Source organism: Populus trichocarpa, chromosome 13 (genome assembly GCF_000002775.5).
Source record: "Populus trichocarpa isolate Nisqually-1 chromosome 13, P.trichocarpa_v4.1, whole genome shotgun sequence".
In the NCBI taxonomy this organism is placed as follows: domain Eukaryota; kingdom Viridiplantae; phylum Streptophyta; class Magnoliopsida; order Malpighiales; family Salicaceae; genus Populus; species Populus trichocarpa.
In genome coordinates this window covers 14,117,686-14,189,418 of record NC_037297.2, presented here as the reverse complement: position 1 = coordinate 14,189,418, position 71,733 = coordinate 14,117,686, and the positions used below count along the sequence as shown (strand labels likewise).

The following is a 71,733-nucleotide window of genomic DNA, read 5'->3' as shown; positions in this document are numbered from 1 at the left end:
CATGAATTCGAAAAGTTATACATGTGGGGATCGCAATGACGAGGATGTGAAAGAAGTCTTATTTTAAAAAAATAAAGTGAACATGTGATTTGACTTTCTAGTTACAATCTATTTGTTGGAAATGAGTATTTTTCTAAAAGATAATTTTTATAGAAACTAATTATTTTTTTATATTTGATAGTGCTATAAAACTTGAGTTAGGAAACAATTTTTAATATTTAATTATGCCATAAAAAATAAGATGAAAAATAATTTATTTATGTTTTTTTAAGTTTATTAAAAAAATAAAAACTAAATCTAACATATAAAAAAGTTAAAAGAATGATGAAATTAAAAATGCTAGACATTTTACTTTGTTTTTGTTTTTTTTTTTAAGTTTTGAAAAATATTTTCTAAAGAAAATAAAAAAAAAAAACTTTTATATTTTTAAATTTAATTATTTTTTTACTGAAAAGTATTTTCTCGTGCACAACTTTTCTTAATTTGTCAAATATTGGAAAGTGGGGAAAGGACATACAATAAAGCGTTTTCTCCTTATATTTGCTTCTAAGTATCATTTTCATCCTTTGTCACCCTAAAGTTGTTTTTCCGCTTTGGAAGTCCTTTTTTTTCTGCTTGGGATTTTTCTTGTTTTTATTTCTCAAAAAAAGAAAGAAAATCGTTGTTTTCTTTGTTAATGAAATTAAAAACTAAACATATTTAGATTTAAAGTCTAATAATAAATAAATAAATAAGCAGGTTTAGGCCTCTGAAATAATATATATATATATATATATCAATTAAAATCATTTATTAAACATTACCCTCAAGCTTATTTTTTTATGGAATTAACCAGTTATAAAATCCTTTAATTAATGTAAATTTATATTTTTCTTTTTAATCGATTGTGAGGAAAAAAACTCCAATACTATTTCATAAGTATTCATTAATGTCATATTCATTTTAAATAAGTCATGTGCGTGTGGGACTCTACTACCATAAATTTGTTCATGCATACATCTTTAGGAATAATCCTTGAGTGGAGCATCGCCTTCAACGATGCTATTATCATGAGCACGCTCTACTAATGGAGATTATTTCGTGCATTCCTCCATAAATGGAGATGTTAATTTTTTTCACGTCTAAAAAGTAAACTCAAAATAAAAAACACTTGATAACTAGGTTATTGAGGTCAAATATGGTAGGGACACCGAACCCAAAATATTATTTATGCACGCGTATGGTCATACATGATGAAAGATAGTCCAAACAATTGAAAGATTGAGTTTTAGCTTATGTTTTTGGGTTTAATTTATATGAACTTTTAGTTGAGGTTTATTAATTTGGCTTTATTTGTTGGGTTTGATTTAATTATTATTGAGTATTTCATTTAGTGGGCCATAAGTCCAATCGCTTGTTCTAGTTAGAGTTTTAGTATTTATATTCTACTTTTCTAAATGTTAAACAATTTTGATGATTATGAAAATATTGCAGACTTTGCATATCTCTAATCCTCTTTCTTCTCTTCTTTAACTTTCTTCTTTCTCTAAAGTTTTTTTTTTGTTTTAATTCTTATTATTTATTGTCCCGCATCAAAATGACTGATCATGGGTTAATTATTTTTATTAAAATAATATTATTTATTTTTAAATTTTTTTATAGTATTAGATTTAACTAGATTAATCAAGTTATTAAAAATACAAGTATATCTGTTAGATTTTAGTGATTCGATGTCTTTCATTATTTAATTTGAAATTTAGATCGCATAGACTTCAAATCATAAATTTTGCCGATTAAACCCCTTGTTTGACTAATTAGGGCACTTGATTGATTAATTAATTAATACGACCAATACTTTTTTTCTTAGCTGTTGATTTAATGTAATGTCATCAATATCTCTCAATTAAAGATAGCCACTACTGATTTTTTTTTAAAAAAACAAAAATAACAGATGAAATATTCATTTTTTTTTATGGTCTATAAAAATCAGATGAAATATACTCCTCCATTTTTATTCACTTTGAATTTTATTTTTTTTAATTAATTAATTATCATATAAATTATAGTTGTGAAATTCGATTCGAGATCTTATTTTATTTATAATTTGAATAACTGAATCAGATGAATCCAAATTAATTATTTAATATAAAACTATGTTATTTTAGTTTTATTTTAAATTCTTGAAATTAACTTGGCCCAATTTCACTCAAGTTCAAGTCATTCAGACTTAGTTGAGTTAATATCTAAAATAATTTAAAATAAAACTCGAGTTGAATCGAGCATTAAATTAACCTATCAAGCTAAGTCTATTTTAATAACTATAAGTTAAATTATGCATTTTATAATATTTTTAAAAGAAAATAATTAAAAGCAGCCTCCACCTATATTTTTTTTTGGATAAAATTCCACATTACATTTAATTCATAATTTCTAGTAATGGTTGTGGATGAAAATGCATGCGGAGCCATTAATCCATTATCCACCCATAAAGAAGCAAAAGAAAAGTCAAATTAAAGACCCCACGCCATTATTCTATTAAGATTAAGCTTATACATCTCTGTCTCTCTGTCACTATAAATCTCGCCACGCCGTGCTGGAAATCCACGAGTTGCTTTCTCCATGAATCATCATTTTCCTTTCATTGTTATAATTGAGTGTATGCGAGGGTGATGATTTTTATTTTGGGTTCATTTCAAAAATTTGTTTTACATTAAAAAATATTTAATTAATATTTTTTTATGATTTCGATGTATTGATATAAAAAAATTAAAAATTATTTTGATATATTTAAACTAAAATTATTTTAAAAAACAACCACCATTACAGTACCTTAAATAGAAAAAAAATTTTCATCCTTTTTTATGAATAAAAAAAGGAATGCAATCCTCCTTAAATAGAAAATTGATGTAATATTATTCAAAGCATAGCACTAATTAATTACACTTTAGCCTTAACTTTGGTTAGATTCTCTTGCAAATACAGCCAGATTTGAATGATATGATGTGATCTACCCTGTCTTTTGCTAAAATAATGCCATTAATATTATAGCACACAGTTTTAATTAGTGTAAACCCAATTAGGGAAAAGCTAACCTTTTCTAATATACAAATGAGTTTTTATTTTTTAATGCTTTCCATGATAGCTAGGTTTAAGTGAAATTCCAACGTAGGTGTCTTCTTTTCCCTTTATTCCATAAATCAATAACTTGCCATGATCAAGATTTAAAATGAAATTTCTTTTTTTTTTTTTTACTGCCATGAAGATTTTATTCTTGATATAAATTTTTATAATTCAAATTCCCAACAACTCCTGTAATTGTTTTTTGACATATTCTTAATAACGATCTTAAATTAATTTTAATAACTTCATTTTCGATTAATCAAGATTTGAAATTTGAATCTGCTTGGAACGATGAATGCATTTTATAAAAGACCCTCACTTTAAAAAAATTAAGTTGATGATTTTTTTAATATTATTGCTGAGTTAATATTTAAAATAAAAAAATATTTTAATATCTTTTTTAAAAAATTATTATCCACCATAATATTAAACATACATAAAAATGCATTTTAGTGTCATTGCCAAATAGATTTACTAATAGAGTCACGGAATATTATCTTAAGAAACTTGGGATCAAATATTTTCTTGCATTTAGTATAAGAGGAACACGTGCTAATAAATTAATTGAGATTAAAAAATAGAATTAATTATTTAATAGATAAAATAAAAGGTTTAGATATTGTTAGTAATTTGGAGTTAATTTGTCAACATATGAATAGGATAGTTAGCAAGATTCTTTAATGTTGACGTGATAAGGGTTGGAAGAAATGTTTTTTTCACTTTAGGAAATTATTGAATTAGATAAAATATAAGAGTAAAATAAGATTTTTTATTTTCATTACTTGAAAGTGGAAAGTCCACCTAAAATTATTTTCAGATATTATTACTATATTCTATGCTACTTAACTTAAATATAAATGATTTTCTTATATGAAAAAAAGCTTTTATTGATTTTTACAAAATCCTCCCCTAAAAAAAATAAAATAAAAACTTCTCATGCTCCTTAAGACCCTGAGAGAGAGAGAGAGAGAGAGAGAGAGAGAGAGAGAGAGATGAGAAGCGTTGATGATATAAATCTGGTATTCTGATGTCTTATCAATTATTGACTGAGGTCCATATTTGCCCCCCCCTCCCCTCTATCTCTCTCAAGAAACCAGTAGCTCTCTGTTTCTCGTCCAATTGGATATCTCTGACAGACAACACCCTACCTGATACACGCAGACCTCTCTAACACACATCAACATACTCTGTTTTGCTTATTTGTTTGTTTCTCTATTTTCCAAGCGCTCCTTCTCTATCTCAGCTTTTCTTTTCACTGAATGTTGATTCCTTTTTATCATTTTCTGTTATAAAGAGAAATCAATTCTTGGTTTTAGAGCTACCTTTTGCACGGAAATTATGGGTTTCTGTTAAAACAAAATAAAAAACAGAGAAGCATTTAAATTCTCATTTTCGAGTACTTTCTCTGCCTTTCTTTCCTTCAAAACCCAGTGTGTTTCTTGCTGTTTTTGTTGATTTAACGTGTTTTTATACGTGGGCTTTGATTTAACTTGAAGAATTAACGTTTAGTTTTTCTGTTTGATTATCAAGACAAGTAATTTAGTTTCTTTAATATTGATCAAAGCAGAGTGTCTCTGTTTTCTAGTGTGAGGGTTGAGTTTACTTTAAGGAAAAAACAGGACAATATAAAACAAAGAAGTAATTACCACTTGAGAGAGAAGGTTTTAGTGTCCAACTTGAAGCATAAAACTCTTACCTGAATTTTCAGACTCCGGTGACCCGGAAAAGACTTGATCTTTTTTTATAACATTGCCATTTCTTCCTTTTGTTGCCAGCAAAGGGTTTTTATTTATTTTTAGTTTCTGTGTGATAAAGATAAAGAAAAAAGAAAAAAAGAAAAAGGAAGTAATATTGTTTTTTTTTTTTTGCCTTATATTTAGATGCCCAAACGTCAAAAATAGAATTCCCTAGCATTTCTGCTTCTTTCTTTGAATAGGGAAATCATATCCCTGCAATCTCTCACTCTCTCTTCTCTTTCTTCCTTTCTCTCTATTACCTCTCCTCTGTTTTTGCTCACAGGGACAAGAGGAAAGCGCTTTGACTCTGAAACTTCCTCTCTTTAAAATCATGTTTCTTGAAAAAGGGTCAATGCAATCAAACCTTGATTGCTTCCTTCATTGCACAACCCCACGAGTCCAATCTCAATTCCTCGCGAAGGTTTGTTTTTTTGCCTTTGATGAGTTCCTTTTTTCCCCCCCCTTAAATTGAGCTGTGTTTGGTTGTTGACTAATCGTTTTGTTTGTGTTTATTTTGTGTTTTAGAGTGAGACTAGAAATCTAAACAGATTATGGCACCCATGGGAGAGAGACACAGTGGAGTATTTTACTTTGGGTGATCTATGGAATTTTTATGATGAATGGAGTGCTTATGGGGCTGGAATTCCTATTGTTTTGAACAATGATGAAACTTTGGTTCAGTACTATGTGCCTTATCTTTCTGCAATCCAAATTTTCACAAGCAATTCTTCAGTCAACAGTTTCAGGTATCACTTTATTTTCTTGGTTTTATGTTCCTTTCGAAAAGAATGAAACGTATGTTATCAGATCATTGAAATGTTTCAAAATCCCAGATGCATTAGTTCATTATTTATTGAATTTTTTTTGACCAACTGCTGTAACTAGTCCCCTTCTATTGTTGGAAGTTTGTAACTTACTAAATGGGATGATGAATTATGTGATAATTGAGTGTTCATCTTGAAATTGATGAATCTGAGATAGTGTTTGGAATGGTTTTGATGGTGTTTTTAGGGAAGACACCGAGTCCGGTGATGGCGAAACGAGGGACTCCTTTAGCGATTCGTGGAGTAATGAGAGTGTGACTGACAAGGTATGTAGGTCGGATGGATGCTCATCAGAGGAAGGAGGGTCAGAGCAAGACAATCCTTGGCCTATAAATGATAGATTGGGGCGACTATATTTTGAGTACTTTGAGAGATCAACTCCTTATGGAAGAGTTCCTTTGATGGATAAGGTTAGTGTTTTTTTTTTTTTTTTGCTCTTGTGCTGATCTTACAGCTTGCTGCCTTTTTCAATCTAATGTTCTTTACTTCGATTAGCATTTTATTCAGCTTTATTTACCCAATATTCTTATGACTGATCAAGGCAAAGGAATAATCTATTGATTTGTTGAGAATCATTCCGCATCCTTTTCATGGGAGGCATCTAGTAAAGAGGAAACGCAACTTTTTGACTTTTGAACAAGAAACTATACAATTTCTTGAGCTGATAGACTCATATATTACATTGTTAAGTTCATCATAGTGTTTCTTGAGCATATATTCGCACGTTCAATCGATATTGTCTCTTTAACTTTATACTGTTGCCTGGAAGAAGAATCAAAGATACCATCAGCAAAATGAGTTTTAAAATTTGGGTTGATTTTGACTATTAATGATACTGATTCCTTCTCATTGTTTAGAAGCTTGGATTCCAATGACACCTTGTTGGACTCTTGCTTACAGATTAATGGATTTGCTCGACGATTTCCGGGTTTAATGTCATTGAGAAGTGTAGATCTTTCACCAGCTAGTTGGATGGCTGTTGCTTGGTTGGTTTCTCAATCTCTCTCTTACATGAACTCACACCACAAGTAATCAAACTATATAATTAAGTTAATTAAAGCTTGCACAAAGGCATGATTTCCACATTTAACATGGTGCCTGGTTGCTTTTCCTGGTATTCAATTTCATGGCAAGATTCCTGATAAGCTTTAATGGATGATTCTTTTCTTATTCATCAACCTGCTCATGTTAATGATAGTGAGTCATTTATGGTCAACTATTTGCAGGTATCCAATCTATCACATTCCAATGGGAAGAACCATAAAGGACTTGTCCACATGTTTCTTGACCTACCACACCCTCTCATCATCTTTTCAAGGTACCTTTTGTAGCCCCTTTCTGATCTTTGTTTAAAAAGCTGTACAAGTTGGTCGATTAGCTTATTTTGTACGCGTTTTCGGTACACAGATATGGATGTAGAAGATGACATTGGGAGCCCAGAAAAGAAGCGAAAGGAAGGGGAAATCATCACTCTCCCTCCATTTGGTTTGGCCACTTACAAGATGCAAGGGAAGTTGTGGGTCTCAGGCAATGGCGGTAGGGACCAAGAGAGGCTAGTCTCACTTTTAAGTGTGGCAGATTCATGGCTAAAGCAACTAACGGTCCAGCACCATGACTTCGATTACTTCACGGGGATTAAGGGTGGCTAAAACCATAACTTAAAGATTTGATTTTTGGAACCTCCATTTGATATATAGGGATTGATTGATCACTAAAATCCTCCATTTTTTTTTTGCTGGATTTCCTGCTTGATAGCGTGGCATGGTGTCCGAGGAGTGAGGACTCTAGCTAGTTCTTTCTCATATAACCAAGCTCATCTTTTAGCCAGTCAGTGTTAATGTGGTTTGATCAGAAAATAGAGTATGTGAGTTGAGTCAATGCTCTCCTTTTCTTGCTGCTGTTTAAGTGGTTAATGAGACCTTCTGTGTAGAGTGATGGATGAGGTCCTTGAGGGATATAGGATTAGAGGCTCATCAACTTTGATCTTCATTTGGATTGTGTAATCTTCTCTTGAATATTATGAAATCATTGAAATTGAGGAAATTAATGATAATTTTGCAAGCTTAATGATATTGCTTTTTAATTAAAAACATAGTAAAATGATTTTTTCCCCAGATATTTTGTATTTTTTATATTAGTATATTAAAACCAATGAAAAACATCTAAAATATATTATTTTAGTATTTTTTCAAGTAAAAAGTAATTTGAAAAGTAGGATGAAATGTAATAACAAGACAATGTTTGTTTTTGAGGTGACACCATGCTTTAGAAGAAAAATAATTTTTTTATTTCAAGTTAATTTTTTTAATGTTTTTGGATAATTTTAACATGTTAATATTAAAAAAAAAATTTAAAAAATTATTATTTTAACATATATAAAAAAAACATTTTAAAAAGTATACCTCAAACGATGTAACCACATTCGAACATGTGTGTGAATGTGCTTTTATATTGTCAACTCTTTCTCTCGATCATCATTAATCTATTGTTTTTTTTTCCATCAAGTATGACCTTATTGTGGTGTTTTCCATATCATATTCATGCCAGACGTGTTCATCATGAAATCTTAAAAAATTCATATAACTTTATACTGTTAAAAATATTTGTTTTTTATTAAAATTATTTTATTAATTGATATGATAACACATGATTCATGGTTCATTAGTTTATATTTTTTTTAATTATCATTAAATATGATAAGACTTTCATTCCTAGAAGCCCTTTTCACATGGTAAATGTAAAATCATTAAATATCTTTTTTTTTTTCTGAAAATAAAACGAAGTTATCTTAGCGGTAATTACCGATTTATAATAATTATGAAATTCCATTCCAAGATTAGTTCTAAAACCAGGGGGGAGCTAGTGTAATTTTGTGTGCTTGCATCAACTACAGCTTCCTCCTCCTCCTCCTCCTCCTCCTCCTTAATTAGGCATAGATCAATTATAACTCCCATTCCTTGATTATGACTTCTGTAGTTGCAATCTCCAAAACCATCTAAAACACTTATAGCCCATAATCACATACCTGTACTAGTGACTTTGTGCATGCTTCTGTGTGCTGCCACTTAAGCTCACATAAGTGGACACCTAATCATGTTTGTTCGTCACTAATTTTGAAAATTTTCTATTGGCTCAATGTATAGGATAATCAATGACAAGGTTGGATTTAGTTAGATTCTTGCCCTTAGACTTTTAACATGGAATTTGGTAGGTAGATGTGTTTGTCTCTATTTGTTTTTGTGGCTGATGAGGAACAATTTGCATTTTAATTATTCCAATCATAAATTTAAAATTATTTAATTAATCAACACACTATAAATTGTTTCCATGCATTGAAAATTCTCTCTTGAAATTTTGATTTTTTTTTATAATCTATAATTTTTCTTAAACTTACATTTTTTTAACTGCAACTATAAAAACTGTTATAATCCCATGAATATATACTAAAAGCTCTGTTTGTTTTTGTGTTTTAAAAGCGTTTTTGAAAAAAAATGAAATTTTTTTTTTGCTTCAAATTAATATTTTTTTGATATTTTTAGATCATTTTGATATGCTGATATCAAAAATGATTTTTTAAAAAATAAAAAAATATATATTATTTTGATACATTTCCAAGTAAAAAACATTTTGAAAAACAATCATAATCACACTTCTAAACACGCTCACGTTTCATTTGGGGTTAAGGTTGCGGCTGCCGCGTTCAAACCTCAACCCCAATCGAGGCTTTGGTCTGAAAATGATTTTTTTGCTAAATGCAAGTTCCAAAACCTAACTTATGTTATGATGAGTCCACAAACACATGGAATATTTAATCCATGCCAAATGTATTGTGAGTTTGCCATACTTGTCAAGGCATGTAAACACTAGATATGAATGACTGACAAATTGTAGCCTTCGTGTCCTTCAGGGCACGCTACTCAAATTCCCAGTGACCAAGAATTACACGTAAAGCACTTTAGAGATCACTAGGATTGCTTGTATTCTTGTTAAAAATTAAATTGTATTAAGAGCTCGCCCTAGTAGGAGAATTAATGGTGCTTGCGTTATATCATCAAGTTTTCAAGCTAGTTTCTGGTTACTCTTTTTTAACAGAAAAAACAGAAACATTTAAAATAAAGAGGATATTTTCTATAAACATATTTGTTTTTATTTTTTCATTTCTAGATTTTTTTCTGTATCTTTTATCCTGAGATGCTAACTAAATAGAACTCAAATCTCATGACTATTCACATACGCTAATAGTTTATCTCAATCTACATAAATTTAGATATTCAAGCTTGAATACGAGGTTGTGGATGTAGTTTACTTTTTAAACATATCGGAAATATGAATTTTCTTTATACATAATTCTTATTTTTTGAGTGACAAATGCAGCTAGGTGACGTTCAATCTCTCGAGGATAAAGGTCTTCCCCAATGCTTGCCTCACGAGAGTGATTTTCAGCCTCACGACTAGTCAGACCATATTCATTGGGAATCACTGGTAATTAAGATCATTTTCATTGGGAATTACTGGTAATTAATATCATTTTCAAATACCTCATGTCCCATTTACACATGTCTGGACTCCATTAACAACCAAGGAAGCTAGCTCGCGCCATGCCCACATGCACTTGCTACTCATGACTCGTCAAAAACAAGTGCTTTCCATTGACTTGTATGCTAGATGGATAGCTTCTATGTTATCCACTTTGTGATTACTAATTTGCTGTGTGAAATCATAGTTTCCTTTCACATCTTATCTAGATAAATAGCATCAACTGATCTCAAAAGCGCAACCACCAAGCCTATGCTTATAAATAACAAGGGTTTTGGCCCCCTTGTAATGCCAACTGCCAACCAACAACAACATCACCACTAGCTTATACACATGGGTTTCTTCTACTGTCAAAAGATGGCATGGGCAGATTGGTTGTCTGTCACTTAGATTATATTTGGAAAACTAAGTCGTATCATGCATTGCCCATTATATACTTATACATCGTGCATAAATACCATAGTCCCACTTCAGCATGATGGCAATATCATGCAATGTATAGCGGATATTCTGAATAATAAAAACACTCTAACTACTTGTATATAAATCCTACAAAACTTATATACCTAATTATGAGAGTTCAAAGCTAAATAGGAAATACTAATTAAAATCTAAAAATAATAAGGAAAATAACTAAAATAGACAAAACAACAACTTTTAGATTTAATTTTAAGAGATCTAATAATCCAATGAACCACAAAGTCGTTTCTCATATGAAAACTGCCTGTAAAATCTCGTGAGAAAACTTGAGTTTGATTCAACGGTTGAATTTTCGATTTATGATTGGGGTTCCTTCCTACATGCCTTGTTAGGCTAATTCAGTGCCTTATGATTGGATATACTCAATTTTTGTGGCTTTTGTGTGGTTGATTTGCCTGCAGCAGCAACAATTGTGAAATCTTGATTGAACACTTCAGCTATGGATTGAAATATAATATTGAAAAGTTCAATTTGATAGGGTAACCTTCCTTCTTTTCCCTACAAATTGGATCTTATCCCATTAATAATTCTCAAGTTGGATAAGAACAGTTAACAGTGTGGAAAAACTGAAACACTTTTAAAACTTCAAATTGCCCCATAACTCTTATAATTAATAATGATGTAGCGGTGTCAATTCCATATTATATCTTTGATGGATAATATTTTAAATCAATGTGATTGAAGCTCTCTGCTTAAGTTGGGTGATTTTGATTAAAAAGATTCTGTTGTTTTATTTTTTCTTTAATAATTAACCTCGATTCAGGCCATCAAATACTCATGTTGATATTTTTTTTTTCAATCAACACTTCTCATCCTAGCAGGCTAGTCAGAGGGTGTTTGAGAGTATAATAACAGTTTTTTTTTTAAAGTGTTTTTTATTCAAAAATGTATTAAAATAATATTTTTATTATTTTTAAAAATTATTTTTTAATATTAACACATCAAAAGAATAAAAAAAACATAAAAAATTAATTTTAATTCTTTACCAAAAGCTAAAAAAAAGTTTGATCGATGTCACATGTCACATGTTCTTACAGTTTAATTTGCTAAGAATCTTTCTTAGGTTAGGTATGTTTTGACACTGTAAGCAACCTTCTTTGTCGTCAGTCTTGCATGCGTCTTAATTACTTTTATTCATTATTATTCCTTAATTTGTGCATCTGTTTCATGCCAATTCAAGGAGTTTGAAAGCTAATAAAACTACCAAAGACAGTCAACGATAGAGGTGTAAGAGATTTTGCATCATCTAAGACGTCATTAAGTACTCGCATTCTAGATAAAAGACTTTAGTATATTGTATAATGTTTTTTTTTTTTCCTTTCCCAGAATGTCAAACTTGAATAAGTTAAGTTTTTCTAAGAATCCTAATCACTCGATGGTTTTCGTTTTAGATCCATCTTGTCAAGGGAGATGCTAATTATCAAGATATATAATTCATAATTAATTTAGAACTTTATTCCACAAAGAGTAGCATTACGCTTCTTATTTATCTTATTTTAGTTGGAAGCTATGGATGATATTCAAAATATTTGTTAAATTAGAGACTTTAATTTTTACTTGATCAAGTTTAAATGATAAATTCAATGATTAAAACAGTGTTTAATTCACCTAAATGAGAAGCGTTGAAATCATGAAAAAATTACAGGGAGTGTATGATTGTTAAATGAACTGGTGTAAAGCTCTTGATTAAATTAAATGACTTGAATTACTTGACTTGATCTTGCCCTCTTTTCCTATGTGATGTTTAAGATTTAGATTATATCATCGATCTTCCTTCATGTAAAGTGGAGCATAGTGTTGCAGGTACGTCGGCATGTGATGTTACAAGTAACTCGTGAAGCATGAAAAGTGGTGAGTAGGGTTGCAGATATTTGGAATTACAGATAGCTCGTGGAGCATGAGGAGTGGAGTCACGCTATTGATTGAGATGTTGTTGCTGCCATTGATTTTGGTGCTCAAGTGTGGGTATAAAATTATTATTAACAATAAAAGCAGTGCTTGCTCTGTAAAAAAAAGAGAGTAAAGACAGAGAGAAAGGAGAGAGAAGGGTAGCCACTTGAGCTTGACCCAATCGGCAGGGGTGAAATCCTCCAACCACTCAGACCTAACTCAAACAGTTGATTTTTTGTGTTTTTTTTTTTCACCATAAAAAAAGAGAAACTTAAATAAATTCCAATGAAGAAATTGGCCCGTCGTTGAAACCTTTAAAATATAATTATAATTTTATTATCACAAACAAAATAAATTTATAGTATTTTTGTGAAAACCAAGTTGAATTCAAGGAAAATTTTGTTTAATCTACCTGCAAGAAACTGAAATAAATAAAATGAGGGGATTTTAATAATTAAAGAAATGAAATTCTGAAAATAAAAATGATAAATCAATATATTGTTAACTCAATTCAAATGTCTAAACATCCACTCTTATAAATCTGTTGACTATCAAAGTAAAATAAATATTCTTTCAATTCAAGCAAATAAATTCAATGTCCCTTAAAGTTAAGAAAAATCAAGGAGATTATGAGTAAATTAATTGGATAAAGCTTTTTAATTAATTTCTTTTCATCAAACAAATTTAATATTGAAAAACAATTTTAATTCGCTTGGTAGTAGCTTTAGGAGCAAAGTCTGTAAAATTTATTCTAAGCAACCATTCAAAAGCTTGAACAATTTAATTTAGCTTATTCCTCCCTAAGAAATTAAAATGATAGTTGCAACAATCAAATTAACTCTTTTGCTTCTTATTCTAGTCCCTAACAACAATTACGGATTGAAAGAAACTAAAAGGCACATATATATCATCTCAAAACAATTCAATAACCATGAATATAAATCAATAACATAATTCTAAAATAAGAATAAATAAGTACTTGAATATAAAAGAATTACAATAATAATATTACTTCTTGCAACTTAATAATGGAGATGATGTCTATATATTCCCCTTGTCTATATATTCCCCTTGAACCGAAATTAGAAATTAGTTGCTAATGATTTTTGAAAGTTCCAGCATTCAAGATAATCTCTCTCCAAATTCCAGCAGCAAAAAAAAACCCACCCGTCCAGTTGGTCTTCCCCTGTTTTTGTATCTTAATAGGTAACTTTCATGATAAGATCAAGGCTAAAGATAAGGAGGTTAAATGATGTATAAAACAATCCTTCAGATTCCTTCTCAAGATGGATCTCCTTACTTTTAGTTTCCTCATCAAATTAGAAAACTAATCTCGTCCTTAAGCTTGCTTCCAAATTTTCGCTTTAATTTTTTTTTTATCTGGCCTGGCATCCTTTATAAAGTATTTAGTCTTAGATGTGTAGATGATTATAGGTTTTTGCATCGCATGATTTTGATATATGAGGTTCAAGATATGCTCGTTTGAATATTTAGTATGAAAGTAGAGAATCTTGCTGCACATAGAATTTTAACTCGATTTTGCAGGTCTGATTAAAAGTTCAAACGAACTCAGATTTTTGCTCATAATACCTTCTTGAAAAGCTTCATATTTGTACTTTAACTTTTATCTAGCCCACATTCATATTCTGAAATTATAACTAGGTGAAAAACCTGTCACAAGAAGTAAGATCCGAAACATAAAATGCAGAAATTTTTATCTTTTAGCAATTAATTCACAAAATCTCTTAAGCATATTAAACTCATAAAAATAATTTCAAATAAGCTCAAAACACATTAAAAAATATAATATAAAAGGAATAAAAACATATATTTATTTTGCATTACGAGAAAGAAATAAAGAATTAAATTCTTTATTTGTCATCCAACCCTCATCCATTCTTTCGGTCCCTCCACCAGTTCTGACTAAATCCTAAAAGATAAAGCAATCCATTGATCACAAACGCCCTGTAACAAATTAATAGTAAGATTGGGCTAGAGACCTCCATTACTGAGTCTTTGAGCTTTTAAGGAACGACTTAATTATAGTTTATGCACCTATCCCTCTTGTCTTCTTCTTCTTCTTCCTCTTCTTCTTTTGCTTTATTTGATGAGCTTTCATGCGTGGTTTCTCACTTCCACCAAGTGTAAGGTCCCAAATCTTTTGTGGGATTGGTAACTTTTCATCTCCATCAATTTGTATTTGTTTGGTTGCAAAATCTTTTTAGACTCTCAGTCTCTTTATCTTGATTCTTTTCTGAATCTTACTTACCAAAGTTCTTGATTGCTAGTTAAAATTTAACACAGTTTTAAAACGATATTATTTTAAAAAAAAAACTGACAATTTTTCATTGCTTAGGCTTAGACCAATGTTGTTGCTCTAGCTAGGTTTAAGGTACTTTTCCCCGCAACATCATGCAATAACTTTGTTCTTGATTGCTATATGAATATGACATCAACTCTCTAGCTTTTGACAACTTTTTCTAGTTTTTTGATAGATTTCTTTAATTATCTTACTCTCAACGAATATGTCAGATGCAAGATCACTTGTTACACGTTGCCAATGAACATTAGAAAGTAAAGCACATTATATTTTGGATCAATTACTTTTGATTTTAATGTGATTCCTTTACTATTTTTTTTATTTGGTTCCTTTGCTCTAGATTTTTTTTAATGTGTTCTCTTCCTTATGATTCCGTTTATTTTTTTTCAAAAAATAAATTATGAAGACGAATTCAAAATCAAAAAAATATTAAAGAATGAAATTGAAAAAAAAAAAACTAAAAATAATTCAATTGATATAAGCATTCAAAAAATTAAGCATTAACCAAATATTAGAAAATCAAAGAAACATTAAAGAATGAAATTGAGGGGAAAAAAGAAGTTAAAAATGATTAAATTGATATAGGCGCTCGAAAAATTAAGCATTATCCAAATATTAGAAAATTTGTTTGAGACAACGATAAAATCATAAAAAACAAACCAAAATAAATTATGAAGAACAATTTAGAATTAACAAAATATTAAAAGATAAAATAAAAAAAAACTAAAAAAGATTCAACCATAAGATAAAAAAAAAATGAAGGATATAATTTTTTTTTTTAAAGGAGGAGCTCCTTACTATTCATATAAGCTATTTTTTAAAGTGTGGTAGCGGTTGCTTTTCAAATTGTTTTTTGCTTGAAATAAATTTTGTTTGTTTTTTTAAAATTATTTTTAACATTAACACATCAAAATAATTTGAAAACATAAAAAATATATTAATTTGAAATAAAAAAAAATTAAATTTTTTCAAAAACACTTTTGAAATGCAAAAACAAATAAGACCTGGAGTTATGATAAAACCAGCAATTGTTCAAAATTCATGAGTTTTGATCCAAAAAAATTGTATCATAATCACTCAAACATGGTTTCTTTGGACTTACGAAGCACCCTAGTTTTTTTCATTTTTATTACGATGAAGTATGATAGGATTAACTTTCATACATGAAAATTAAATTTCTTCTAATAATCATATTTTAAACCACTCATCCACATATCTCTAAATTGGTTTGTTTATAAAATATGTTTTTAGTTTTCTTTTTGAATTCCAAATAAAATAATATTGGAAACAGACCCACTAATAAACTGAACAACACGACAAAATCATTGTTATAAGACCCATCTGATAGGTTAATTTGGTGATTTCTCATGTACTGTGTTCGCAAGTGATGCTTGATTGATAAATTATCCTCTTTTTTAAAAACAAAACACAATTAATGACAGGAAAATTTATTACACAGACCTACCTTACAATTCAGCTATGTACCAAATGCAATGAAAACAACTAGACATTGATGGTGGTTGTTGGCAGCATTCTAAAGGATGGTAGTTAGTTGTTAGTACTGGAAGAGTCATTAATAAGATTTGTATTTTATTTTTATTATTTTGATATATTTTTAAATACTTTAAACCATAATTATTATTATATTTTCAAATATTTTCTTAACAACATTGTTAAATTAGACACACTCTTAAAGGGATGGTGAAATTAGACACAGAAACTATTTATTGTTACAGTAAAATTATAATTTTATCATTCAAATTCTTGATATTGGGGTAATATTGTAATTTTTAATGACTCATTGGTTATTAAAAAAAAAAAACTTTTGATTAATGATATTTTTATCTTTATATTTTTTAAAACAGAATAAAAAGATATTTTTAAGTCAGAAACAAATAAGACATAAATACATAGGCAATCTCATCCTTTCATTGATTTTTTTTTTGTTATTTCATATTAATGGAGGATATTTTGATTTTTTAATGTTGATTTTTTAATTTTTTAATTCAAAAAATTATTGGCGCTTTTTTGTGGCCATATCTGCCTTTCCATCATGTTGTTAGAACTTAGAAGCGACGTTGCGTCCTCTTTCTCCTGGTTTTTTTTTTTTTATTTTTCTTTTCTCTCTTCTTCCTTAAAAAGTACACACTGATACTCTTTGTTTTTTATATTTCAATTTTAGTTCTCATTTTTTTGATTTCTAATTTTTGTTTTTGCCCATTATGTAAAAGTTTTGCTTGTTTTCAATTTAGTCATTCAATTACAATTTGTCATTTTTTTTTCTTCAATTTGGTCCTTATTCTTTTGATTTTTATTTCTTTTCTTGACTTTTTTGTTAAAGTTTTATTGGTTTTCAATTTCATCATTCAATAAAACTTTATGGTGTATTTTTTTTCAATTTGATCCTCATTCTTTTCATTCCTTTTGTTTTAGTTAAAGTTTTTTTTTTCAATTTAAACCTCTAATAAAAAAAATTTAGCTACTCTCTAATTTATTTTTTATTTTAATTTTTACCCTTATTATTTTAATTTTATTTTTTAATTTTAAATCTTTTTTTGTAATTGATTTTTTTCCTCAATTTTATCCTTCAACGTTTGATTTGCTAGGAATTGAGTTTCATGATTTTTTTTTTTTATGGTGCTTATGGTCTAATGACCTGAGTTACGGGTTTGAAAAATTAATGTGGGTTGACATCTATTTTATTTGCTCATTTTTTTTTATTTTTTAAAAGATTGGTTTTATAGTTTTCTTTAATTGTTTTTTCTATTGTGTTATCCGATCTCATGATCCGAGTTAAATGTTTTGCAGATTAACTCCCCCCCCCCTTTTTATATAAAAATCTTGTTCATTTGCAATTGTTGCCTATTTATTTAAGGTTTAATTATTAAACTCAGATGGATCTATAACCCAAGTTATTTGTTATATATATTAAACGCACTTGAATAACTTAATTTATATTTATCTTTTGATTTTTTAATTTTTTTTAGTTATCATTAATAATTTTTTATTTAATTTATTTACATAGATAATTATCGAGTTATTTAATTATAATGCTCGCACACAGACTTTATAATTTATAGAAAGAATTTTTTATGTAAAACAAAGCATGCATATCTACTTTTTTTTATAAAAAATTAAGACCCAAGACAAAGCGCAGCCGGATTAAATGGCTAGTCTTGCGTATAAACAGGGAGTTTGAGAGCTGGGAAATACAGAGCCAAGTAAAGCCGAGGCAAGAACAATATTTAGAAGAGAAAGAGAGGAGAGAAAGAGAGAGGGGGTTGCCTATGGCCAAAGGAACGACATTTTCTTCATCCATGATAAAATTGTGATTCTCTTACATAACTACAATAGTTTCTTACACGCAAATTCAACTTAAAAATCTTGACTAAATCACCCCCAGCAAACAAAGATGCAATAAACTACAATAAGCTAGAGTATAACATATTTGTCAATTTTAGTTCTTATATAAATTGCTATATTAGTAAAACGAGAAGTTAAATTAAATTAATATTTTTTTTATGAATTTTAAAATCATAAATATTTTTGCCGCAGTTTATCAATGGAGAAATGAACCACAATACTACTTCTAATTGATAGAATTAGCAAGTTTATAATATAAATTATATCTTAAGATCTTATCTAATATTTTAAATTTTTAGATTAAATTGATTCTTTATACTAATCGATAGAATTAACAAGTTTATAATCGGTTCCTAAAATCTTTTTTCATTGACAAATTCGATGACTACTTCATTTGAAATTCAATTAAGATTATAAATCCACAAACCATATATATATATATATCTTCAAACCAACCTTCGAAATATATTTTAAAATTGTGGAGCATATAGGGAGGAAAAGAAGTAAAACCACAAATTTTAGATCATATAGAACTAAATCCATAATTATTTGAAATATTGAAAATATCCGATATCATAATTAAAGTGAAATTATTAGAAAAACAAAAGAAAATAAAGAAGGAAAAAATAAGAGATAGAAGAACGGGTACTTGTCGCCCATGATTATTTCATCGGCTACAACCCAAAATAATAATAATAAAATGTTATTAACTATCTAGGTGGTGACCCAGTGGTAAGAGTTTGGGACCAAGAGGTTTGCTTCCTCTGTGGTTTCAGGTTCGAGCCCTGTGGTTGCTCATATGATGGCCACTGAAGGCTTACATGGTCGTTAACTTCAGGGCCCGTGGGATTAGTCGAGGAACGCGCAAGCTGACCCGGACACCCACGTTAAACTAAAAAATAATAAAATGTTATTTAGAATATGAGAATAATGATTTGCATAGATGAAAAAGACACTTCTACTTTGCCTTTAGCTATAGTATTTTGTTTTTTAAAATGAAAATAGTTTTTAATTTTTATTAGTATTTTGTTTTTGAAAAAAATGTGTATTTTTCTATAAAAACAAGGAAATTTCTCAAAAAGATTGCGAGCCATCCAATCATAATTTTAATGTGAGATCCAATATTGGATTTTATAAATATAATGATTAATATGTATTTTTAAATTTTATTCTTACAACTTGTTTGCAGTCAATTCTATACTAGAATTGATTTGAATTCTTTTGTTTTGAATATATTTTAAAATTATGGACTTCATTTGACAAGAGTTGGTGTAAATACATTATTTATCCATGAACCTGGTTAAATCACCATCCACCAATACAAAAGTGAATAAACAAACAAATAAATAAAAACAAAGACTTAGATTGGATGGATATATGCAAGTTGAAACTCAAGATGTGACTATAAAAAGATGTGGGCATTCTCATAACTGCTAATTGTTAAATTAGTCTAGCCTTGCTCAGTGTATAGAAACCGACCTTAGCTCAGTTGGTAGAGCGGAGGACTGTAGTGGGTGAAATCCTGATGGCCATCCTTAGGTCGCTGGTTCGAATCCGGCAGGTCGGAAATAGTGTTTTCTTATTTTTGTTCCTATAAAACTTGGTCTAATTGGATGCATAACAAGCTGGTCAAGGTTGGAGCCATTTCCCACATTTGTTTTCAATAAGGCCCATTACCTTGCCTTGGTTGTTTAGTGTTTAGGCCCAACACACATAATGTATATGTTGCAAGGTTCAAAACCCACACGGTCCATTTTCAATTTATTTTTTAATTTGAAACGTTACTCTTATCGTTAATGTTACACTCGATGACCTAGTGACTTGCAACTTTACCTCACGATTCAATGAATTGAATCTTAAATCAAGTAAGCTCCTTGACCAATTAGAAAAAAACTAATGAAATTACTATAGCTCAAGGCACATTTTTCTATTTATTGTAATAGTATAATTATTAACTTTTCATTGGAAAAAAATAAAAACAATGAATTAAGCTTTGGGGGTTATACTGTCTTTTTATCATAACTCAAATGTTTTTAACATATTGTATGAGGTTATATTTGTTATTTTCTATTTTAATGCGCATACAATTACAAAATTAGCCTTCAAATAAATAATTCTAAAGCTTTTGATTCAATAGAGTTTTTATCATTTTATTTTTTTGAAATACTGCAATTACTCTGACACCCTTGAAAACAAAAACAACACAATTCTCCTGTAAGAGTTTTTTGGTCATCTGACATTGGTTTTGTTATAGATTTAGAGGTTGCTTGGGGATATTATTGTAATAGTCATATATTAAATATTATTTTTTTTTTAAAAAAAAATGGCACGTGTTGATGGCCCCTACATCATTCAAGCAGCATGTGTGGGGCTGTCCGACCACTAAACACCACCTTCTGTGGTGGTGTTTGGTAAACCGTAGCGCCCTGAACACGGTGGTGTGGTGTGTGCACCTAACGTGCCGCTGGTTTGGCATCACATGCCCTTTTTTTTTCTCCTCCTTGAATTTTGCGCCATCTCCTGCGAAATTTCAAAATAGCTCTTGCAATTGTTTTTTCCTTCACATTTGGTCACCATGCTTTTGATCACTATTTTTTTTAAATAAGTTATAAAATTATAAATGTTTTTGAATTTCACTCCTCTATAATTTTTAATCTATAAATAATCTTTCAAATTATAAATGTTTTTTGATTTCACTCCTCTTATTTTTAAATATATTAATAATCTATCAAATTACAAATGTTTTACAAAACAATTAATGAATACAGATACAAACAAAAAAAAATAGTGATAAATAGATTAAGAGTAAAGAAAAGAATTATATATATAAAAAATCACATAAAATCACATATTTACCATTGCTACAGGGACCATTAGAGTGAAGAAATTAGAAAAACATTATGGATTTGTCATTTGTACTGTAAGTTTCCTTTTAATACAGTGTATAATTACATTAATGAGTCATAAATCTGATTATTAAACCTATGTGTATCAACACAAATATCTATAAGATTCTCTGAAAGTTGACTTTAATTTATTGCTTTCATAGAATCAAGAAAATTACCAAATACACTTAATCTATAATTAAACTGAATTAATATTTTTAGTTTTTTACTAAATTAAGTTGCATCCCTTTTCACTTAGATTTAGTTCTTAAATATGAGTAATAAATGAAGAATATGAAATTTGGCCATGTACTCTTTACTCCTTACCAACTGTGGCCTCACACCAAGAGTTCATGATCGCTTACAGTTTAAAAAATAATAAATAAATTACATTTAAGTTTATAATTAAAACAAAATACAGTGAACACACTGCTTCCACGTTAGCTGCCATTTCTAACAAACGACCACCTACCAATCTGCAATGGGGATGACGACATCATCAGAAACATGGGTGGATGCAAAAGCCTCTCCTGCTGCTGCCTTTCTGTACACATAAATGCACTTACCTTTTAGACAACCTTCTCCCTTCTTTATATCTGCGTCCATTGTACATGATTAGACGCGCATTTATACCTCCAACCAACTTAACCAACCACAGGAGTGAACTACTAAACGCCATCTCTGTCTGTGTCTCTCAAGTACGCCTGACAATGTCCGATCATGTAGCAGTCTTCGCCTTCCCTTTCGGAACCCATGCCGCTCCATTACTCGCCATCATCCACCGCTTAGCCACTGCCTCTCCAAACACACACTTCTCCTTCTTCAGCACCCAACAATCCAACAGTTCCATCTTCTCCATTTACAAGAAAAAGATGAATATTATGCAGCCCAACATCAAAGCATACGAAGTGTGGGATGGTGCCCTCGAGGGCTACGTGTTTTCTGGGAATCCCCAAGAGCACATTGAGCTGTTCATGAAGTCAGCTCGTGAGAGCCTCAAGAAGGCCATGGAGGTAGCCGTGTCGGAGACGGGGAGAAAGGTGAGTTGTCTGGTGAGTGATGCCTTCTTTTGGTTCGCTTGTGAGATGGCGGAGGAGATTGGGGTGGGCTGGCTGCCCTTTTGGACTGCAGGACCTAACTCACTTTCTGCTCATGTTTACACTGATCTCATCAGGGAGACTTTTGGAGATGGAGGTACACAGTCACATAGTAATTATAATTTAATTAATTTTCTTGCCAAAATTTGTTAGATTAATATAAAGTTATATTTCATGATCTCACCTTAATTTTTTTTAATTAAAACAACTTTTTAATATAATATTAGAAATATCAAAATAAATAGTTTTGTTCATCGCCTGCTTGTTCATATATCAATAACCCGATATTTTTATCGGGACAATTCTCTTTTTATTTTTTATCGAAACTTGGCATGGTCTATATCCCAAATCACTCGGGTCTCTAGATTTAAAATAGTGATAATTTGTCACCTTAATTGTAGCCAAATTAAGAACATTGGAAATAAGTACAAAAGCAAATGGATAATTAATATTGATCTCAATTTCTTGGGAGAGATTAACAATGTCTTTGTGTAAATATAGGTATGGTAGGGCGTGAAGATAAAACGATAAGTTTAATTCAAGGAATGTCCAAGATTCGAATCTGTGATTTGCCAGAAGGTGTACTCTTTGGAAACACAGAATCATTCTTTTCAAACATGCTACATAAAATGGGAAAAGCGTTACCGCAAGCAGCTGCAGTCTTCATTAACTCCTTTGAAGAGCTAGATCCTGGCACAATAAAGGACTTGAAGTCTAGATTCAAAAAATTTCTCAACATTGGACCCTCCCATTTGATTTTATCACCACCACCCATGGAAGACACATATGGTTGCATGACATGGCTTGACAAGCAAAAACTTGCTTCGGTAGCATATGTTAGCTTTGGCTCCGTCACAACACCACCACCACATGAACTTGTGGCACTAGCTGAGGCCCTTGAAACAAGTGAGACGCCGTTTATTTGGTCACTTAAGGACAACTCAAAGGTACATTTGCCCCATGGATTCTTGGACAGAACCACCTCACAGGGACTTGTGGTACCATGGAGTCCTCAATTGGAAGTTTTGGCACATAGAGCAGTTGGGGTGTTTGTAACTCATTGTGGATGGAATTCATTGCTAGAGAGTATTGCCGGAGGAGTGCCAATGATTTGTAGGCCCTTTTTTGGCGATCAAAGGCTCAATGGACGCATGATAGAGGATGTGTGGGAGATTGGTCTCAAAGTTGAGGATGGAGTCTTTACAAAGCTTGAGGTGTTAAATAGTTTGAATAAAATTCTTTCACACGAGGGGGGGCAGAAAATGAGGGAGAATATAAGAGCACTTAAACAACTCGCAAAGAAAGCCATTGGACCAAATGGGAGCTCTATCAATAATTTTATCGCTTTGTCAAATCTAGTGTTCAATACAAAAATCTAGTTAATATATATCTTCGTAAGAACCAGTATTTAATTTTGAGTTCGAGTGTGACATTTTCGAAGTTCAAGTAATAATTTATTTTCTCATATATTTCCTGTCGCACGTCGGAAAAATCCGCGCGGCATCGGCTGGCGATTTTATAGTTGTTACGTTTTGCTTTGATTGGTTCGTTGGAGTCGCCACCTAGTAATTTATTGAAGGCTACTAGGAAACCCGGGTACAGGTCTTATCAGAGATTCGCGGGTAAGGAACTGGTTGTGGTTAGGGAAGGTATTAGCACCCCTAACGCACCCTACCTGAGGTAAGCTGCTTCGTGTCTTTGATGTGCTAAAGAAGTTTTAAAAATTCTGTTCTTTCATCGAATTTAGAAATACAACTTACATGTAAGTTCATAATTCTTTATCCGTGAGCAAATCAAAATATTAAATTCTTCTTTAATCTTTGCAATTTTATCCTAAATAAAAAAAAACATCCATAACAAAAAAAATACAAACTCACACATACACCTTCACTGTATTTTTTCTTTTCTCTTTCTTTTCTTTTTTTTTGCTTCCATGTTTACAAAATACAAATTCCAAAAACTTAAAACTAAACAAATATTACATTAAACAAAAATTACATTAAACAATTCTAAAATTACAAAAACAGCCCCTAAAACATCCAAAGCAGTGCTGGGACCAGTTCTGTGAAGCCAAAGGACAGCAGGAACATTGGAGGCACGTCTCCTCCACACGCCACCGTCACTGGCGGCGCGTGCCACGCGCCGCCGCAAGAAAAACCCAGCAACAGGGGGTCTGGATCGACTTCTTCCCCTCTTCTTTTCCTCGCCGGCGGTGAAGATCAACGTCACCTGCAACCAAAAGAAAACGCACAAGCAGTCTGTTTTAGTTATTTTTTTAGATCTGTTTTCCTCTGCTTTCCATCCTTGTCTGCTTCACTTTCTTCTTTCTCAGGTCTGTTCTTGGGGCTTCGTCGTCTTCTCCTCTGCTTCAGGTACTTGGGCGGCGGCTGGTGGAGATCTGGATCGGTCTGTGATGGCTGCGGGTCGTCGCTGCTGGAGGTGGCCGGTCTGTAGACACTGCTGAAGGTGCTTGCTGGAGGTGGGGTGGGCCGTTGCTGCTAGAAGAAGGAGAAGCCGAAGGGCAGCAGTTGAGGGACAGCCAGCTTTGGCTTGCTTTGGGGCTGAGGAAAAGGGAAAAGCTTCGGTTGTTTTCTTCTTCTGAGGGAGCGGCGGCCTGGGAGCAGAAGGGGAACAACTCTGGTTTCGGCCCGGCGTGTGGCTGAGCTGGGGCTGTTGGCTTAGTTTTCTGGTGAAGGGAGAGAAGACCCGTGGAAGGGTGGGGGGCGGCTAGGTCTCTGGTTGGCTTCGGTGGAGAAGAAAATGGGGATAATAGGGAAGACTGAAAATGGCAGGGAAAGGGACGTGTGGCTTCAGTTTTTTTAGGAGAAAGGGCCGCTGCCTTGGTTGAGGGGAATGCTCTGTGTTCAGGCGGCTTAAAAGGGATAAAGGGGAGTCTGAAATGGCACAGCGTTTCAACAAAAAATGAGAGGGGGTGGGCTGCTGTTTTGGAGTAGAGGCCGGTGTGCAAGGAAGAAAAATCCTAGCGGGCAGTGGCTGAGAGTTTTGCGCTCGGCAGCTCCCAGCAGAAGACAATCAAAATGGAGGGGCTGGTTTGGTTCCTTTTTGTGGCCAGGAGAGGGGGCTGCCCTGGTTTGGTTTTGCAAGAGAGGGGCTGCTGCTTGTGCCCGCTGCTGCTGGTTGAGGGAGAAGAGAAAAAAGTCCTCTGGAGGGGTCGGCTGGGGAAGAAACCAGAAGAGAATCAGCTCCCGTTTTCCCCCCTCTGTCCCATACGTCAGGTCTGCCTATATGAAGGAAAAGGGAGCAGCGGGGAAGGAAGAGGGACCGGGGACCATCAGTCCTGTTGCCAGCTGCTGTGGGGAGGAAGAAAAGCCAAAGGGAGGGGCCTCCTGTCGGCTGGAAAATGGAAAGAAGGTGGGGTTGCTGTGTAGGCTCCTCCCCTGATTTTCAGCCGAAAAAGAGGGATAAAAAAATGGTGTTGGACCCGGGGAGCGGCTCTTCGGCGCTGTGGGCGCAGGGGAGCAGAAAAGATATTAAGTCCCCCCCTCTTTAATTGTAAAATTGCCCCCTCTTGGAAATTCAGTGTAAACTAGTCCCTCAACTTTTCCTTTCCTTCTCTTTTCCTCTTTTTTTTTGTAAATTTTGATTTTTCTTATTTTTTTGTATTTTTGAAAGCGAGCAATATCAACGTCAACTCAACAAGAAAAATCAGTGGTCGTAAAATTTACGCGTTAAAAGTTGAACGCGTTCCAAATACCTTTGAAAATTTAAATTCTTTTGAGATGACGTTGCAAATGCTAAAAACGATGCAAATATATCAAAAATGTATTTTTTTGGATTTTCATTGTTTTTTTGCTATTTTTGGTTTTTTCTGAAAATTTATCAAAACATGGGTCAAAAATTGGGTAGCAACAGATGCCCCCTCTTTACAATGCTTACGAAGCAAAACTCCTCAATGTTTCGCATAGTTAGCTTTGTAAAGAAAAACTCTAAATGTTTCTTTTTTTTTTCTCTTCTTTCTTTCTTTCTTTCTTTCGTTAACTTGAGATCCCATCTGGCGATCTCCTTTTTCAAAACCAAAGAATGTGTGTAGCTCGGTCAACCTGAAATCCCATCATGAGATCCCATCTGGCGACCTCATTAAACCAAAACCAAAAAAAGTGCGTAACTCGGTCAACCTGAAATCCCATCTGGCGATTTCCTTTAACCAAAGCTACATGAGATCCCATCTGGCGACCTCATTAAATCAAGACTAAAAAATGTGTAAAAAGTGGTCTCATTGTAATGGGTGACCTACCCAGGTGGAAAGAATGTGAAAAACAGTCTCATTATGATGGGTGACCTACCCAAATGGAAAGAAGGGAAGAGTGGTCTCATTCTTATGGGTGACCTACCCAGGGGAAGAATGGCCTCATTATAATGGGTGACCTACCCAAGTAAAAAAAAATGGAGAATGGTCTCATTCTAATGGGTGACCTACCCAGAAAAAATGGTCTCATTGTGATGGGTGACCTACCCAAGTGGAAAAGGAGAAGAGTGGTCTCATTCTTATGGGTGACCTACCCAAGGGGAAGAATGGCCTCATTATAATGGGTGACCTACCCAAGTAAAAAAAAGATGGAGAATGGTCTCATTCTAATGGGTGACCTACCCAAGAAAAAAAATGATGGTCTCATTATGATGGGTGACCTACCCAAGTGGAAAAGGAAAGAGTGGTCTCATTCTTATGGGTGACCTACCCAGGGGGAAGAATGGCCTCATTATCATGGGTGACCTACCCAAGTAAAAAAAAATGGAGAATGGTCTCATTCTAATGGGTGACCTACCCAGAAAAAAAATGATGGTCTCATTATGATGGGTGACCTACCCAAGTGGAAAAGGGGAGAGTGGTCTCATTCTTATGGGTGACCTACCCAGGGGGAAGAATGGCCTCATTATCATGGGTGACCTACCCAAGTAAAAAAAATGGAGAATGGTCTCATTCTAATGGGTGACCTACCCAGAAAAAAAATGATGGTCTCATTATGATGGGTGACCTACCCAAGTGGAAGATAGAAAAAATATGAAGTGGTCTCATTGTAATGGGTGACCTACCCAGGAAAAATGATGTTTTTTTGTTTTTTTGTTTTTCAAAAAAAATGATCTCATTGTTACGGGTGACCTACCCAAAGATAGAATGTGACTTACCTGGCAAAAGACTTGGTTGGAGCAGTCCTGACAGGACAAGGCTGAGAAACTTGGCACCTTCTGGGTGCAGGTTGACTTGGAGACTCCTTGATGACGGGGTTAATCTCCTCTTTTCTTTGAGATTCTCCTATTGGCAGGGTTCATCTCATTCTCTTCTCGTTCCAGGATCTAAACCGAATCCTTGTCATCATCAACTCAATGATTCTTTCTTTGTCCACAACCTTGCTGGACTTCATTGAGGATCTTTCTGTAACAAATCACAAGTATGTGCAATGCTTTGAGGTTAGATGACATGCATGCATCCTTACCTGATGTGAAATATAGGTCCCCCCCTTTGATGATCCATCGTCATAGGGTGCCTTTGTTTGCTAACCAAAGCTTTATTTGTTCTTTCCATGTACTGGCTCATTCGTATGCTAGCCTTCCACTCAAATGTAAGTGCAGTGCCCATCTCGGGCTGTCCACGACGATTACTGCTCTCGCTGTTTATCAAGCTTGACCATGCCCCCAAGTGTGGTGTTGCTTGATTCATCATGAAGGATTTTTTCCTGGATTCTTTTGAAAATTATCTTCTGATTGGTTGTGTGCATCATGCCAACACCCATCAAGAGGATCAACCAGTCATGAACTTGCCCCCAGTTGAAACAATACTCTTCAAGTATATGTTATCATCAGTCTTCATTGAAACTATCCAATCATCCAGACATGCATCTCATAGCTTGCAGTACAAAGGCTCATGGTTGTATGCTCAGTGTTATTCTCCATGGATTCCTCTCAGCTTTGTCAAATCAGATCATGAAAGGAAATGCGTTGGCATCATCAATGATGTTCATCACCCATATTCATGCGGTGAAGTGTGCATTTGAGCTTCAAAGCAAATGGTCCCACAGTCAGTCTTGGTGGGTGCATCTTTCTGACATTCATTCTAATGCAACTATGAGATAACATCTATCATAGCCATGTTTCAAAGGGTAACCCCAAGATGAAGATAATAAAATGCCCTTCAAGTGCAGCGTTGCTCATCAATTGCTGCTGAAGTTCACTAAATCACTGACTGTCTTTGAACAACATTGCCCCCAGTAATGATCTGAATGCTTGTTCATCTGTTTATACTCAACAAGTTTTTTCTTTGTCATTGTCAGATGCTAAACATAACTTTGATGGACTTTGACGACTCATCATCTGATTTTTCTTTGCCCCCAGCTGATCTGAATACTGCTTGTTTTCCTTCTCAGGATCCACTGTATTGCCCCCAGGTGGTCAACTTTTCAAAGAGTTTCGAGAAGTGTTGATGTCATTTCTGTCAGGGATTTTGCAAATTCAATCGATGTTCTTCTTTGTTCGACAATCTTTCTTGTTCTGGAATCAAATCTCATATTTCAAAGGTCATGTCTATTCAAGTCTAATTGTTGAAATAAAATCAAAGAGATGTCTGTTTTTTGAAAGTATTATTTTTTGAAATTCAAACTTCTTTGGTCAAAGACCCAACACACTATTCAATGCAGTCCTTTGATTATCTTGTATTTTGAAAACAGAAATGACCCGTTGTAAGATTAAAATGACTTTTTTTTTTCATGGTTCTTTGTGTTAGTTTTAATCTTTAATCTTGGGTATATCTTTTGATGGTCTGCGATGAGGTGACATTCTGTGAATTTCAAGGAAAACAAAAGGCTCAAGTCAAAACTTGAGGATTCATCAAGAAAGATTGTTTTCTTTTTTAGCACTAATTTTATCAGCATGCATAATAATTCGTAGCTTGATTCATGAAGTCACGACCCTTATGGAAAAGCTCTTCAAGTTTTGAGAGCGCCATTTATCGATTCAAATTGCTTACTTGATTAAAAAGGGCTTTTTAAAACACGTAATGCAGGCTATGGTTCATGGCTTATGAAAGAAAGGAAAATTCAGGCTCAAAAGGTGTTTGAGGGTTTCAAAGACCTAGGATCAACATCAAACTATTCATCAACTCTTTTTCTATTGTTGTCTTTGTAGAGGAAATGACATATAACCTTATTAACCTTAAATATCAGAATTCTCTTAACATAGGTTATATGCAAATCCAACTTTTTCTTTGATGAATAACCAATCTCAATCATCTGATAACTTCAGGGGCTTTATCATGGATTCCAAAGGTCATGGCTTTCACATATCATTTCTCATGGTTTTCTAACACGCCCCTAGTCTAGGTCTTCTTTCTTTTAACTCTCTCTCAAACGTTGGACTTTTGTTCTAAGCCTTCTCTTTCACTTTTGTCTTCTTTTATTTGCCCCCAGTGCGGGGTGTGATCCTAGTCAGGGTTTTCTTGAAAAAAAAAAATTCTATCAGGCTCAAATGGGGACCGCAAGGGATAATATTTCAAGAAATGTGAAAGGATAACAAAGATGGCCTTTTCTCATTTCAAGCAAGGTCGGTTAGAATCGATAAATTTTGACCTCATCCAATGTAATGATTAGAACTTGTAAGAGTCATGATTCGAGTCCATAACTATTGAATCCGCTACATGTCATTATGCATACTGCTAAAACTAGCTATATGATGCGTGGTTCAGTTTCAGGAGGTATGAGCTCAAAATTTGTTTGGTCACCTCATGTTATCATGTCATTTTAACAATCATCGAGTCATTTCTGTAATCAAAACACTTTTAGTCTTCAGGATTAAACTTTGCATGTTGGAGTTTGATCAAAAATATTTTATCAAAATACCCTTTGAAAGAAGCATCTCTTGATTTCAAAACAACAAAAAGACAAAGAAAAGACATGTTTCGTTCAAGGATGAGATGTGACCCCAAAGCAAAATGCGGAATGACAACTCCACAATAAAATGATGGACAATTCAGCACCATTCTTGGATCAGCTTTTCTGGCCATATTTGTGTTTTGCCGAGCAACTTCAATCACTTGTTATTCTGATGATGTTCCGGTGACAAAATGATTGATGACATCATCTTTCACAAACTCGGCTTGATTCTTGAAACTCTTGCATCTGTCCAACTAAAATGGCCCAAGAACCCACCATGATATTCACATCTCGTTTGAATTATACCACGGTGGTTGCATGCAATTTATCGAAGTGGGTGCAACAAGTGTGGAATCTAACAGATGCTGGTCGACAAACTTGAGTGGCAGATGAATGTCAATATTGGCAAAGACATTTGAGCAGTTGATGTTATGGCAAGACCTGACTAGGCAAAATGACTGAGGTTTCTCAATTGAGAGTCATCTTCTGATTCAACTCTCATCACTGTTAAGGAATCCATGGTAGATCCTTCAATCTTTCCTCTCTTGATAGCTAGCTCAATTCTTTTGGAAATACACACAACTTCATGTCAATATTTCAATGTTGTTGTGGTTGGTTGAGGGTTGTCGGAAACCTTTCAATAGCTTGGTAATCTTGGCAGTGCCCAGAAACATGTGGCATTGCCATTACCGACGTGTGGAATCACACATTGTCAAAACTGGAAGAGAACCTGATGAATCTAAAACTCCTTTGTCTCCTCTTTGATTCCTCACTGACGGTGCAGCAAACAGACACCTGTAGAGGGAGCTCTGCTCTGTTGAAGTTTCAATCTTCTTTCTATTTTTCAGCCGAGGTCTGTCTCTTTTCCCTTCTTTTGCATTTTCAAGCTAACACCGATGAGAGAAAATTATAGATGATCAGAAACTAATGCATCCCTTCTTGGATTCTCCACTTGAAGATCTACAAACAGATTTCTGCAGAGAGAGCTCTGCCACGGTGAAGTTCTATATTTGCTCCTGTTTTCTAGCTCAAGTCTGGCTTTTCTGCCTACTACAGTGTTTCGAGGCTGAAACTGGTGGGGTAACTTTTCACATTGTCTGGAACTACTACATCCCCTGTTGAATTCCCCACTTGCAGAGCCATAAACGAGTTTTTGTAGAGAGAGCTCTGCCACGTCAAAGTTCGACGACTGCTCATGTTTTAAGACTAGGTCTGACTCTTCGGCCTACTCCAGTGTTTCGGTGCTGAAACTGATGAGACAAAGTTTTATAGCATATGAAAATAGTGCATCCCCTCTTGCATGCCCCACTGGCAGATCCCCAAACAAATCTCTATAGAGAAAGCTCTGCAACATAGAAGTTTGATGTCTGTTCATGTTTTTCAGACCAGGTCTGGCTCTTCAACCTACCACGGTGTCTTTGTTCTGAAACTGATGAGAGATTTTTATAGCATATGCAACTTATAAATCCCCTCTTGCATTCCCAACTTGCAGAGCCATAAACGGATTTTTGTAGAGAGAGCTCTGCCACATTGAAGTTTGATGACTGCTAACATTTTCAGACCAGGTCTCACTCTTCTGCCTACTACAATGTTTTGTTGGTGCCACTGGTGAGAGAAAGTTTTTAAAGCATATGAAACTACTACACCCCCTCTTGTGTTCCCCACTGGCAGATCCAGAAACAAATCTCTACAGAGAGAGCTCTGCCACATAGAAGTTCAGTGTATAATCATGGTTTTTTTTCAGTTTTTTTTTTTCGGGGTTTTGTTTGTTTTTTTTTTGTTTTTTTTTACATCTTGTGCCGCTGAACTGAAATTGAGCTAACAGTTGGGGTAACGTCAAAGAAGGCTAATGCACCATGCACAGAAGGCTAGCAATTATTTGGTGCTATTGAAAGATGTGGAGGCGATGAACAATTAACAGGGCGGCTAACCAAGAACAAAAGTTGTCATTAGCTGCTGACTGAAGGCATTGTGGCCGTTGTTCATGACTGAAAAGGAGAGGTGCAGCTTCAAAGGGACATGGACAAGCAGTGTTCCCACAGAAGATTGTGCAGACATTCACTTTCCATTTGATGCTCAACACTTGTTCAGGCAGATCTGAGCCTAGCTACTTCCCCTTTAATGCTCTCAACTTTCTTTGTGATAATGAGCCTCTATCTGACATCTTTCTTCATTTCCATCATCTTTTTCAATCACGTGTAGCAAACCTCGGACAGGGGAACCTATTTTTCCTCATGGTACATGCATGATAAATGTATGAACATGTAATCTATATGAAGAACTCGCCCTTCGAGGGGTGACATATGGTTGTAACTCTTGTATGATGAAACAAGAATCTCATTCTTGCCCAAACTCTACAATGAAAATTTTCTGAGTGACGGCCATTGGGTCACCCACAAGTCCTGAATTCAAGATGCTTCAAGAAGGGCTTGCTCAAATGCAAAACAACTATTTACGAAGCATACATCCTAACGGCAGGTTCTAATCTTTAAGTGAGACAAGAGGTAGGTTTACTACTTGGTCTCTAAAAAGGGTCTCTCGCTGTCCCAGTGATCGCCCTTGTAAAGGCAATATGGGGGTTCAGCAGATAGTGGGATGGCACATGTACCAATCACTATCAGTCTAAACACTCAGCAAAGAGTTGGGGTTTACACAAACTTAAACCTTGACTCAAGTCATAAGGCAAGCTGCTAGTCCCCCTCCTAACCTGAAGCTTGTGTGCTTTAAAAAATTAAAATATGTGATGCATGAGACAATTCTACAAAATGCAGAATAAAACAAAAATAAAACAAGACAAAAATGCAAAAACATAAACACATCAAATACACAAAGCTTAGTCCAATAATGTTGAAAACAATACCTTTCCCCAGTGGAGTCGCCATTCTGTCGCACGTCGGAAAAATCCGCGCGGCATCTGCTGGCGATTTTATCGTTGTTACGTTTTGCTTTGATTGGTTCGTTGGAGTCGCCACCTAGTAATTTATTGAAGGCTACTAGGAAACCCGGGTACAGGTCTTATCAGAGATTTGCGGGTAAGGAACTGGTTGTGGTTAGGGAAGGTATTAGCACCCCTAACGCACCCTACCTGAGGTAAGCTGCTTCGTGTCTTTGATGTGCTAAAGAAGTTTTAAAAATTCTGTTCTTTCATCGAATTTAGAAATACAACTTACATGTAAGTTCATAATTCTTTATCCGTGAGCAAATCAAAATATTAAATTCTTCTTTAATCTTTGCAATTTTATCCTCTATAATCAGCCCTTCTTTTCTTTGTTGGAAACAATAGGATCAACTTATTTTGAGTGTATTATTCTCCTCTCTCTCTCTCTCTATAGATGTGTTGCATCTTATGGTAGATTGCCATACCTCGCAATGTGTTTGGTGCACTTTTGAGAAAGCTCCTACATCTAAATATAATTCTCGCATCACGCAACTCCATGATTCTTTTCAAGATCTTCGGAAAGGTGACTCATCGGTTAATATATACAGTAGCAAGGCAAATCGTTATTTGACTAATTGGTTGTTGCTGGCCGGAACATGTCTCTTAAAGATTTTTATCTATATGTGTTTTGTAGCCTTCGTGGTGAGTTCAAAGACTTAGTAACGAGTCTTATAACCAAGACAGAACCATTATCGTATGCTGACCTTCACAACCACCTTTTTACCCATGAATTTCTGCATAAGAACTCCCTTCATTTCATGGACGTAAATCCCTCTGTTGTCTTCATCTCTGCTGCTGTAGCCACCACTGCTGCCAACACCACAACCCTCTGCTCATCTTGTTATGTCTCATCACAACTTAAATTTCAGTCATACCAGGGTGTTTTCTCATGGCATTTGGCGTCCCAATAGCAACCACTACAATCACCAGAACATGTTCCAATCTGCTGCTGACTGGAGGCCAAACAATTGGTAGCAGAATAGGCGCAACACAGGGGCTGGATAGTGGTCTGGACAACAGAATATCCTATGCCAATTGTGCTCCAATTTCAATCACACAACTCCTCATTGTTCCTAGTTTCGTGGCAGTACCCAGCAACCCTCTGCTCACCTTGTTGTTGGTAACGTTTCTGCTGTGACTTGGTTCCCCGACATTGGTGCGAATTAACATGTCACACCTGATCTTGCAACTCTGACCGTTTTGCAACCTATCTTGGTAATGATCATTTGCATGTTTGTGACGGTAAGGGTCTGGACATATCACATATTGGACATACCACGTTACATTCCCTAAAACGTATTTTTACATTATCTAATGTTTTTCATGTGCCTCATATTATCAAACCATTGTTATCTGTTCAAAAATTCTATCGTGATAATTATGTTTATTTAAAATTTTACGCTTCTGTGTTTTATGTCAAGGATCTCATCACCAAGGAAGTTCTCCTTTCCGGTCAGAGTAATGATGGTCTCTATGTCCTTTTCAAACACTTGTTTAGTTATCTTAAGGGTACGACAACACATGACCTACATATTACTCGTAGTTCTTCCTTTGCATTACTTGGCTTTACAGATGCAAATTGGGCAGGTAGTATTGCTGATAAAAAATCTACGGGTGATTATCCTGTGTTTTTTGGTCAGACGCTAATTTCATGGAAATCAGGAAAGCAACGTACAGTTGCTCACTCCTCTACTGAAGCTGAGTACAAAGCCTTAGCAGATGGCACTGCTGAGGTTATCTGGCTTCGATATTTATTAACATATCTTTAAATTCCTTCTGTTTCAACTCCTAACATTCGGTGTGATAATCTGGTGCCATTTATTTATCTACGAATCCTGTTTTTAATGCTCGCACAAAACATGTTGAGGTTGATTATCATTTTGTCCAAGATAGAGTTGTAAAGAAGGAGATTCAATTCATTTTATTTCCTCTTAGGATCAACTTGCAAATGTCTTTACTAAGCCACTTCCTACTGCTTCATTTATTGCCTTTTGTTTCAAGCTTCGGGTCAATCCTCTAGCCTCAGCTTGAGAGGACATATTATAGAATGTATACTATATAGAAAATATTATAGGCACTACTCTAGTATTGTATTCTCTATCTTAACTATTGTATATTGTCCTACACATATAAATAGAAAATAATTGGCTAAACCAAAGGTCAAGCCTCCTAATTATTCTCAATTGGGCCTAATATGAGGGACCTATTTCCATTATTGCTCTTTTCAGGTTCTGGCTGAAACCTGAACTCTTTGTCAAGAGCTGGAGCACTTCTTTTTCTGGAAATAGGTCTGGTGTTTCTAGGCTCCATTAATTCTAGTTGAAAATGGAAGATCATTTTAAATTTTTTTTAGGATGATTCATACAAGTTTGTCTGGGGTCAAGGAAGACATAACTTGAGGTCTTTTCCGCGAGAGTAGTTTTTTTCTCTTTTTTTTTACTGATGAGACGAAGTAAAAGTAAAGGCAAAAGTAAAAACAACTAAGGTTATAAATAAAAGATTTGTTTTGCGCTACACCCTTACTATTGGATGAAACATTTTTTTGTGTCATCACATATCTCGAGAAGGCTACATAAGTGCTACATTGAGTGCTAGTTATCGAGAAGGCTACATGAGTGCTACATTGAGTACTAGTCGTCGTTTCGCTCCCCAAGGCGAACCTCTTACCCATAGAAAGAATCCACCTAGACTTGAGGATCACAAAGGTGCTAGGAGGGATGCATAAAGATCTTATAAGAAAGATAAAAAGGTTCTCACCTGCTACGTGCAAAGACTTTTGAAAATCTTTGCGTATAATATCCAAAGATTTGAGGGGCTACTGATGGATCATCATTTATTGCTTTTTTTCATTTGTTTGAAACTGCTCTCCAAATGGCTGACCATAAAAGGGTTATGATCCATTGTCCCTGAGCTTAGCCAAGCACTAAGTCCAGATGCCTGTTAGTTTGACGAGTTGCTAAACCCCTTGTCCCTAGGTTCAACCAAGTGTTGAGCCTAAAGGCCCTTTGATGGAACAAAGATATTTTATCCTGATAGGACTGTAGGTCATATATATTTTATCTTGATTGGAACGTAAAGTAAAGATATTTTATACTAATGGATTAGAGATATTTTATCATGATAGGACAAAGTTATTTTATCATGATGGGACATAAATATTTTGTGGACAAGCCAACCTTTTCCCAACAAGGAAGAAAAGCATACGACTATGAAAGGAGGAAAAAGAGATGATCGTGTAAGGTTTAATTTTTTTTTTCTCTTTTCTTTAACAATGCCAATTATTTCTTAAAGAAAAAACCTTTTCTTAAAGAGATAATTGATCTTTCCCTGAACCGATTCTAATTTAATCATCAAAGAGTCCTTAATATAGATAAAATGGAGCCTTTTGTAGGTAACGACGATGATATACCTGTTCTTTTACCATTGAAGGCAAGGTTAAATTGTTAGAACTAGAATATTAATGACTTTACCACAAACTCGTGCCCAACCTTCAAGCCCAAGGGAAAAAATAGGACCTCATCACGAGGAAAAACCTCTTTCCTCTAATAATTTCTTCCATTCTTGATAAGCTCTCTCCTTCCCACCTGTGGAGTGTGCAAACATCACTAAATCCATTACCATTGTTATCATTATATTATTTTCTACCATCAAAGATTGTTGTGGAGCAATATAGGAGAATGTGCTTCGAACTCATTGAGTTCGAAGTTCAATTCTCACCATCGAAAATGTTCTTTTTCTTCATGTAATATTGCATATTGATTGTTACTAGATTCAAAGAGTCTGGTTCTTGGAATCGTTCCTAGGCCAGGGGTGATCGGGCGCTGACCTATTTCTGTGAGTGGTGGATCGAGTCTCAGTTACGTAAAGACTAATCCAAAAATACTTGCTTTACTATAAAACATATATATAATCATCTAGTTTCTATAGATTACAACCACAAGCGACCATCATAATCAATAATATATTATAAAGTTTTAAGAATCTATGAATACAGTTTAGGGAAAGGCGTTACAATATGGGTCGGATTATTATGCCTAATATTATTATTGACTGCTGCATCGCAGGCGTAGTTTACTTATTTAAGATATTATTATGACTAACAAATTGATATTTCACTCTGGATCTGGATAAGCCTCGATAATAGATTCCAAAGCTGGAATCTTGATGATTTTATAGCGAGAGAAGCCTCCTTCCTCTAATAATTTCTTCCATTCTTGCTCAGTTCTCTCCTTCCCACCAGTGGTCAGTGCAAACATCACTAAATCCATTACCATTCTTATATCATCAAATTGATCACAATGATCATCTGTTGGTAGAACTATATCAACTATGATAAGCTTTCCAGTTTTTTCAGGTATTGCTTTCTTGCAATTTCTCAAAATTTCAACGCATGATTCATCGGTCCAATCATGCAATATCCGCTGTAAAAATACAAAAAAAGAAGGAATATATAAGCATATGTAAAATTAATGCTCAAGAAAAGGATATCTATCGTTGTTTTTTTGATGAATTATCTATCGTTATATTAATTTAAGCCCCAATAAAATTTCTACCAGGGCACTGACCTGTATGAAAATTGCATCAGCATTAGGAATAGCCTCAAACATATTTCCTGCAACATGGGAAACTCCTTCATATTTTGGTGCTGTTGCTACAACATGTGGCAGATCGAAGTTTATTCCTTCAATGTGTGGGTAGGCCCTGACAATCTCTGCTACATGTCCTCCAATACCACCAGCAACATCCACCAATGATCTAATGTTGTTGAAACCATCTTTGTAATGTGATAAAATTGCCCTCATCGTGATATTTGATGTGCATGCCATGGCCTCATTGAAAATCCTATTGACCTCAGGATTTCGAGACGCAAAATCCCACAGTTCACAGCCATGAGCCTTCGAGAAAGCGGTTCCACCTTCTTTGATACATTGGCTCAAGCAATGCCACGCTGCTAGGAACCATGAACTGTGTTGCATGATTATTATAGAAACGAGGCTTCGTTCAGAGTCATGCATTAGCATTCTTGATTTTTGATTCAGCCCAAAGAGTGTTTCTCCTCCATCTGATGGGGGGTGTGCAGTAAAAAATTCTTTTCTGACCAAATATCTCATTATACGAGCAAGATAAGAAATGTCCGAGCTAGGTGAGTTAATACCTGAAATCATGAAGGATAGAAGAAAAAAATCTGTATATTGCAACTTATATACAGCATATTTCATTTTCGAAATTAATACTATATATGTTGTGCTTTGGTGAGGCTAGGGATAACAATATAATGTTAAAATATTTCTTCACGTGTTCCTTGAGTTTAAGAAGTTGTATCAAGAACTTATACCATGCATCAAACAACAACTTGGGCGAATCACCTAGTTAAAATTCAAGACATATGCCTTGATATCATGTTAAAAATTAAGCATCCATAATTTAAAAAAAAAAAAAACTTGAAGAAAGAATTGGATAATTAAGAATACTACAATGTTAAAAAAAATCATATCCCTACAATCTTTAACGTCTCATTCTTATATATATATAAAAAGAAATCAAAACATCTTATGAAACATATGTACAAAGAGAGTAAACTATATATATATAGTATACTTTGGAAACATTTATATGAAGTCCTAGGATAATCTTAGGAGCAATTACACAATTTTATCGTTTATGTATTTAACATAAAAGATTTGGGTTATAACGGAGAGATTCGGATTTGACATTTCTTTGAAAAGGGAGAAAAATAATTTTCACTTGAGCTACATTTTAATGGTCAAAATAAAACGTCTAAATGCAAAACTACTTGACCAATATTTTATGAACTCTTAAAACCTATACTATTTAAATTTACCAAAATGACTTTGTAGTTTTCAACAGTAGAATAATATGCATAGTAATGCTAATAATTTAATAGCAAAGAAAAGGATTGAAGGAAGAGTTGAAACCTGAAGCTATTTGGGACAGAGAGATTGGACGACCGTGAGAATTTATTATTTCTGGCAGTCTAAGCTCCACCGCACACTTTAAAGCCATAGAATCAACAAAACCAAGCGAGAGTTGGAATATTTCAAATTGGCTTTTGAAAAATGCTTCTGCCTCTTGTGATGCCATTCTCAGCTTCTGTTTTCCCCCAACAAGCCTAAGTTCACCCTCCAAAACTTTGTGAGATAATAGTATAATTTATAGACGGGGCCGACAGGTAAAATGCAATTTTTTTGTGTGTGGTTATGTTTGTAATAGATAGGTATAATTGTAGTCTTGCGTAATGCATTGCTTGTTAGGACAGAGAGAGAGATGAAGATAATTAATTTTGTACTTTGAGGTTAATTAAAGATTAGAAGTTGGATTAGGCTGCTTTAAATTTGTGGGCATAGGCTAGTTGTTGCGTAGCGGTATCCAATTTATTTAGAAAATTAAATGGACAATTAATTTTCAACATGTACTCCAGTATATTAAGTTTTTTAGCTTTAGAATAAAATCAGCTATTAGGTTAATTGAATATTAGGAGTTGAATTAGGCTGCCTAAAATTTGTGAGTACAGGCTATTTGTTGCCTAACGGTATGAAATTTATATAGAAAATTAATGTTAGATGTTGAGAAGTTCACATCATGTAAATATGTCTTAGAGGAAGGCTAAGTTGGTGCCTAATTAACGGTATTTGTTGCCTAACAGTATCAAATTTACATGCACTACTTCGGTATATTAATGCTACCTATCTTCCTTAAATTTGGCATCTCTTACAAATCTCCATAAACTATTTGATGAAGTTCGCATGAAACTTTATAGAGATCATGTTGTTTTTAAAACTGATAGATGAAATGGAAGGTTAGGATTGTTGGAACTGATCAGTAGCACGAACACTTGCAAATTAAGTTTCAATTAGTATTCCAATATATTTTTATTTTGTTTAGATTTAGATAATATGGACTATGAGGTACACACTTAATTATTAGAAGTTGAATTAGGCTGCCAAAAACTTTTGGGTACATACTGTTTGTTACCTGACGGAATCAAGTTTATATAGAAAATTAACTAGGTAATTAATTTTCAACGTTCGATATGTATATAAAGTTTGTTTAGGTTTGTAATAATATCAACTGTGAGGTTAATTGAAGATTAGGAGCTGAATTAGGCTGCCTAAAATTTACACTTACAGACTATTTGTTGCCGGTAGGTATCAAATTTATTTAGAAAATTAATGTTAGATGTTGAGAAGTTGCTAACTAACTTCCTTGAATTCAGCATCTCTAGCAAATCTCAATAAACTATATGATAATGTTTGTGCAGTACGTGAGTATGTTACGGTGATCATCCTTCCATATCGGGATTGGGATGCGGGAAGAACAAGAAATTATTGTTTTTTTATGATTTATGAAAAATTTACAAAAGGACCAACATGTATATTTTAGGGGAGAAAAGAGAAAAGAAGAAGAAAAAAAGCTCGTGTGTTTTGTGTCAAGGATCTCATCACCAAGGAAGTTTCTCCTTTCCGGTCAGAGTAATGATGGTCTCTATGTCCTATCCGAGTCTTCTGTCATGCCAATTCCTCAAGCTTTTTGGTCTCTTTGCCTCTCTGCGACTGTCGATCTGTGGCATCGTTGTTTGGGTCATCCATCCCCTCGCATTTTAAATTTGTTAGTTTCCAACAATAAAATAGCATGTACTTCTAGATGTTTTCTTGCTCATTGTCAAGCTTATCCATTAGGCAAGTCGTCGTGTTTGTCGTTGTGACCTACGGGTTACAAAACTACTACCCCACTTGATTTAATATTTAGTGATGTCTGGGGTTATGCCCCTATTTGTTCTTCTGATGTCTTCCATTACTTTGTTATATTTATCTATGCGCATACCAAACATTTATGGTATTGCCCTCTTGTTTCCAAATCTGACGTGTTTTCCATCTTTCATCATTTTCAAACACTTGTTGAGCGTCAGTTTTCATGTAAGATTAAATCTGTTCAAACTGATTGGGGTGGTGAATATCGTAAGTTAAATCAATTATTTCAGACCATTGGTATTCATCACCGGTTAATCTGTCTTCGTACTCATGAACAAAATGGCACCGTTGAGCGTTGTCATCGGCATATTGTCGAAACTGACCTCACTCTTTTAGGCCAATGTAGTGCACCATTACAATTTTGGAACTATGCTTTTGAATCATCGGTGTATCTTATTAATCGCATGCCTACTCTTGTTCTCCAAAATAAATCTTCGTTTGAGTGCCTGTTTCGTCGCACTCTTGATTTTAATTTTCTACATACTTTTGGGTGTCTTTGTTTTCCCCTTTTGCATCCTTATCATGCTCACAAATTGGATTTTCGTTCCTCTCCATGTGTGTTCTTAGGGTATAGCTCATCTCATCTTGGTTATCACTGTCTTGATTTAGCATCTCAACGTATTTATGTCTCCTGTTATGTTCGTTTTCATGAAGATGTCTTTTCTTTTGCGAATTCTGAACAGATAACACATACACCAATACCCTCCACACAACCTACACACCTCCCGCCCTTGAATCCTCCCTAATTTTTTCAGCCTACTACTTCACAATCTTGCCAAACCAACACCCATGTCTTGCCATCAGCCGCACCCCAACAGACTCCCCCACTTGCCCACAAATTCTGCAACCACTTCCTTGCCGCCCAGCCTTTCTATACTGTCACCATATGCTTGTTTTTCCAATGATCATTATGCAGGAAATGTTCTCAATCAACAGATGTTCATGTTTCCAGGTCTGCCGCTGCAGAACAGACCAGTTCTGTAGCAGGTTCGCCGGTGTCTGCTGTGCCGACCAGGCCCTCCACAGACTCTCCAGCCGGCCTACAGCTTTGTGTAGATCTCTCCGTGTATCCTCTCCAGCAACTTCCAGGTACAAGCTCGTCTCCTCCACGACCAACTACTCGTTAACGTCACATGGTCCTCTGTCCTAGGCAACCAAAGACATCACTGTCCACAACAACTACCGCCTCTGCTGCTTCCATCAATCGGGCAATATCTCCTCCTACTCATGAACTGATTTTTTTTAATGATGTTAATAGGTATGAGGTGTGGCATAGTGCTATATGCGAGGAAATTCAGGCCTCACGTGCTAATAAAACTTGGACCTTGGTGTCGTTTCACCCTTTGATGAATGTTGTTGGTAATCGGTGGGTGTACAAGATTAAACACAGAGTTGATAGCAGCATAGAGAGGTACAAGGCGCGCCTAGTTGCTAAAGGTTTCACTCAGCAAGAAGGTATTGATTACTTTGAAACCTTTAGTCTTGTTATCAAGTAGGCGACCGTCATATTAGTCTTCTTCATTGCGGTTTCGTGTGATTGGCAAATTCATCAGCTTGATATCCATAATGCTTTTCTCAATAGCGTTCTTGATGAAGAAGTCTACATGAAACAACCTACAGGTTTTGTTGATTCTGCTCTCCACTCTCATGTATGTAGATTGCATTAGTCTCGATATGGTTTAAAACAGGCTCTATGGGCTTGGTACACTCGTCTGAATGATTTTTTGCTATCAATTGGTTTTCGTGTCTCTAAGGTGGATACCTCATTATTTATCTTCTCTGTTGGTATCGGTATTTGTTATCTTCTAGTCTATGTTGATGATATTTTGCTTACGGGTAGCAACTCTCTTCTGTTTAAGCGCCTCATACAGTTGCTGAGCTTAGAATTTAAGCTTCGTGACTTGGGTACTATTCATTATTTTTTGGGTATTGATGTTCAGTCTACTAGTATGGGTCTTATGCTACGATTGCATAAATATACACTTGACATCCTCACTCGGGCTGGTATGATATCTTGCAAACCTGTTGATACTTCTATCTCTACATCCAAAGTTATCATACAACCAGATCCTTTATTTTCTGATTCTACATGCCTTCGTCAAACTATGGGTGCTCTTTAATATCTCACTTTAACGAGACCAGATATTTACTTTGTTGTTAATAGAGTCTGTCAGTTTATGCATGCTCTTACAGATTCTCTTTGGGCTGCCGTTAAACGCATTATGCGTTATCTTAAGGGTACGACAACACATGACCTACATATTACTTGTAGTTCTTCCTTTGCATTACATGGCTTTACAGATGCAGATGGGACAAATAGTATTGATGATAGAAAATCTACGAGTGATTATCTTGTGTTTTTTGATAAGACGTCGATTTCGTGCAAAACAGGTAAGCAACATACAATTGCTCGCTACTCTATTGAAGTTGAGTCCAAAACCTTAGTAGATGACACTGCTGAGGTTATCTAGCTTTAGTATTTATTAACAAATCTTTAGATTCCATTTGTTTCTGCTCCTAACATTTTGGTGCCACTTATTTATCTGCGAATCCTATTTTTCATGCTCGCACAAAACATGTTGAGATTGATTATCATTTTGTCCGAGATAGAGTTGTGAAGAAGGAGATTCATATTCATTTTATTTCCTCTTAGGATCAACTTGCAAATGTCTTTACTAAGCCACTTCCTACTGCTTCGTTTATTGCTTTTTGTTTCAAGCTTCGGGTCGATCCTCCACCCTCAACTTGAGGGGGCATATTATAGAATGTATACTATATAGAAAATATTATAGGCACTACTCTAGTATTGTATTCTCTATCTTAACTATTGTATATTGCCCAACACATATAAATAGAAAAGGATTGGCTAAACCAAAGGTCAAGCCTCCTAATTATTCTCAACTAGGCCTAATATGAGGGACCCATTTCCATTATTGCTCTTTTCATGTTCTGGCTGAAACCTAAACTCTTTGTCAAGAGCTGGAGCACTTCTTTTTCTTAAAATAGGTCTGGTGTTTCTAGGCTCCATTAATTCTGGTTGAAAATGAAAGATCATTTAAATTTTTTTTAGGATGATTCATACAAGTTTGTCTGGGTCAAGGAAGACATAACTTGAGGTCTTTTCCGCGAGTTTTGTTTTTTTTCTCTTTTTTTTCTGATGAGACGAAGTAAAAGTAAAGGCAAAAGTAAAAACAACTAAGGTTATAAATAAAAGATTTTTTTTGCGCTACACCCTTACTGTTGGATGAAACATTTTTTTGTGTCATCACATATCTCGAGATGGCTACATAAGTGCTACATTGAGTGCTAGTCCTCGAGAAGGCTACATGAGTGCTACATTGAGTACTAGTCGTCGTTTCGTTCCCCAAGGTGAACCTCTTACCCATAGAAAGAATACACCTAGACTTGAGGATCCCAAAGATGCTAGGAGGGATGCATAAAGATCTTATGGGAAAGATAAAAAGGTTCTCACCTGCTACGTGCAAAGACTTTTGAAGATCTTTGCGTATAATATCCAAAGATTTAAGGGGCTACTGATAGATCATCATTTATTGCTTTTTTTCATTTGTTTGAAACTGCTCTCCAAATGGCTGACCATAAAAGGGTTATGATCCATTGTCCCTGGGCTTAGCCAAGCGCTAAGTCCAGATGCCTGTCAGTTTGGCGAGTTGCCAAACCCATCGTCCCTAGGTTCAACCAAGTGTTGAGCCTAGAGGCCCTTTGATGGAACAAAGATATTTTATCCTGATAGGACTGTAGGTCATAGATATTTTATCTTGATTGGAACGTCGATTAAAGATATTTTATGCTAATGGATTAGAGATATTTTATCATTATAGGACAAAGTTATTTTATCATGATGGGACATGGATATTTTATGGACAAGCCAACCTTTTCCCTACAAGGAAGAAAAACATTCGGGGGGCTATGAAAGGAGGAAAAAGAGATGATCGTGTAAGGTTTAATTTTTTTTTTTCTCTTTTCTTTAACAATGACAATTATTTGTTAAAGAAAAAACCTTTTCTTAAAGAGATAATTGATCTTTCCCTGAACCGATTCTAATTTAATCATCAAAGAATCCTTAATATAGATAAAATGGAGCCTTTTGCAGTTAACAATGATGATCTACCTGTTCCTTTACAATGAAAGGCTGGGTTAAATTGTCAGAACTAGAATATTAATGACTTTACCACAAACTCGGGCCCAACCTTCAAGCCCAAGGGAAAATACAGGACCTCATCACCAGGGAAACCTCTTTCCTCTAATAATTTCTTCCATTCTTGATGAGCTCTCTCCTTCGCACCTGTGGAGTGTGCAAACATCACTAAATCCATTACCATTGTTATCATTATATTATTTTCTACCATCAAAGATTGTTGTGGAGCAATATAGGAGAATGTGCTTCGAACTCATTAAGTTCGAAGTTCAATTCTCACCATCGAAAATGTTCTTTTTCTTCGTGTAATATTGCATATTGATTGTTACTAGATTCAAAGAGTCTGGTTCTTGGAATCGTTCCTAGGCCAGGGGTGATCGGGCGCTGACCTATTTCTGTGAGTGGTGGATCGAGTCTCAGTTACGTACGTAAAGACTAATCCAAAAATACTTGCTTTACTATAAAACATATATATAATCATCTAGTTTCTATAGATTACAACCACAAGCGACCATCATAATCAATAATATATTATAAAGCTTTAAGAATCTATGAATACAGTTTAGGGAAAGGCGTTACATGGGTCGGATTATTATGCCTAATATTATTATTGACTGCTGCATCGCAGGCGTAGTTTACTTATTTAAGATATTATAATGACAATAACAAATTGATATTTCACTCTGGATAAGCCTCGATAATAGATTCCAAAGCTGGAATCTTGATGATTTTATAGCGAGAGAAGCCTCCTTCAACATGGGAAACGATGCCTACTCCAGATGATCTACCTGTTCCTTTACAATGAAAGGCTGGGTTAAATTGTTAGAACTAGAATATTAATGACTTTACCACAAACTCGTGCCCAACCTTCAAGCCCAAGGGAAAAAATAGGACCTCATCACGAGGAAAAACCTCTTTCCTCTAATAATTTCTTCCATTCTTGATGAGCTCTTTCCTTCCCACCTGTGGAGTGTGCAAACATCACTAAATCCATTACCATTGTTATCATTATATTATTTTCTACCATCAAAGATTGTTGTGGAGCAATATAGGAGAATGTGCTTCGAACTCATTGAGTTCGAAGTTCAATTCTCACCATCGAAAATGTTATTTTTCTTCGTGTAATATTGCATATTGATTGTTACTAGATTCAAAGAGTCTGGTTCTTGGAATCGTTCCTAGGCCAGGGGTGATCGGGCGCTGACCTATTTCTGTGAGTGGTGGATCGAGTCTCAGTTACGTACGTAAAGACTAATCCAAAAATACTTGCTTTACTATAAAACATATATATAATCATCTAGTTTCTATAGATTACAACCACAAGCGACCATCATAATCAATAATATATTATAAAGCTTTAAGAATCTATGAATACAGTTTAGGGAAAGGCGTTACATGGGTCGGATTATTATGCCTAATATTATTATTGATTGCTGCATCGCAGGCGTAGTTTACTTATTTAAGATATTATAATGACAATAACAAATTGATATTTCACTCTGGATAAGCCTCGATAATAGATTCCAAAGCTGGAATCTTGATGATTTTATAGCGAGAGAAGCCTCCTTCAACATGGGAAACGATGCCTACTCCAGATGATCTACCTGTTCCTTTACAATGAAAGGCTGGGTTAAATTGTTAGAACTAGAATATTAATGACTTTACCACAAACTCGTGCCCAACCTTCAAGCCCAAGGGAAAAAATAGGACCTCATCACGAGGAAAAACCTCTTTCCTCTAATAATTTCTTCCATTCTTGATGAGCTCTTTCCTTCCCACCTGTGGAGTGTGCAAACATCACTAAATCCATTACCATTGTTATCATTATATTATTTTCTACCATCAAAGATTGTTGTGGAGCAATATAGGAGAATGTGCTTCGAACTCATTGAGTTCGAAGTTCAATTCTCACCATCGAAAATGTTATTTTTCTTCGTGTAATATTGCATATTGATTGTTACTAGATTCAAAGAGTCTGGTTCTTGGAATCGTTCCTAGGCCAGGGGTGATCGGGCGCTGACCTATTTCTGTGAGTGGTGGATCGAGTCTCAGTTACGTACGTAAAGACGAATCCAAAAATACTTGCTTTACTATAAAACATATATATAATCATCTAGTTTCTATAGATTACAACCACAAGCGACCATCATAATCAATAATATATTATAAAGCTTTAAGAATCTATGAATACAGTTTAGGGAAAGGCGTTACATGGGTCGGATTATTATGCCTAATATTATTATTGACTGCTGCATCGCAGGCGTAGTTTACTTATTTAAGATATTATTATGACTAACAAATTGATATTTCACTCTGGATCTGGATAAGCCTCGATAATAGATTCCAAAGCTGGGATCTTGATGATTTTATAGCGAGAGAAGCCTCCTTCCTCTAATAATTTCTTCCATTCTTGCTCAGTTCTCTCCTTCCCACCAGTGGTCAGTGCAAACATCACTAAATCCATTACCATTCTTATATCATCAAATTGATCACAATGATCATCTGTTGGTAGAACTATATCAACTATGATAAGCTTTCCAGTTTTTTCAGGTATTGCTTTCTTGCAATTTCTCAAAATTTCAACGCATGATTCATCGGTCCAATCATGCAATATCCGCTGTAAAAATACAAAAAAAGAAGGAATATATAAGCATATGTAAAATTAATGCTCAAGAAAAGGATATCTATCGTTGTTTTTTTGATGAATTATCTATCGTTATATTAATTTAAGCCCCAATAAAATTTCTACCAGGGCACTGACCTGTATGAAAATTGCATCAGCATTAGGAATAGCCTCAAACATATTTCCTGCAACATGGGAAACTCCTTCATATTTTGGTGCTGTTGCTACAACATGTGGCAGATCGAAGTTTATTCCTTCAATGTGTGGGTAGGCCCTGACAATCTCTGCTACATGTCCTCCAATACCACCAGCAACATCCACCAATGATCTAATGTTGTTGAAACCATCTTTGTAATGTGATAAAATTGCCCTCATCGTGATATTTGATGTGCATGCCATGGCCTCATTGAAAATCCTATTGACCTCAGGATTTCGAGACGCAAAATCCCACAGTTCACAGCCATGAGCCTTCGAGAAAGCGGTTCCACCTTCTTTGATACATTGGCTCAAGCAATGCCACGCTGCTAGGAACCATGAACTGTGTTGCATGATTATTATAGAAACGAGGCTTCGTTCAGAGTCATGCATTAGCATTCTTGATTTTTGATTCAGCCCAAAGAGTGTTTCTCCTCCATCTGATGGGGGGTGTGCAGTAAAAAATTCTTTTCTGACCAAATATCTCATTATACGAGCAAGATAAGAAATGTCCGAGCTAGGTGAGTTAATACCTGAAATCATGAAGGATAGAAGAAAAAAATCTGTATATTGCAACTTATATACAGCATATTTCATTTTCGAAATTAATACTATATATGTTGTGCTTTGGTGAGGCTAGGGATAACAATATAATGTTAAAATATTTCTTCACGTGTTCCTTGAGTTTAAGAAGTTGTATCAAGAACTTATACCATGCATCAAACAACAACTTGGGCGAATCACCTAGTTAAAATTCAAGACATATGCCTTGATATCATGTTAAAAATTAAGCATCCATAATTTAAAAAAAAAAAAAACTTGAAGAAAGAATTGGATAATTAAGAATACTACAATGTTAAAAAAAATCATATCCCTACAATCTTTAACGTCTCATTCTTATATATATATAAAAAGAAATCAAAACATCTTATGAAACATATGTACAAAGAGAGTAAACTATATATATATAGTATACTTTGGAAACATTTATATGAAGTCCTAGGATAATCTTAGGAGCAATTACACAATTTTATCGTTTATGTATTTAACATAAAAGATTTGGGTTATAACGGAGAGATTCGGATTTGACATTTCTTTGAAAAGGGAGAAAAATAATTTTCACTTGAGCTACATTTTAATGGTCAAAATAAAACGTCTAAATGCAAAACTACTTGACCAATATTTTATGAACTCTTAAAACCTATACTATTTAAATTTACCAAAATGACTTTGTAGTTTTCAACAGTAGAATAATATGCATAGTAATGCTAATAATTTAATAGCAAAGAAAAGGATTGAAGGAAGAGTTGAAACCTGAAGCTATTTGGGACAGAGAGATTGGACGACCGTGAGAATTTATTATTTCTGGCAGTCTAAGCTCCACCGCACACTTTAAAGCCATAGAATCAACAAAACCAAGCGAGAGTTGGAATATTTCAAATTGGCTTTTGAAAAATGCTTCTGCCTCTTGTGATGCCATTCTCAGCTTCTGTTTTCCCCCAACAAGCCTAAGTTCACCCTCCAAAACTTTGTGAGATAATAGTATAATTTATAGACGGGGCCGACAGGTAAAATGCAATTTTTTTGTGTGTGGTTATGTTTGTAATAGATAGGTATAATTGTAGTCTTGCGTAATGCATTGCTTGTTAGGACAGAGAGAGAGATGAAGATAATTAATTTTGTACTTTGAGGTTAATTAAAGATTAGAAGTTGGATTAGGCTGCTTTAAATTTGTGGGCATAGGCTAGTTGTTGCGTAGCGGTATCCAATTTATTTAGAAAATTAAATGGACAATTAATTTTCAACATGTACTCCAGTATATTAAGTTTTTTAGCTTTAGAATAAAATCAGCTATTAGGTTAATTGAATATTAGGAGTTGAATTAGGCTGCCTAAAATTTGTGAGTACAGGCTATTTGTTGCCTAACGGTATGAAATTTATATAGAAAATTAATGTTAGATGTTGAGAAGTTCACATCATGTAAATATGTCTTAGAGGAAGGCTAAGTTGGTGCCTAATTAACGGTATTTGTTGCCTAACAGTATCAAATTTACATGCACTACTTCGGTATATTAATGCTACCTATCTTCCTTAAATTTGGCATCTCTTACAAATCTCCATAAACTATTTGATGAAGTTCGCATGAAACTTTATAGAGATCATGTTGTTTTTAAAACTGATAGATGAAATGGAAGGTTAGGATTGTTGGAACTGATCAGTAGCACGAACACTTGCAAATTAAGTTTCAATTAGTATTCCAATATATTTTTATTTTGTTTAGATTTAGATAATATGGACTATGAGGTACACACTTAATTATTAGAAGTTGAATTAGGCTGCCAAAAACTTTTGGGTACATACTGTTTGTTACCTGACGGAATCAAGTTTATATAGAAAATTAACTAGGTAATTAATTTTCAACGTTCGATATGTATATAAAGTTTGTTTAGGTTTGTAATAATATCAACTGTGAGGTTAATTGAAGATTAGGAGCTGAATTAGGCTGCCTAAAATTTACACTTACAGACTATTTGTTGCCGGTAGGTATCAAATTTATTTAGAAAATTAATGTTAGATGTTGAGAAGTTGCTAACTAACTTCCTTGAATTCAGCATCTCTAGCAAATCTCAATAAACTATATGATAATGTTTGTGCAGTACGTGAGTATGTTACGGTGATCATCCTTCCATATCGGGATTGGGATGCGGGAAGAACAAGAAATTATTGTTTTTTTATGATTTATGAAAAATTTACAAAAGGACCAACATGTATATTTTAGGGGAGAAAAGAGAAAAGAAGAAGAAAAAAAGCTCGTGTGTTTTGTGTCAAGGATCTCATCACCAAGGAAGTTTCTCCTTTCCGGTCAGAGTAATGATGGTCTCTATGTCCTATCCGAGTCTTCTGTCATGCCAATTCCTCAAGCTTTTTGGTCTCTTTGCCTCTCTGCGACTGTCGATCTGTGGCATCGTTGTTTGGGTCATCCATCCCCTCGCATTTTAAATTTGTTAGTTTCCAACAATAAAATAGCATGTACTTCTAGATGTTTTCTTGCTCATTGTCAAGCTTATCCATTAGGCAAGTCGTCGTGTTTGTCGTTGTGACCTACGGGTTACAAAACTACTACCCCACTTGATTTAATATTTAGTGATGTCTGGGGTTATGCCCCTATTTGTTCTTCTGATGTCTTCCATTACTTTGTTATATTTATCTATGCGCATACCAAACATTTATGGTATTGCCCTCTTGTTTCCAAATCTGACGTGTTTTCCATCTTTCATCATTTTCAAACACTTGTTGAGCGTCAGTTTTCATGTAAGATTAAATCTGTTCAAACTGATTGGGGTGGTGAATATCGTAAGTTAAATCAATTATTTCAGACCATTGGTATTCATCACCGGTTAATCTGTCTTCGTACTCATGAACAAAATGGCACCGTTGAGCGTTGTCATCGGCATATTGTCGAAACTGACCTCACTCTTTTAGGCCAATGTAGTGCACCATTACAATTTTGGAACTATGCTTTTGAATCATCGGTGTATCTTATTAATCGCATGCCTACTCTTGTTCTCCAAAATAAATCTTCGTTTGAGTGCCTGTTTCGTCGCACTCTTGATTTTAATTTTCTACATACTTTTGGGTGTCTTTGTTTTCCCCTTTTGCATCCTTATCATGCTCACAAATTGGATTTTCGTTCCTCTCCATGTGTGTTCTTAGGGTATAGCTCATCTCATCTTGGTTATCACTGTCTTGATTTAGCATCTCAACGTATTTATGTCTCCTGTTATGTTCGTTTTCATGAAGATGTCTTTTCTTTTGCGAATTCTGAACAGATAACACATACACCAATACCCTCCACACAACCTACACACCTCCCGCCCTTGAATCCTCCCTAATTTTTTCAGCCTACTACTTCACAATCTTGCCAAACCAGCACCCATGTCTTGCCATCAGCCGCACCCCAACAGACTCCCCCACTTGCCCACAAATTCTGCAACCACTTCCTTGCCGCCCAGCCTTTCTATACTGTCACCATATGCTTGTTTTTCCAATGATCATTATGCAGGAAATGTTCTCAATCAACAGATGTTCATGTTTCCAGGTCTGCCGCTGCAGAACAGACCAGTTCTGTAGCAGGTTCGCCGGTGTCTGCTGTGCCGACCAGGCCCTCCACAGACTCTCCAGCCGGCCTACAGCTTTGTGTAGATCTCTCCGTGTATCCTCTCCAGCAACTTCCAGGTACAAGCTCGTCTCCTCCACGACCAACTACTCGTTAACGTCACATGGTCCTCTGTCCTAGGCAACCAAAGACATCACTGTCCACAACAACTACCGCCTCTGCTGCTTCCATCAATCGGGCAATATCTCCTCCTACTCATGAACTGATTTTTTTTAATGATGTTAATAGGTATGAGGTGTGGCATAGTGCTATATGCGAGGAAATTCAGGCCTCACGTGCTAATAAAACTTGGACCTTGGTGTCGTTTCACCCTTTGATGAATGTTGTTGGTAATCGGTGGGTGTACAAGATTAAACACAGAGTTGATAGCAGCATAGAGAGGTACAAGGCGCGCCTAGTTGCTAAAGGTTTCACTCAGCAAGAAGGTATTGATTACTTTGAAACCTTTAGTCTTGTTATCAAGTAGGCGACCGTCATATTAGTCTTCTTCATTGCGGTTTCGTGTGATTGGCAAATTCATCAGCTTGATATCCATAATGCTTTTCTCAATAGCGTTCTTGATGAAGAAGTCTACATGAAACAACCTACAGGTTTTGTTGATTCTGCTCTCCACTCTCATGTATGTAGATTGCATTAGTCTCGATATGGTTTAAAACAGGCTCTATGGGCTTGGTACACTCGTCTGAATGATTTTTTGCTATCAATTGGTTTTCGTGTCTCTAAGGTGGATACCTCATTATTTATCTTCTCTGTTGGTATCGGTATTTGTTATCTTCTAGTCTATGTTGATGATATTTTGCTTACGGGTAGCAACTCTCTTCTGTTTAAGCGCCTCATACAGTTGCTGAGCTTAGAATTTAAGCTTCGTGACTTGGGTACTATTCATTATTTTTTGGGTATTGATGTTCAGTCTACTAGTATGGGTCTTATGCTACGATTGCATAAATATACACTTGACATCCTCACTCGGGCTGGTATGATATCTTGCAAACCTGTTGATACTTCTATCTCTACATCCAAAGTTATCATACAACCAGATCCTTTATTTTCTGATTCTACATGCCTTCGTCAAACTATGGGTGCTCTTTAATATCTCACTTTAACGAGACCAGATATTTACTTTGTTGTTAATAGAGTCTGTCAGTTTATGCATGCTCTTACAGATTCTCTTTGGGCTGCCGTTAAACGCATTATGCGTTATCTTAAGGGTACGACAACACATGACCTACATATTACTTGTAGTTCTTCCTTTGCATTACATGGCTTTACAGATGCAGATGGGACAAATAGTATTGATGATAGAAAATCTACGAGTGATTATCTTGTGTTTTTTGATAAGACGTCGATTTCGTGCAAAACAGGTAAGCAACATACAATTGCTCGCTACTCTATTGAAGTTGAGTCCAAAACCTTAGTAGATGACACTGCTGAGGTTATCTAGCTTTAGTATTTATTAACAAATCTTTAGATTCCATTTGTTTCTGCTCCTAACATTTTGGTGCCACTTATTTATCTGCGAATCCTATTTTTCATGCTCGCACAAAACATGTTGAGATTGATTATCATTTTGTCCGAGATAGAGTTGTGAAGAAGGAGATTCATATTCATTTTATTTCCTCTTAGGATCAACTTGCAAATGTCTTTACTAAGCCACTTCCTACTGCTTCGTTTATTGCTTTTTGTTTCAAGCTTCGGGTCGATCCTCCACCCTCAACTTGAGGGGGCATATTATAGAATGTATACTATATAGAAAATATTATAGGCACTACTCTAGTATTGTATTCTCTATCTTAACTATTGTATATTGCCCAACACATATAAATAGAAAAGGATTGGCTAAACCAAAGGTCAAGCCTCCTAATTATTCTCAACTAGGCCTAATATGAGGGACCCATTTCCATTATTGCTCTTTTCATGTTCTGGCTGAAACCTAAACTCTTTGTCAAGAGCTGGAGCACTTCTTTTTCTTAAAATAGGTCTGGTGTTTCTAGGCTCCATTAATTCTGGTTGAAAATGAAAGATCATTTAAATTTTTTTTAGGATGATTCATACAAGTTTGTCTGGGTCAAGGAAGACATAACTTGAGGTCTTTTCCGCGAGTTTTGTTTTTTTTCTCTTTTTTTTCTGATGAGACGAAGTAAAAGTAAAGGCAAAAGTAAAAACAACTAAGGTTATAAATAAAAGATTTTTTTTGCGCTACACCCTTACTGTTGGATGAAACATTTTTTTGTGTCATCACATATCTCGAGATGGCTACATAAGTGCTACATTGAGTGCTAGTCCTCGAGAAGGCTACATGAGTGCTACATTGAGTACTAGTCGTCGTTTCGTTCCCCAAGGTGAACCTCTTACCCATAGAAAGAATACACCTAGACTTGAGGATCCCAAAGATGCTAGGAGGGATGCATAAAGATCTTATGGGAAAGATAAAAAGGTTCTCACCTGCTACGTGCAAAGACTTTTGAAGATCTTTGCGTATAATATCCAAAGATTTAAGGGGCTACTGATAGATCATCATTTATTGCTTTTTTTCATTTGTTTGAAACTGCTCTCCAAATGGCTGACCATAAAAGGGTTATGATCCATTGTCCCTGGGCTTAGCCAAGCGCTAAGTCCAGATGCCTGTCAGTTTGGCGAGTTGCCAAACCCATCGTCCCTAGGTTCAACCAAGTGTTGAGCCTAGAGGCCCTTTGATGGAACAAAGATATTTTATCCTGATAGGACTGTAGGTCATAGATATTTTATCTTGATTGGAACGTCGATTAAAGATATTTTATGCTAATGGATTAGAGATATTTTATCATTATAGGACAAAGTTATTTTATCATGATGGGACATGGATATTTTATGGACAAGCCAACCTTTTCCCTACAAGGAAGAAAAACATTCGGGGGGCTATGAAAGGAGGAAAAAGAGATGATCGTGTAAGGTTTAATTTTTTTTTTTCTCTTTTCTTTAACAATGACAATTATTTGTTAAAGAAAAAACCTTTTCTTAAAGAGATAATTGATCTTTCCCTGAACCGATTCTAATTTAATCATCAAAGAATCCTTAATATAGATAAAATGGAGCCTTTTGCAGTTAACAATGATGATCTACCTGTTCCTTTACAATGAAAGGCTGGGTTAAATTGTCAGAACTAGAATATTAATGACTTTACCACAAACTCGGGCCCAACCTTCAAGCCCAAGGGAAAATACAGGACCTCATCACCAGGGAAACCTCTTTCCTCTAATAATTTCTTCCATTCTTGATGAGCTCTCTCCTTCGCACCTGTGGAGTGTGCAAACATCACTAAATCCATTACCATTGTTATCATTATATTATTTTCTACCATCAAAGATTGTTGTGGAGCAATATAGGAGAATGTGCTTCGAACTCATTAAGTTCGAAGTTCAATTCTCACCATCGAAAATGTTCTTTTTCTTCGTGTAATATTGCATATTGATTGTTACTAGATTCAAAGAGTCTGGTTCTTGGAATCGTTCCTAGGCCAGGGGTGATCGGGCGCTGACCTATTTCTGTGAGTGGTGGATCGAGTCTCAGTTACGTACGTAAAGACTAATCCAAAAATACTTGCTTTACTATAAAACATATATATAATCATCTAGTTTCTATAGATTACAACCACAAGCGACCATCATAATCAATAATATATTATAAAGCTTTAAGAATCTATGAATACAGTTTAGGGAAAGGCGTTACATGGGTCGGATTATTATGCCTAATATTATTATTGACTGCTGCATCGCAGGCGTAGTTTACTTATTTAAGATATTATAATGACAATAACAAATTGATATTTCACTCTGGATAAGCCTCGATAATAGATTCCAAAGCTGGAATCTTGATGATTTTATAGCGAGAGAAGCCTCCTTCAACATGGGAAACGATGCCTACTCCAGATGATCTACCTGTTCCTTTACAATGAAAGGCTGGGTTAAATTGTTAGAACTAGAATATTAATGACTTTACCACAAACTCGTGCCCAACCTTCAAGCCCAAGGGAAAAAATAGGACCTCATCACGAGGAAAAACCTCTTTCCTCTAATAATTTCTTCCATTCTTGATGAGCTCTTTCCTTCCCACCTGTGGAGTGTGCAAACATCACTAAATCCATTACCATTGTTATCATTATATTATTTTCTACCATCAAAGATTGTTGTGGAGCAATATAGGAGAATGTGCTTCGAACTCATTGAGTTCGAAGTTCAATTCTCACCATCGAAAATGTTATTTTTCTTCGTGTAATATTGCATATTGATTGTTACTAGATTCAAAGAGTCTGGTTCTTGGAATCGTTCCTAGGCCAGGGGTGATCGGGCGCTGACCTATTTCTGTGAGTGGTGGATCGAGTCTCAGTTACGTACGTAAAGACTAATCCAAAAATACTTGCTTTACTATAAAACATATATATAATCATCTAGTTTCTATAGATTACAACCACAAGCGACCATCATAATCAATAATATATTATAAAGCTTTAAGAATCTATGAATACAGTTTAGGGAAAGGCGTTACATGGGTCGGATTATTATGCCTAATATTATTATTGATTGCTGCATCGCAGGCGTAGTTTACTTATTTAAGATATTATAATGACAATAACAAATTGATATTTCACTCTGGATAAGCCTCGATAATAGATTCCAAAGCTGGAATCTTGATGATTTTATAGCGAGAGAAGCCTCCTTCAACATGGGAAACGATGCCTACTCCAGATGATCTACCTGTTCCTTTACAATGAAAGGCTGGGTTAAATTGTTAGAACTAGAATATTAATGACTTTACCACAAACTCGTGCCCAACCTTCAAGCCCAAGGGAAAAAATAGGACCTCATCACGAGGAAAAACCTCTTTCCTCTAATAATTTCTTCCATTCTTGTTGAGCTCTTTCCTTCCCACCTGTGGAGTGTGCAAACATCACTAAATCCATTACCATTGTTATCATTATATTATTTTCTACCATCAAAGATTGTTGTGGAGCAATATAGGAGAATGTGCTTCGAACTCATTGAGTTCGAAGTTCAATTCTCACCATCGAAAATGTTATTTTTCTTCGTGTAATATTGCATATTGATTGTTACTAGATTCAAAGAGTCTGGTTCTTGGAATCGTTCCTAGGCCAGGGGTGATCGGGCGCTGACCTATTTCTGTGAGTGGTGGATCGAGTCTCAGTTACGTACGTAAAGACTAATCCAAAAATACTTGCTTTACTATAAAACATATATATAATCATCTAGTTTCTATAGATTACAACCACAAGCGACCATCATAATCAATAATATATTATAAAGCTTTAAGAATCTATGAATACAGTTTAGGGAAAGGCGTTACATGGGTCGGATTATTATGCCTAATATTATTATTGACTGCTGCATCGCAGGCGTAGTTTACTTATTTAAGATATTATTATGACTAACAAATTGATATTTCACTCTGGATCTGGATAAGCCTCGATAATAGATTCCAAAGCTGGGATCTTGATGATTTTATAGCGAGAGAAGCCTCCTTCCTCTAATAATTTCTTCCATTCTTGCTCAGTTCTCTCCTTCCCACCAGTGGTCAGTGCAAACATCACTAAATCCATTACCATTCTTATATCATCAAATTGATCACAATGATCATCTGTTGGTAGAACTATATCAACTATGATAAGCTTTCCAGTTTTTTCAGGTATTGCTTTCTTGCAATTTCTCAAAATTTCAACGCATGATTCATCGGTCCAATCATGCAATATCCGCTGTAAAAATACAAAAAAAGAAGGAATATATAAGCATATGTAAAATTAATGCTCAAGAAAAGGATATCTATCGTTGTTTTTTTGATGAATTATCTATCGTTATATTAATTTAAGCCCCAATAAAATTTCTACCAGGGCACTGACCTGTATGAAAATTGCATCAGCATTAGGAATAGCCTCAAACATATTTCCTGCAACATGGGAAACTCCTTCATATTTTGGTGCTGTTGCTACAACATGTGGCAGATCGAAGTTTATTCCTTCAATGTGTGGGTAGGCCCTGACAATCTCTGCTACATGTCCTCCAATACCACCAGCAACATCCACCAATGATCTAATGTTGTTGAAACCATCTTTGTAATGTGATAAAATTGCCCTCATCGTGATATTTGATGTGCATGCCATGGCCTCATTGAAAATCCTATTGACCTCAGGATTTCGAGACGCAAAATCCCACAGTTCACAGCCATGAGCCTTCGAGAAAGCGGTTCCACCTTCTTTGATACATTGGCTCAAGCAATGCCACGCTGCTAGGAACCATGAACTGTGTTGCATGATTATTATAGAAACGAGGCTTCGTTCAGAGTCATGCATTAGCATTCTTGATTTTTGATTCAGCCCAAAGAGTGTTTCTCCTCCATCTGATGGGGGGTGTGCAGTAAAAAATTCTTTTCTGACCAAATATCTCATTATACGAGCAAGATAAGAAATGTCCGAGCTAGGTGAGTTAATACCTGAAATCATGAAGGATAGAAGAAAAAAATCTGTATATTGCAACTTATATACAGCATATTTCATTTTCGAAATTAATACTATATATGTTGTGCTTTGGTGAGGCTAGGGATAACAATATAATGTTAAAATATTTCTTCACGTGTTCCTTGAGTTTAAGAAGTTGTATCAAGAACTTATACCATGCATCAAACAACAACTTGGGCGAATCACCTAGTTAAAATTCAAGACATATGCCTTGATATCATGTTAAAAATTAAGCATCCATAATTTAAAAAAAAAAAAAACTTGAAGAAAGAATTGGATAATTAAGAATACTACAATGTTAAAAAAAATCATATCCCTACAATCTTTAACGTCTCATTCTTATATATATATAAAAAGAAATCAAAACATCTTATGAAACATATGTACAAAGAGAGTAAACTATATATATATAGTATACTTTGGAAACATTTATATGAAGTCCTAGGATAATCTTAGGAGCAATTACACAATTTTATCGTTTATGTATTTAACATAAAAGATTTGGGTTATAACGGAGAGATTCGGATTTGACATTTCTTTGAAAAGGGAGAAAAATAATTTTCACTTGAGCTACATTTTAATGGTCAAAATAAAACGTCTAAATGCAAAACTACTTGACCAATATTTTATGAACTCTTAAAACCTATACTATTTAAATTTACCAAAATGACTTTGTAGTTTTCAACAGTAGAATAATATGCATAGTAATGCTAATAATTTAATAGCAAAGAAAAGGATTGAAGGAAGAGTTGAAACCTGAAGCTATTTGGGACAGAGAGATTGGACGACCGTGAGAATTTATTATTTCTGGCAGTCTAAGCTCCACCGCACACTTTAAAGCCATAGAATCAACAAAACCAAGCGAGAGTTGGAATATTTCAAATTGGCTTTTGAAAAATGCTTCTGCCTCTTGTGATGCCATTCTCAGCTTCTGTTTTCCCCCAACAAGCCTAAGTTCACCCTCCAAAACTTTGTGAGATAATAGTATAATTTATAGACGGGGCCGACAGGTAAAATGCAATTTTTTTGTGTGTGGTTATGTTTGTAATAGATAGGTATAATTGTAGTCTTGCGTAATGCATTGCTTGTTAGGACAGAGAGAGAGATGAAGATAATTAATTTTGTACTTTGAGGTTAATTAAAGATTAGAAGTTGGATTAGGCTGCTTTAAATTTGTGGGCATAGGCTAGTTGTTGCGTAGCGGTATCCAATTTATTTAGAAAATTAAATGGACAATTAATTTTCAACATGTACTCCAGTATATTAAGTTTTTTAGCTTTAGAATAAAATCAGCTATTAGGTTAATTGAATATTAGGAGTTGAATTAGGCTGCCTAAAATTTGTGAGTACAGGCTATTTGTTGCCTAACGGTATGAAATTTATATAGAAAATTAATGTTAGATGTTGAGAAGTTCACATCATGTAAATATGTCTTAGAGGAAGGCTAAGTTGGTGCCTAATTAACGGTATTTGTTGCCTAACAGTATCAAATTTACATGCACTACTTCGGTATATTAATGCTACCTATCTTCCTTAAATTTGGCATCTCTTACAAATCTCCATAAACTATTTGATGAAGTTCGCATGAAACTTTATAGAGATCATGTTGTTTTTAAAACTGATAGATGAAATGGAAGGTTAGGATTGTTGGAACTGATCAGTAGCACGAACACTTGCAAATTAAGTTTCAATTAGTATTCCAATATATTTTTATTTTGTTTAGATTTAGATAATATGGACTATGAGGTACACACTTAATTATTAGAAGTTGAATTAGGCTGCCAAAAACTTTTGGGTACATACTGTTTGTTACCTGACGGAATCAAGTTTATATAGAAAATTAACTAGGTAATTAATTTTCAACGTTCGATATGTATATAAAGTTTGTTTAGGTTTGTAATAATATCAACTGTGAGGTTAATTGAAGATTAGGAGCTGAATTAGGCTGCCTAAAATTTACACTTACAGACTATTTGTTGCCGGTAGGTATCAAATTTATTTAGAAAATTAATGTTAGATGTTGAGAAGTTGCTAACTAACTTCCTTGAATTCAGCATCTCTAGCAAATCTCAATAAACTATATGATAATGTTTGTGCAGTACGTGAGTATGTTACGGTGATCATCCTTCCATATCGGGATTGGGATGCGGGAAGAACAAGAAATTATTGTTTTTTTATGATTTATGAAAAATTTACAAAAGGACCAACATGTATATTTTAGGGGAGAAAAGAGAAAAGAAGAAGAAAAAAAGCTCGTGTGTTTTGTGTCAAGGATCTCATCACCAAGGAAGTTTCTCCTTTCCGGTCAGAGTAATGATGGTCTCTATGTCCTATCCGAGTCTTCTGTCATGCCAATTCCTCAAGCTTTTTGGTCTCTTTGCCTCTCTGCGACTGTCGATCTGTGGCATCGTTGTTTGGGTCATCCATCCCCTCGCATTTTAAATTTGTTAGTTTCCAACAATAAAATAGCATGTACTTCTAGATGTTTTCTTGCTCATTGTCAAGCTTATCCATTAGGCAAGTCGTCGTGTTTGTCGTTGTGACCTACGGGTTACAAAACTACTACCCCACTTGATTTAATATTTAGTGATGTCTGGGGTTATGCCCCTATTTGTTCTTCTGATGTCTTCCATTACTTTGTTATATTTATCTATGCGCATACCAAACATTTATGGTATTGCCCTCTTGTTTCCAAATCTGACGTGTTTTCCATCTTTCATCATTTTCAAACACTTGTTGAGCGTCAGTTTTCATGTAAGATTAAATCTGTTCAAACTGATTGGGGTGGTGAATATCGTAAGTTAAATCAATTATTTCAGACCATTGGTATTCATCACCGGTTAATCTGTCTTCGTACTCATGAACAAAATGGCACCGTTGAGCGTTGTCATCGGCATATTGTCGAAACTGACCTCACTCTTTTAGGCCAATGTAGTGCACCATTACAATTTTGGAACTATGCTTTTGAATCATCGGTGTATCTTATTAATCGCATGCCTACTCTTGTTCTCCAAAATAAATCTTCGTTTGAGTGCCTGTTTCGTCGCACTCTTGATTTTAATTTTCTACATACTTTTGGGTGTCTTTGTTTTCCCCTTTTGCATCCTTATCATGCTCACAAATTGGATTTTCGTTCCTCTCCATGTGTGTTCTTAGGGTATAGCTCATCTCATCTTGGTTATCACTGTCTTGATTTAGCATCTCAACGTATTTATGTCTCCTGTTATGTTCGTTTTCATGAAGATGTCTTTTCTTTTGCGAATTCTGAACAGATAACACATACACCAATACCCTCCACACAACCTACACACCTCCCGCCCTTGAATCCTCCCTAATTTTTTCAGCCTACTACTTCACAATCTTGCCAAACCAGCACCCATGTCTTGCCATCAGCCGCACCCCAACAGACTCCCCCACTTGCCCACAAATTCTGCAACCACTTCCTTGCCGCCCAGCCTTTCTATACTGTCACCATATGCTTGTTTTTCCAATGATCATTATGCAGGAAATGTTCTCAATCAACAGATGTTCATGTTTCCAGGTCTGCCGCTGCAGAACAGACCAGTTCTGTAGCAGGTTCGCCGGTGTCTGCTGTGCCGACCAGGCCCTCCACAGACTCTCCAGCCGGCCTACAGCTTTGTGTAGATCTCTCCGTGTATCCTCTCCAGCAACTTCCAGGTACAAGCTCGTCTCCTCCACGACCAACTACTCGTTAACGTCACATGGTCCTCTGTCCTAGGCAACCAAAGACATCACTGTCCACAACAACTACCGCCTCTGCTGCTTCCATCAATCGGGCAATATCTCCTCCTACTCATGAACTGATTTTTTTTAATGATGTTAATAGGTATGAGGTGTGGCATAGTGCTATATGCGAGGAAATTCAGGCCTCACGTGCTAATAAAACTTGGACCTTGGTGTCGTTTCACCCTTTGATGAATGTTGTTGGTAATCGGTGGGTGTACAAGATTAAACACAGAGTTGATAGCAGCATAGAGAGGTACAAGGCGCGCCTAGTTGCTAAAGGTTTCACTCAGCAAGAAGGTATTGATTACTTTGAAACCTTTAGTCTTGTTATCAAGTAGGCGACCGTCATATTAGTCTTCTTCATTGCGGTTTCGTGTGATTGGCAAATTCATCAGCTTGATATCCATAATGCTTTTCTCAATAGCGTTCTTGATGAAGAAGTCTACATGAAACAACCTACAGGTTTTGTTGATTCTGCTCTCCACTCTCATGTATGTAGATTGCATTAGTCTCGATATGGTTTAAAACAGGCTCTATGGGCTTGGTACACTCGTCTGAATGATTTTTTGCTATCAATTGGTTTTCGTGTCTCTAAGGTGGATACCTCATTATTTATCTTCTCTGTTGGTATCGGTATTTGTTATCTTCTAGTCTATGTTGATGATATTTTGCTTACGGGTAGCAACTCTCTTCTGTTTAAGCGCCTCATACAGTTGCTGAGCTTAGAATTTAAGCTTCGTGACTTGGGTACTATTCATTATTTTTTGGGTATTGATGTTCAGTCTACTAGTATGGGTCTTATGCTACGATTGCATAAATATACACTTGACATCCTCACTCGGGCTGGTATGATATCTTGCAAACCTGTTGATACTTCTATCTCTACATCCAAAGTTATCATACAACCAGATCCTTTATTTTCTGATTCTACATGCCTTCGTCAAACTATGGGTGCTCTTTAATATCTCACTTTAACGAGACCAGATATTTACTTTGTTGTTAATAGAGTCTGTCAGTTTATGCATGCTCTTACAGATTCTCTTTGGGCTGCCGTTAAACGCATTATGCGTTATCTTAAGGGTACGACAACACATGACCTACATATTACTTGTAGTTCTTCCTTTGCATTACATGGCTTTACAGATGCAGATGGGACAAATAGTATTGATGATAGAAAATCTACGAGTGATTATCTTGTGTTTTTTGATAAGACGTCGATTTCGTGCAAAACAGGTAAGCAACATACAATTGCTCGCTACTCTATTGAAGTTGAGTCCAAAACCTTAGTAGATGACACTGCTGAGGTTATCTAGCTTTAGTATTTATTAACAAATCTTTAGATTCCATTTGTTTCTGCTCCTAACATTTTGGTGCCACTTATTTATCTGCGAATCCTATTTTTCATGCTCGCACAAAACATGTTGAGATTGATTATCATTTTGTCCGAGATAGAGTTGTGAAGAAGGAGATTCATATTCATTTTATTTCCTCTTAGGATCAACTTGCAAATGTCTTTACTAAGCCACTTCCTACTGCTTCGTTTATTGCTTTTTGTTTCAAGCTTCGGGTCGATCCTCCACCCTCAACTTGAGGGGGCATATTATAGAATGTATACTATATAGAAAATATTATAGGCACTACTCTAGTATTGTATTCTCTATCTTAACTATTGTATATTGCCCAACACATATAAATAGAAAAGGATTGGCTAAACCAAAGGTCAAGCCTCCTAATTATTCTCAACTAGGCCTAATATGAGGGACCCATTTCCATTATTGCTCTTTTCATGTTCTGGCTGAAACCTAAACTCTTTGTCAAGAGCTGGAGCACTTCTTTTTCTTAAAATAGGTCTGGTGTTTCTAGGCTCCATTAATTCTGGTTGAAAATGAAAGATCATTTAAATTTTTTTTAGGATGATTCATACAAGTTTGTCTGGGTCAAGGAAGACATAACTTGAGGTCTTTTCCGCGAGTTTTGTTTTTTTTCTCTTTTTTTTCTGATGAGACGAAGTAAAAGTAAAGGCAAAAGTAAAAACAACTAAGGTTATAAATAAAAGATTTTTTTTGCGCTACACCCTTACTGTTGGATGAAACATTTTTTTGTGTCATCACATATCTCGAGATGGCTACATAAGTGCTACATTGAGTGCTAGTCCTCGAGAAGGCTACATGAGTGCTACATTGAGTACTAGTCGTCGTTTCGTTCCCCAAGGTGAACCTCTTACCCATAGAAAGAATACACCTAGACTTGAGGATCCCAAAGATGCTAGGAGGGATGCATAAAGATCTTATGGGAAAGATAAAAAGGTTCTCACCTGCTACGTGCAAAGACTTTTGAAGATCTTTGCGTATAATATCCAAAGATTTAAGGGGCTACTGATAGATCATCATTTATTGCTTTTTTTCATTTGTTTGAAACTGCTCTCCAAATGGCTGACCATAAAAGGGTTATGATCCATTGTCCCTGGGCTTAGCCAAGCGCTAAGTCCAGATGCCTGTCAGTTTGGCGAGTTGCCAAACCCATCGTCCCTAGGTTCAACCAAGTGTTGAGCCTAGAGGCCCTTTGATGGAACAAAGATATTTTATCCTGATAGGACTGTAGGTCATAGATATTTTATCTTGATTGGAACGTCGATTAAAGATATTTTATGCTAATGGATTAGAGATATTTTATCATTATAGGACAAAGTTATTTTATCATGATGGGACATGGATATTTTATGGACAAGCCAACCTTTTCCCTACAAGGAAGAAAAACATTCGGGGGGCTATGAAAGGAGGAAAAAGAGATGATCGTGTAAGGTTTAATTTTTTTTTTTCTCTTTTCTTTAACAATGACAATTATTTGTTAAAGAAAAAACCTTTTCTTAAAGAGATAATTGATCTTTCCCTGAACCGATTCTAATTTAATCATCAAAGAATCCTTAATATAGATAAAATGGAGCCTTTTGCAGTTAACAATGATGATCTACCTGTTCCTTTACAATGAAAGGCTGGGTTAAATTGTCAGAACTAGAATATTAATGACTTTACCACAAACTCGGGCCCAACCTTCAAGCCCAAGGGAAAATACAGGACCTCATCACCAGGGAAACCTCTTTCCTCTAATAATTTCTTCCATTCTTGATGAGCTCTCTCCTTCGCACCTGTGGAGTGTGCAAACATCACTAAATCCATTACCATTGTTATCATTATATTATTTTCTACCATCAAAGATTGTTGTGGAGCAATATAGGAGAATGTGCTTCGAACTCATTAAGTTCGAAGTTCAATTCTCACCATCGAAAATGTTCTTTTTCTTCGTGTAATATTGCATATTGATTGTTACTAGATTCAAAGAGTCTGGTTCTTGGAATCGTTCCTAGGCCAGGGGTGATCGGGCGCTGACCTATTTCTGTGAGTGGTGGATCGAGTCTCAGTTACGTACGTAAAGACTAATCCAAAAATACTTGCTTTACTATAAAACATATATATAATCATCTAGTTTCTATAGATTACAACCACAAGCGACCATCATAATCAATAATATATTATAAAGCTTTAAGAATCTATGAATACAGTTTAGGGAAAGGCGTTACATGGGTCGGATTATTATGCCTAATATTATTATTGACTGCTGCATCGCAGGCGTAGTTTACTTATTTAAGATATTATAATGACAATAACAAATTGATATTTCACTCTGGATAAGCCTCGATAATAGATTCCAAAGCTGGAATCTTGATGATTTTATAGCGAGAGAAGCCTCCTTCAACATGGGAAACGATGCCTACTCCAGATGATCTACCTGTTCCTTTACAATGAAAGGCTGGGTTAAATTGTTAGAACTAGAATATTAATGACTTTACCACAAACTCGTGCCCAACCTTCAAGCCCAAGGGAAAAAATAGGACCTCATCACGAGGAAAAACCTCTTTCCTCTAATAATTTCTTCCATTCTTGATGAGCTCTTTCCTTCCCACCTGTGGAGTGTGCAAACATCACTAAATCCATTACCATTGTTATCATTATATTATTTTCTACCATCAAAGATTGTTGTGGAGCAATATAGGAGAATGTGCTTCGAACTCATTGAGTTCGAAGTTCAATTCTCACCATCGAAAATGTTATTTTTCTTCGTGTAATATTGCATATTGATTGTTACTAGATTCAAAGAGTCTGGTTCTTGGAATCGTTCCTAGGCCAGGGGTGATCGGGCGCTGACCTATTTCTGTGAGTGGTGGATCGAGTCTCAGTTACGTACGTAAAGACTAATCCAAAAATACTTGCTTTACTATAAAACATATATATAATCATCTAGTTTCTATAGATTACAACCACAAGCGACCATCATAATCAATAATATATTATAAAGCTTTAAGAATCTATGAATACAGTTTAGGGAAAGGCGTTACATGGGTCGGATTATTATGCCTAATATTATTATTGACTGCTGCATCGCAGGCGTAGTTTACTTATTTAAGATATTATTATGACTAACAAATTGATATTTCACTCTGGATCTGGATAAGCCTCGATAATAGATTCCAAAGCTGGGATCTTGATGATTTTATAGCGAGAGAAGCCTCCTTCCTCTAATAATTTCTTCCATTCTTGCTCAGTTCTCTCCTTCCCACCAGTGGTCAGTGCAAACATCACTAAATCCATTACCATTCTTATATCATCAAATTGATCACAATGATCATCTGTTGGTAGAACTATATCAACTATGATAAGCTTTCCAGTTTTTTCAGGTATTGCTTTCTTGCAATTTCTCAAAATTTCAACGCATGATTCATCGGTCCAATCATGCAATATCCGCTGTAAAAATACAAAAAAAGAAGGAATATATAAGCATATGTAAAATTAATGCTCAAGAAAAGGATATCTATCGTTGTTTTTTTGATGAATTATCTATCGTTATATTAATTTAAGCCCCAATAAAATTTCTACCAGGGCACTGACCTGTATGAAAATTGCATCAGCATTAGGAATAGCCTCAAACATATTTCCTGCAACATGGGAAACTCCTTCATATTTTGGTGCTGTTGCAACAACATGTGGCAGATCGAAGTTTATTCCTTCAATGTGTGGGTAGGCCCTGACAATCTCTGCTACATGTCCTCCAATACCACCAGCAACATCCACCAATGATCTAATATTGTTGAAACCATCTTTGTAATGTGATAAAATTGCCCTCATCGTGATATTTGATGTGCATGCCATGGCCTCATTGAAAATCCTATTGACCTCAGGATTTCGAGACGCAAAATCCCACAGTTCACAGCCATGAGCCTTCGAGAAAGCGGTTCCACCTTCTTTGATACATTGGCTCAAGCAATGCCACGCTGCTAGGAACCATGAACTGTGTTGCATGGTTATTATAGAAACGAGGCTTCGTTCAGAGTCATGCATTAGCATTCTTGATTTTTGATTCAGCCCAAAGAGTGTTTCTCCTCCATCTGACGGGGGGTGTGCAGTAAAAATTTCTTTTCTGACCAAATATCTCATGATACGAGCAAGATAAGAAATGTCCGAGCTAGGTGAGTTAATACCTGAAATCATGAAGGATAGAAGAAAAAAATCTGTATATTGCAACTTATATACAGCATATTTCATTTTCGAAATTAATACTATATATGTTGTGCTTTGGTGAGGCTAGGGATAACAATATAATGTTAAAATATTTTCGAAATTAATACTATATATGTTGTGCTTTGGAAACATTTATATGAAGTCCTAGGATAATCTTAGGAGCAATTACACAATTTTATCGTTTATGTATTTAACATAAAAGATTTGGGTTATAACGGAGAGATTCGGATTTGACATTTCTTTGAAAAGGGAGAAAAATAATTTTCACTTGAGCTACATTTTAATGGTCAAAATAAAACGTCTAAATGCAAAACTACTTGACCAATATTTTATGAACTCTTAAAACCTATACTATTTAAATTTACCAAAATGACTTTGTAGTTTTCAACAGTAGAATAATATGCATAGTAATGCTAATAATTTAATAGCAAAGAAAAGGATTGAAGGAAGAGTTGAAACCTGAAGCTATTTGGGACAGAGAGATTGGACGACCGTGAGAATTTATTATTTCTGGCAGTCTAAGCTCCACCGCACACTTTAAAGCCATAGAATCAACAAAACCAAGCGAGAGTTGGAATATTTCAAATTGGCTTTTGAAAAATGCTTCTGCCTCTTGTGATGCCATTCTCAGCTTCTGTTTTCCCCCAACAAGCCTAAGTTCACCCTCCAAAACTTTGTGAGATAATAGTATAATTTATAGACGGGGCCGACAGGTAAAATGCAATTTTTTTGTGTGTGGTTATGTTTGTAATAGATAGGTATAATTGTAGTCTTGCGTAATGCATTGCTTGTTAGGACAGAGAGAGAGATGAAGATAATTAAATTTGTACTTTGAGGTTAATTAAAGATTAGAAGTTGGATTAGGCTGCTTTAAATTTGTGGGCATAGGCTAGTTGTTGCGTAGCGGTATCCAATTTATTTAGAAAATTAAATGGACAATTAATTTTCAACATGTACTCCAGTATATTAAGTTTTTTAGCTTTAGAATAAAATCAGCTATTAGGTTAATTGAATATTAGGAGTTGAATTAGGCTGCCTAAAATTTGTGAGTACAGGCTATTTGTTGCCTAACGGTATGAAATTTATATAGAAAATTAATGTTAGATGTTGAGAAGTTCACATCATGTAAATATGTCTTAGAGGAAGGCTAAGTTGGTGCCTAATTAACGGTATTTGTTGCCTAACAGTATCAAATTTACATGCACTGCTTCGGTCTATTAATGCTACCTATCTTCCTTAAATTTGGCATCTCTTACAAATCTCCATAAACTATTTGATGAAGTTCGCATGAAACTTTATAGAGATCATGTTGTTTTTAAAATTCTGATAGATGAAATGGAAGGATAGGATTGTTGGAACTGAGTAGCTAACTAACTTAATGTTGGATGTTGAGAAGTTGCTAACTAACTTCCTTGAATTCAGCATCTCTAGCAAATCTCAATAAACTATTTGATAATGTTTGTGTCGCATGTCGCACGTGTTACGGTGATCATCCTCCCGTATCGAGATTTGGATGCAGGAAGAATAAGAAATTATTGTTTTTTTTATTATTTATGAAAAATGTACAAAAGGACCAACATGTATATTTTAGAGGAGAAGAGAGAAAAGAAGAAGAAAAAAGCTCTACCAGTGACAAATCAGCCCACCACTACCGACACACCAGCCCACCACCACCGACACACGCCGTAACAACAAGAAAATGACGCAATTATGCTTTAAATAACACAGCGGAAGAGCATTTTTCCACTAGAAGATGCCGCACACACCTACCAAAATGTGCGGGCACCTCCCAAACGCTGGCATGTGCGCCACACAAACTAGTAACTTTTTTCATTTAAATAATAATTAACTCTTAGAGATATAAAATAAATTTATTTTTAAAACAGTTTTGAAATAAATTTTTATACTTTCAAAATAGAAAGAACAAAAAAGCATGTTTCTTCTAATCCCATCTCTTATATTCCAAGACCATAACCAAAGTCTACCTGAAGTGGTTCTTGAAAGAGGAATTCTATTCAATAAGGTTCATGGAATGCATGTATTTTACTATCCTCAAGGTGACTCCAGGTTCAGTAATCCTTGGGAGGACTGCTCAAGAAACTGCATGTTTTGTGCTAGGCAAAGCACAATCTTATGGACCAGATAATTTACGATTCAGGTGTTGAACATGTACTAGAGGATGATATGTTTCAATGTGTTCCCCAAGGAGATGCCATTTTTATGAAGGTATACTTGTTATGTTACCATTTTTTTCGCCTTCTTGATTGACTCATGATTGTTTCTGAAATCTATTTGTAGTTTTTGATACTGTAGGACTATATTAATTAATTAATCTTGATAAACTACATGGATTAGGTTATAACTAGCTATATTTGACACATGCTCTCCCTCAAGTCCGATATTTGTTTTTCTAAAAAAAAAATTGAATACACAAACTTTTTAGACAAGGCTTTTTACATAAAAAAATCCTAAATGTAAATCAAAAATTTTATGACCATGTCTAAAACAAGAATCATTTGTGTAAATAAATGAAAAAAATTATAAATGTTAACTAAAAATAAAATTGAAAAAATCAAGAGATGGGTATAGATCAAGATATTTAATCTCGCAACACGGGTCATTTACGTACTTGTGTTGAATAAATTTATTTATTAAAAACATTTTCTTATTAAATCAAGTGATAACATAAACAAACACACATAAAATAAAAGAAAACATATTATACAAATATGCATATATTAGAAACATTATCCAAAAATAAATGTTTTTTATTTTAAAAAATAAAATCCATCTATATGAAAAAAAAATTCATAAATGAAGTAGAATAATCTTTTCAAAAATTAAATACATACTAAATAATTGTTTTTAAAAAAACCTCTATTTATAAAAGGCTAAATAAGCAAAATAAAAAAAAACAAAAGGGGGGTATTAATTGAAATATAAATTAAAAACTTATTTTAAAAAAAATATAAATATATTATTTTAAAAAAAAAGTCAAAATTAGGAGAAAAAAAAAGAGAGAGAGAAGAAAGAGGTCAAGCTTTGCTGGGCCAGCCAAACTTGGCCCATTTAGAATGGGTCCACGTGCCGGTCCTTAATTCTTTTTTTAAAAAAAGACATGTCATTTACCCTAAATTGCTTTCAAAAAAAAGTTAGATGACATGTCATCCACTAATTTTCCTAGATTTCGACTGCTATGATGATTGGAAAATCATAGGTTTTTTTTTTTTTTTTTTGCTTAGAAACTATTTTTAAACTCATTTTCAACCCAAAATACCTAGAAAAAAGCCTAAATACCTTGTCAAACTCATAAATGGCTTTAAAATACCTAAAAAAAGCACACAAAAACTCGAACTCAACTCGAAATCAAAAATCTTCTCGAGTTTAGATCTGTTTTTTAGGTATTTTCAAGGTAAAAAAACACCTAAATGAAACTCTTATTATCAAATGGAACTCATGAACTTCAAGACCAACCATTTTAGTACCCAAAATAGGTGTCAATACCGATTTTTTCTTTCTACAACTGGAATTCAGTGATCTCTCTCTCTCAACTCTCTTAAACTAGAGACTAAAAAATATATAAAAAAAAAAAATTTATACCAAAACTGAATTAAAAATATTGAGGGATGAATAGGTATAATTTAAGAAGTTAGAGAACTAACTTAAACTCTTTGTGATAACTTTGAAACCATCACCCATTTGTGGAGTCTTTTCTACTTTTATTCTCTATCTTTCAATTTTATTCTTATTCAACAAATTTAATTCAATTATTCTTTAATCTAGCTTAAAAAAAATGCAATTGTGGAAAAAAAAGTTTGAAAACCAAAAAAATTGTACAATAAGTCCACTGTAAAAATGTAAGAGCATGAACAATGTTGTTGTACATGATGTTTTACTCACAATGTTTAGATTTTTGTTAATTAGTTCAATGATGTGATGATTC

At 34.7% G+C, this 71,733-nt stretch overlaps 5 protein-coding genes, 1 long non-coding RNA gene and 1 other non-coding gene across 22 annotated transcripts; 6 read left to right on the top strand and 1 right to left on the bottom strand.

Moving 5' to 3' along the window:
* Positions 1–4,134: 4,134 nt before the first annotated feature.
* LOC7494424 (uncharacterized) lies at positions 4,135–7,726 on the top strand. The gene is made up of 6 exons (XM_002319879.4): positions 4,135–5,256; positions 5,361–5,581; positions 5,847–6,069; positions 6,560–6,645; positions 6,886–6,977; positions 7,067–7,726. The coding sequence occupies exons 1-6, from the start codon at positions 5,167–5,169 to the stop codon at positions 7,306–7,308; spliced, it is 954 nt and encodes a 317-aa protein (XP_002319915.1). The 5' UTR covers positions 4,135–5,166; the 3' UTR covers positions 7,309–7,726.
* An 11,996-nt stretch (positions 7,727–19,722) lies between these two features.
* TRNAY-GUA (transfer RNA tyrosine (anticodon GUA)) lies at positions 19,723–19,815 on the top strand. Its single transcript has 2 exons — positions 19,723–19,759; positions 19,780–19,815. It is a non-coding gene; the product is annotated as a tRNA-Tyr (tRNA).
* Positions 19,816–21,717: 1,902 nt separating this feature from the next.
* Positions 21,718–23,699, top strand: LOC7497385 (anthocyanidin 3-O-glucosyltransferase 7). The gene is made up of 2 exons (XM_002319878.4): positions 21,718–22,327; positions 22,732–23,699. Exons 1-2 carry the CDS (start codon positions 21,745–21,747, stop codon positions 23,607–23,609), a joined length of 1,461 nt encoding a protein of 486 aa, XP_002319914.4. The 5' UTR covers positions 21,718–21,744; the 3' UTR covers positions 23,610–23,699.
* Positions 23,700–36,990: 13,291 nt separating this feature from the next.
* LOC7497384 (xanthohumol 4-O-methyltransferase) lies at positions 36,991–68,541 on the bottom strand. Of its 15 annotated transcripts, XR_008057078.1 has the most exons (6): positions 68,250–68,541; positions 67,161–67,750; positions 66,128–67,016; positions 65,312–65,961; positions 55,191–55,840; positions 45,483–45,719 (listed from the first exon to the last, which is right to left on the bottom strand). XR_008057078.1 is itself a non-coding variant. In XM_002319328.4 (3 exons), the coding sequence occupies exons 1-3, from the start codon at positions 68,413–68,415 to the stop codon at positions 37,161–37,163; spliced, it is 1,065 nt and encodes a 354-aa protein (XP_002319364.4). In that variant the 5' UTR covers positions 68,416–68,533; the 3' UTR covers positions 36,991–37,160. The 15 variants fall into 15 exon arrangements, 8 of the variants coding, with proteins under 8 accessions (XP_002319364.4, XP_052302354.1, XP_052302352.1 ...); XR_008057082.1 differs by lacking the exon at positions 55,191–55,840; XR_008057081.1 differs by lacking the exon at positions 65,312–65,961.
* LOC127904180 (uncharacterized) lies at positions 39,820–42,595 on the top strand. Of its 2 annotated transcripts, XM_052446395.1 has the most exons (3): positions 40,231–40,674; positions 41,770–41,906; positions 42,076–42,595. In XM_052446395.1, the coding sequence occupies exons 1-3, from the start codon at positions 40,412–40,414 to the stop codon at positions 42,162–42,164; spliced, it is 489 nt and encodes a 162-aa protein (XP_052302355.1). In that variant the 5' UTR covers positions 40,231–40,411; the 3' UTR covers positions 42,165–42,595. The 2 variants fall into 2 exon arrangements, 1 of the variants encoding a protein (XP_052302355.1); XR_008057083.1 differs by lacking the exon at positions 40,231–40,674 and adding an exon at positions 39,820–40,210 and having other exon boundaries at positions 41,770–42,595.
* On the top strand, positions 50,266–52,716 carry LOC112323774 (uncharacterized). Its single transcript, XM_024583105.2, has 3 exons — positions 50,266–50,795; positions 51,891–52,027; positions 52,197–52,716. Exons 1-3 carry the CDS (start codon positions 50,533–50,535, stop codon positions 52,283–52,285), a joined length of 489 nt encoding a protein of 162 aa, XP_024438873.1. The 5' UTR covers positions 50,266–50,532; the 3' UTR covers positions 52,286–52,716.
* Positions 60,062–62,410, top strand: LOC127904181 (uncharacterized). The gene is made up of 2 exons (XR_008057084.1): positions 60,062–60,916; positions 62,012–62,410. It is a non-coding gene; the product is annotated as an uncharacterized LOC127904181 (long non-coding RNA).
* Positions 68,542–71,733: the final 3,192 nt, after the last annotated feature.

Coding starts and splice junctions, on each gene's coding strand:
- LOC7494424 (XM_002319879.4), top strand. CDS start 5,167: ATGTTTCTTGAAAAAGGGTCAATGCAATCAAACCTTGATTGCTTCCTT. Junction 5,257..5,360: donor AATCTCAATTCCTCGCGAAG/GTTTGTTTTTTT, acceptor TTTGTGTTTTAG/AGTGAGACTAGAAATCTAAA. Junction 6,978..7,066: donor CCTCTCATCATCTTTTCAAG/GTACCTTTTGTA, acceptor TTCGGTACACAG/ATATGGATGTAGAAGATGAC.
- LOC112323774 (XM_024583105.2), top strand. CDS start 50,533: ATGAAAAATTTACAAAAGGACCAACATGTATATTTTAGGGGAGAAAAG. Junction 50,796..51,890: donor TCCCCTCGCATTTTAAATTT/GTTAGTTTCCAA, acceptor TCATGTTTCCAG/GTCTGCCGCTGCAGAACAGA. Junction 52,028..52,196: donor TCCTCTCCAGCAACTTCCAG/GTACAAGCTCGT, acceptor TGATGTTAATAG/GTATGAGGTGTGGCATAGTG.
- LOC7497384 (XM_002319328.4), bottom strand. CDS start 68,415: ATGGCATCACAAGAGGCAGAAGCATTTTTCAAAAGCCAATTTGAAATA. Junction 38,204..68,249: donor TCTGTCCCAAATAGCTTCAG/GTTTCAACTCTT, acceptor TCATGATTTCAG/GTATTAACTCACCTAGCTCG. Junction 37,470..37,613: donor CTGATGCAATTTTCATACAG/GTCAGTGCCCTG, acceptor GTATTTTTACAG/CGGATATTGCATGATTGGAC.
- LOC127904180 (XM_052446395.1), top strand. CDS start 40,412: ATGAAAAATTTACAAAAGGACCAACATGTATATTTTAGGGGAGAAAAG. Junction 40,675..41,769: donor TCCCCTCGCATTTTAAATTT/GTTAGTTTCCAA, acceptor TCATGTTTCCAG/GTCTGCCGCTGCAGAACAGA. Junction 41,907..42,075: donor TCCTCTCCAGCAACTTCCAG/GTACAAGCTCGT, acceptor TGATGTTAATAG/GTATGAGGTGTGGCATAGTG.
- LOC7497385 (XM_002319878.4), top strand. CDS start 21,745: ATGATTAGACGCGCATTTATACCTCCAACCAACTTAACCAACCACAGG. Junction 22,328..22,731: donor GGAGACTTTTGGAGATGGAG/GTACACAGTCAC, acceptor GTGTAAATATAG/GTATGGTAGGGCGTGAAGAT.